Source organism: Epinephelus moara, chromosome 1, assembly GCF_006386435.1.
Source record: "Epinephelus moara isolate mb chromosome 1, YSFRI_EMoa_1.0, whole genome shotgun sequence".
Classification (NCBI taxonomy): Eukaryota; Metazoa; Chordata; class Actinopteri; order Perciformes; family Serranidae; genus Epinephelus; species Epinephelus moara.
Genome location: NC_065506.1, coordinates 38,829,467 through 38,901,555, shown reverse-complemented (window position 1 = coordinate 38,901,555; position 72,089 = coordinate 38,829,467). Strand labels below are relative to the sequence as shown.

The following is a 72,089-nucleotide window of genomic DNA, read 5'->3' as shown; positions in this document are numbered from 1 at the left end:
GGAGTAAGAACTACAAAATCTGTCTCCAATATGTAGTGGAGTAGAAGTACAGGGTTGTGCCAAGTTCTTTGAATTTGTACTTGAGGAAATGCACTTAGTTACATTCCACCACTGTGCACCTGCATAGTGAGGAGCACAGCTATGCAGCGAGATAAACACACTTTCAACAGACCTTCACCAAGGCATTTGGTGAAGGTCGCAATGTTAAGTGAAAAATTCTTCCACCCTTCCACCAAGTTTAATGAAAATCCATCCAGAAGAAGTGGAAACAACCTCCATGACAGAGGTAACAAAGATAGAAGACGGCAGTGAAGTCTTTACATGTAGCACATGGACAATGCATTTGCAGTGGTGTGATGTAACAAAGTACATTATATTTACTCAAGTGCTGTACTTAAGCCCTGTTTCCACCAAGCAGTACGGTACGGTACAGTTCAGTTCGGTACGCTGTTTTCCCGTTTCCACTGTGAAAAGTTGTAGATGGTAGCATCAGAACCATTCTGTACCATCTCCATTTTGGTCACCCTAAGAGTACTGTTTGCGGTGGAAACGCTAGGGTCTAGGTACCATGTCTGAAGGGTTACTTTGGTTCCAAAGATACCATACCGAAAGTCTTTGGTGGAAATGGGGCTTTTGTTACAAATTTAAGGTACTTGTACTTTACTTTAACATTTTCTTTCTGTGCCACTTCAACTATATCTCAGAGCTAAATATTGTACTTCCTTTCCCAACAGCATTTTTCTGACAGCTTCAGTTACTTTACAAATGAAGGTTTGTGCACACAAAACAAATGAACAGCTTAAAAAATATGATGTTTGATGTACATTAAACAACCCGACAGTTTGTACAGGTACGGCTAAAACAGTTAGTGAGTGGACAGAAAATCATTGGCAACTATTTGGATGCTTTCAATTTAAATGTTTAAAAAAAAAAAAAAAAGTCATGGTTTGCTACTTTTCATTTTAATTATTTTTAATGTACTTTGAATAATTTAGTTTTTTTTCTGCAAAAAAAATATTTTCCAAATTATACCTACATTTTTTTACTTAAATATCATTATCATTGCAGGACTTTTACTCCCATACCAGAGCACTTTTACAGTCTGGTATATACTTTTATTTAAGTAAAGGATCTGAGTACGTCCTACACCATTTCATATTTGATAATATTGGTTACTAATCAAAAAAACGTTGAGATCTATAAACAAAGTTAGACCAAAGGTACTGTAACATGAATGAGAGTCACATTAATGTGGTGTGGTCCTTGTGAACACAGCTTTAAAAGCAACATGTTTTAATGCTTGAACACTTAATCGTCAACATTTACAGACCATGATTGGATATATGCTCTGAAAAACATTAAAAACATGTCTGTTTCAACAAGTTTGAGCTCTACCTTGATTAAAAACAGACATACAGCTAAAGGAACGTAAGTATGTTTTGTTTTTAATGTATGCCCAGACATACACCTCAATTTACAGACACAAACAAACACAGAGCTCCCTAGCGAACTCACTCACCGCTGTTCTTCGTCTGTGTTGTGTGTAATTGATTTCAGGAGCAGCAGCCAAGCTTCCCCTCCAGGTGGTTCGTATTTACTCGTCAGATAGAAGCCCTCGTCTGGAGCAGGTACATATACATACACAAATACACACATACACACAAACATTTCCATAACGTGAGCTCAGAACTGTCTCTGACCTCTGTCATAAATAGGAAAATCTGTTGTGGTGTTCTACATTACATCATGTCCTGTCACAAAACATCTGCAACCAACTCCAAAAACTTGGAACCATTTTAGCTTCATTTACAGCAGCATGCGTGAGAATCACTTTAATTAAAACAAGCAACATCCTATCGAGGGGCCCAAACCGACGTGGTTACATCCTGGACGGCACTGTTTCCAGGTGTGCGACTGCACTGTAACACGTCTTTTTCAGGAGGTGTAAGTAGGTCAAGCCCGTATCACAACATCACATCAGAAATGAAGAGAGAAGGCAAGAGTTAGATGCTCCATCGCATGTGCACCATGATTCCCCTGAGATAAGGCTTCACCATTGTGCTGTGTGTTAACAAACTGTACCAGTGAAATGCAGAAGTGCCAGCCAGGCTTGTCCATCTCCTTGGATCAGGTGGTAAACTGGAGTTGTTATGTAGGTCAGTCATTGTACGAGCAGTAATGTTCTGTCCCTGCAGAAAACAGCTGGGAAATTACAAAACAAAGACACCTCAGAGAATAAGAAGCTCAAGGCTCCAGCTTTAATATGTAAAATATTTTACTAATCATAAAACTCATGTGAAACAACAGAACAAAACCATTAAAACATATTTTGGTGTAACTAAAGCTTGTCTTTGATCAACCTCTGTTAGAAACCGGAGAAATTGGAGCACTATATATTTAAAAGGCATTCTGTAAATTGGCTAATAGCTAAATAAGTAATCCCATAAATCCCATTTTAATATTAGCAATGGGAAATTAAATAGCTGAATCACCAGTGAATATTAAACCTATTAAACCCTGTCAGATATTTTAAAGCTTGTGGTTTGGAGAAACATATTTCCAGCCAGGAGCTGGTTAGCTTAGCTTAGCATAAATGCTGGAAAGATTGGGAAACAGCTAGCTTGACCCCGTCCACGGGTAACAAAATCTGCCTTTAAACACCACTGAATGGTTAATTTTTTACACCGCACAAGATCTAATGTGTTGAGGTATTTTGTTAGGTTTAGAGGTGGTAGGTGGATTTTGTGACCTTCAGAGAGAGCCTTGCTGTTTTCCTGTGTTTGTGCTAAGCTAAGCTAAACTAAGCTAAGCTAAGTGGCTGCTGACTGTTACATTTACCATACAAACAAGAAAGCGGCGAGCCTAACTGTTTCCCCTAACTGTTTAACCCCTCTGTCCAATATTTGTGCTAAACTAAGCTAAGTTGAGCAGCTGCTAACTGTTGGATTCACTGCATAAACAAGAGTGACTAGCCTTGCTGTTTTCCGTAGCTGAGTCACTAAACTAGCTGTTCCTGTGGCTGAGTGGCTAGCCTAGCTGTTTCCTGATGGTGTTTCCCTCCTGTTTCCAGTATCTGTGCTAAGCTAAGCTAAGCTAAGCAGCTGCTGACTGTCACTGTTACCATACAAACACGGGTGGCTAGCCTAGCTGTTTCCAGTATTTGTGTTAAGCTAAGCTAACCAGCTGCTGACTCTTACATTTAAGACACAACAAGAGCGGCTAGCCTTGCCATTTCCTGTAACTGTCTTCCACTGATTCCAGTATTTGTGCTCAGCTAAGCTAAGATAAGATAACTGGCTGCTGACTGTTACATTTACCACACAAACAAGAGAGTGGCTAACGTTAGCCTAGCTGTTTCCTTTAGCTGTCTCCCACTGTTTCCAGTATTTGTGCTAAGCTAAGCTAAGCTAAGATAAGCTAACCAGTTGCTGACTGTTACATTTACCACACAAACGAGAGTGGGTAGCCTAGCAGTTTCCTGTAGCTGTCTCCCATTGTTTCCAGAATTTGTGCTAAGCTAACCGCCCGCTGACTGTTACATTTACCTTACAAACAAGAGTGGATAGCCTAGCAGTTTCTTGTAGCTGTTCCCTACTGTTTCCTAAGCTAAGCTGAGCTAACTGGCTGCTGACTGTTACGTCTATCACACAAACAAGAGCATGGCCAGCCTAGCTGTTTCCTGTAGCTGTTTCCCTGTTTCCAGTATTTGTGCTAAGCTAAGCTAAGTTAAGCTAAGCTAAGTTGAGCAGTTGCTGACTGTTACATTTTCCATACAAACCAAAGTGGCTCACCTAGCTGTTGCCTGTAGCTGTCTCTCACTGATTCCAGTATTTGTGCTTTAGCTTAGCTAAGTTAAGCTAGCCAGCTACTGACTGAATTGTATCAATCTTCTTGTCTATTTCCAGCAAGAAAACATTAAAGTGCCTTTAACACAAAGTGTCTTTACAATGGCTGTTACTTTAAGTGTTAAAACTTTCTAACACATTAATACAACTATTCAAACTGTCTGTAATGGCTCAAACTAAAAATTGTGAATATGAAAACTTATTCTTCTTAGTTTCACCACTCGTGTGTCTTCTTTAAACATACTGTGTCACTTGGTGGACACATGTAACCAAAGCCACTGATTGTGTGGAAAGTGTACACACACTGAGTTGTGATGACGGACCGCAGATCTTTGGACTTGCTGGGTTGAATTAGTTATTGCTGGAAGGAAAAGTGGAGAAATCCAAAGAGCTGATTAAGTGCAGATGCAAACACAGAGAGAACAGAGACAGAGGAAAAGATGAGAGTGAAGAGGAAAACGAAAAGGTACATTAAATTTAATTCCATGGTAATGTTCGTACATTTAATCCAACCGTGAAGATTAAGACCCTCCCTGATGTATTTTCCTCCACATCAGGGCTGCACTTCAACCCATGAAACAATAAATAGTATCATGAAACTTTCACAAACCCAGACTTTAATCAGAATTCCCATCAAGAGAGATTTTGTCCAATAAAGAAGAGTTATTCCTTCAACAATAAATTCTCCTTTATATACGATTAACCATGTTTAATATATTTGATGTTCAGTTTGTCCCAGGAGTTATTTTGTGTTGAAATGTTGTAATATATTGTTTTGGCTCACACCGCCCAAAGTGACTTTCAACAGCTCTCCAGAGGATGGGTGTGAACCCGATGCTCTCAGTCAATGGCGGGCACGTGGATGAATAAATATAGTGAAGCAATCCGACTTGTTTGTGAACACTCGGGTGTGTCTGTGGTCACAGCCAACCTCCGTTAATCAAAACACAGTTTAACATGTGGCTGCTTTGAGGTCTACTGGCAGGAGATAAATAAAACATTTACAATTGAAACATTGAAGTAGCTGACTATATTTTATACAATCAAACTCAATTGTAGCCGCCTAGAATGATGTCATGCTTTCTTGTACTCTGTTTCTCTATGGAAATAATAAAAACAGACCCCTATTAAGTGTTTTTTCACAGAGTTAAGTATTGATTTTTGATCATGAACAGAACATGTGGACCAGCTAATAGAGACTTGTTAAATCCAATACCTGCTCATCTTACACCATCCACTCATTGTCATCCACTTATCAAGGGCTGGGACGCGGAGGCAGTAGGCAAAGCAAAGCACCCCATACGTCCCTTTCCCCCAAGGTGTTCCCAGGCCATATGAGATATGCAATTCCTCCAGCGTGTTCTGGGTCTGCCCCGGGGCCTCCTACCAGTGGGACGTGCCTGGAACACCTCCAACAGGCTGCACCAAGGAGGCATCTTGATCAGATGCCAGAACCACCTCAACCAACCCCATTCGCGAAGGAGCAGCGGCTCTACTCCAAGCTCCCTCCAGATGTCTGAGCTCCTTACCCTATCTCTAAGGCTGAGCCCAGCCACGCCATGGAGGAAACTCATTTCAGCCGCTTGTATCCGCAATCTCATTCTTCCACTCACTATCCTGAGCTCATGATCACAGGTGAGGGTTGGGACGTAGATGGACCAGTAAACTAAAAGCTTCACCTTCCGGCTCAGCTCCCTCTTCACCACGACGGTCCGACGCAGCGGCCACATCACTATAGAGGCCGTACCAAACTCGCAATCCATTTCACGCTGCATTCTACCTTCACTTGTGATCAAGACCTCGAGATACTTGAACTCCCTTGCTTGAGGCAGTCACTCTCCCCCAACCCAGAGGGAGCAATCCACTGGTTTCTGGCAGACAACCATGGCCTCAGATTTGGAGGTGCTGACTCTCATCCTGACCCCTTCACACTCGGCTGCAAACCACCCCAGTGCATGCTGGAGTTCATGGAGATTCAAGCAGAGATGCAATTCTGAGGTCCCTAGACTGGACCCTTTCCTCCCCCTCAGCTGCGCCTTGAGATCCTGTCCATGAATATCACAGACAGGAGTGGTGACAAGGGACAACCCTGGCGGAGGCTAACACCCACCAAGAACGTGTTTGACTTAACGCCGAGTATGTGGATGCATCTCTCACTTTGGTCATACAGGGACCGGATGGCTCGTAGCAGTGAGCCCGGTACCCAATAGTCCCACAGTACCCCCCACAAGTCGTAAGCCTTCAAGTCCACAAAGCACGTGTAGACTGGATGGGCAAACTCCTACAACCCCTTCAGCTGCCTTGCAAGTGTAAAGAGCTGGTCCACGGCCAGGACGGAATCCTGAATCTGAGGTTCGACAGTCGGTCGGAGCCTCCTTTCCAGCACACTGGAGTAAACTTTTCGGGGGAGGTTGAGCAGTGTGATACTCCGATAGTTGGAGCATACCCTCCGGTCCCCTTTTTTGAAAATGGGAACCACCCCCTCTTACACCATCTGACACCTTTTCACATAATCCAAGTTGTATTAAAAGAAAAATTGTTCTCTAAAACCCTTTGTGAGGCCTTGCCAAGTGAAACTGTGGTATAAATGCACATACATCCATCCTAGACTGTAAATTAGCCTTCTTTTAAATTCATCTTTTGTGTGTGATCTCATAAACATGCACTTACATGGTTTTTCTAAAGCAAAACGTAAAGAGGAACAATATTGTTTTACTGCCCCAGTGTAGAATATTTCCATATGATGTACGATGTTTGTAATTATATTCTCTCTGGATATTTGGTTCCAAAACCCCTTTGGCTAGGAAGAAATATTTGCACAGTGTGCTGCAGTGAAACACGGCACCTCTCACTCCATAAATTGATAAACTGTAATGCACTTGGATCGCGCTCTCAGCAGACGTGGACACATTTAATGCACCACTGAGGTAATGCGTTCTTGGAAAACATCCAGTAACACAGCCTGTGTGTGATGATTTTACTGTGTGCGATACAGACCATTACTGTGAAGTTACAGTCAGCGTTCTCCTTCACACCGCAGAGGTCAAAGGTCACCTGCACAGCATTCCAGGACAGACAATACGGCTCCCTGAAGGTATGGATGAGGCTGCTGCTTGTCTGGCCATCTGCTTCGACCTGCCCCCATTACGCTACAGCTAAAACTGACTCTCACACACACAGTTAGTTACAGAAGTTGGCCTCTGCCCTTTGTGCTTTAAGGTCTCCAGAAGGTTTACAGTTCAACTGAGACCGATAAACTATAGGTGCTGCATGAGCTAATAATTATAATTAACTTGTTTCCTTTATGACATGCTAGGCTACAAAGTCCTGCATAGTTTAAAGAACTGACATGTACCAGTTGTGGGAGAAGTATTTAGATTCTTTACTCAGGTAAAGTGGAAAAAATAAGTCCTGCCTTTAACATTTTCTTTCTTAAAGGAACAGTGTGTAAGATTTAGGAAGATTAAGTGGCATCTAGTGGTGAGGATTGCAAATTGCAACCAGCTATAATTTCTCATCTGAATTATCCGCAGAGGTTTCTTCTACTCCAAAACAAACGGACCCGATGACTCAAACCAGTAAAAATACTGAATAAAGCAGATTCACGATGGAAAGAAATCAGTGTTTTTCCGATTCCATTTTCCAGTTGCCGACGCAAAAACCTGTAAGGTCCTATCTAGGTTTATTTTGGTCTTGGTTAGTCTTTTCTTTGCTATAGTAGAAACATGGCCGACCCTGTGGATGAGACAAGTAGATCTACCTGCGGCTGCAAAATGCAGTGTTACCAGAACATTTACAAAAGTTGTTTATTTTTATTTCAGAGGACGACGAGCATGGAAGAAATGTTTACTTTAAGCACCAGTTTGCACAGACTACATTAAAACAGATGTGTATTTCATTGGTGGCCGTTAAACTGTGACATTCTTTACAGAATGATTTAAAGGGGTGTGTAAGTAGTTTTCAGTTTCAGAAAATGTTTGAGAAATACTATATGGAGCTGTCATGTAGAAGCTGTTCCCTTGTTAAAGGGGACATTGTGATGGTTTCCAATTCTTCTGTTTATTTATGTTTCTTTCTGAAGTTACTGTAGGTATTGGTAATTTACTGAAACTCATAGACCATCTGTTTATTATGATTATTTGTGTTTTGAGAGAAGGGCAAGTTAAATGAGATTGTTTTCTTCTCCCTGCTCCTTTTCAGTCATGGGATGTTTATTAGAATTTTTTTGGTTGTGACTTTGATTGTTGCGTATTGACATGAGTGGAACAAATAGAATTGAAAATATTAAAGGTTACTCATAGTATCATTATGCAGCAGAATGAATCCTGTCAGAGTTACATAATTATCTATCATAATATCAGATTGTTATTACTGATGAAGCTGCATTTTAATGTTGTTTGTCTGTTTTACAAAATCAGGTGGTTTAATCTATAACAATGCTTCATATATTTAATTGATCGTAGTTTTATGTAAAATATAAATCTGCAAAGTAACTAAGCTACAGCTGTTCAATACATGTAGTGAAGCAAAAACTGCAATATTCTCTTAAATGTAGTGAAGTAGAAGTATAATGTGTCATAAAATTAAAATACTTAGACAATGTAAAATCACAGTTTTTTTCCATTGACAAAGATAAGTAATTATATATAAATACTTCATATAAATGCTAAACTGAATAAAAGATCTTGATGTTGCTTTTACTGTAAGCATAAATATATAATCTGAAGTACCTCAGTATTGCACTTAAGTACAGTACTTGTATTCTGAATTACTTGAATAAAAATGAAAATATTAAAATAAAATATATATCTTCACTGTACTGAGGCTGTAAGTGTGAAAATGTAACTACAATATATACATCAATAGAATAAAACAGTAGAATTAGAGTAAACATAAGAAATGTGTACAGTTATGTGCAATTTATGATGAATTAATATCACTGTAAATTACTAATATATTTATATATTAGTAAATGTATTAGTTATTCCACCTGGTCATGCATACTTATGTAACACATCAGCTAACATGTACAATCTAGCAAAATAAAAATGGACGGAATAAGTCAAACAAATTAAAGATGTTATCAAATAAGCATTTAACGAGTCTTTGTGACTCTTGATTTGTTGACATTTGACCCAATGGTAAAAATAGAGTTTTATCTGCCCATTTAAGATGATACAATTCTGCTGTTCAGAGCGAACAGCTGTGATGTATCAACAGTCGCACATAGTACATATTTCAGCTGTATTTTGTATTTGTAAATGGTTTTAAATCTGTCCTCCTCATAACAAATCTAAAGTCTTGATCCAGAGATAAAATCTCCATTAGAATAATGGACTTTAGTATCAGTGTATTGCAGTGAAATCTTACATGTAGATTCCTTTGTGTTAAAGTGAGCAAATAACCACTATCTTTTTAGGATGAAGGCAGAATACTGTAATGTAATGAACCAAATCCTAAACAGTTTCATATCCACTTTATACCACTTATCATTCCTTAAGTTGCGTCATCTCTCCATTTTGATATTTAAGTGGAGTTCTGCATGATTACTCTCACATACTGTATATTTTGTCAGTCATTTATAAACGCCATGTTCACATTCCAGTACGCCTCTTCAAACACTGGTTTGGGGATTTCTTGGTTTTCTAATGGCCGTACATCCAGCAGTTCTCACAGTGAGGCTCGGAGCCTTTATAACTACTTTATTTTCTTCTTACTTTACCTTAAACATAGAAAATGTTTTACTTTTATTCAGCTTTTTAAACACTCAGTGTGTCTCAGGAAAAATGTGAAAGGAAACCTTCCAATTTCTTGTTAAATATAAAAACACTCGACAATAATCCAAATGTCAGATACAGTTACAATTCATACCATATTTAGAAATGATCATCTTCCAGAACATTACCCTAAATATCATGTTCTGTGAACATGCTGACTGAAGAATATTAACAATATTACTTTTAGGTTCTGGCAGCAGGTCCCCCCTCTGTTTTAAAAAGTACAAAATGATTTAAAACAACATGTATAACAGAAAAAGAGAATCTAATTTAAGTGTAGTTTAAGGTTAAATATTAAGATTAGGTCTTGAAAGTCAGAGCGTTCTCGTCACTTCAGGCTTTGATTGTCAGCAGGTTTGTTCGGGGTCGGTCGTGCTGGATTCCTCGCATACTCCTCGGACTGTGACCCTGTGAACCAGGTGTCTCCCTCTCTGCCCCCACCCTCCTTTTCACTGCGGGAACTAGGCCACCTGTCAATCATTTGGGTCGTCATGGTATTCAGGTGGCCCACCTTTAAAGTAGCTAATGGCTACACAATGCAATGGAGTATACGAAGAATATAATAAGAATATAAAGAAAACCCTGGCCCATGCTACCCACACAGGACTGTGCAACACGACTATCTGCCTTTGATCAGAACTTAATTTGAAGTTGTAGCGGTAATAAAGTTTCCAAATATGTCAGGCTAACTTGGTGTAAAACGTCCATCAACTGATACAGAAGAGGCGGCACGGTGGTGTAGTGGTTAGCACTCGCCTCACAGCAAGAGGGTTCCTGGTTCAAGCGGGAGCCCTTCTGTGTGGAGTTTGCATGTTCTCCCCGTGTCAGTGTGGGTTTTCTCCAGATATGAATGAATGATACAAAAGAGATCTACAGTTTCTCTCTCACTGATGAAGTGCTGCAGCCATAAAAACGAGTCTTGGGGTTTGAATGTTTACTCAGTGTAAATATCACACAGCTGCAATAAGGTTCTGATCCAGAGTAAATATACTGTCAGTGTGGAGGGAGATAATTCACTTTTAAGCTTAAAAGTCCAGTGTTAAGGATTTAAGGGTTATCTACTGGCAGAAATGAAATATAATATTTATAATCACCTGATAAATAAGAACTGTTGTGTTTTTGTTACCTTAGAATGAGCTGTGTATGTGTATATACATAGCGAGACATGAGACGAAGCTGCAGACACATTTCATGTGTAGCGTACATGACATGCCCCTACAAGCCACGCCCACCACTAGTACAAGACAAACCCACCAATTTTAATTTAATGAATCCACTTTAGAATTCATTATACATGAAGACCTGATTTACATTATAGGTACTGAGATGTAACCCTTAGCATTACCGTTACCATAACCACCTCTCTTTTAACTTAATACTTCATAGCTAGCCTATCACTAACCCAGCATTTACATCGGGGCTTCCGCTCCCAAGCCCAGGAGCGAAAGGTGGCTCATCATGGACTGACAGGTTGGTATGGTGGGTGGGTGACTAAGCTGCAGCTCTACCTACCTATGAACTTTGCTCACTGACAGATAAAGCCAAGAAAGTTCAACTTCCTGGGTCTAGAATGACCTGGATTTTCCACATCGTTGGGCCCATAGAGCAGGCTAGAGACTTCCACCGGCCGACTGGCTAACTTCTGGTGTAGCCCTCCACTAACTTAAAAATGATTCAATCCTGCGGGTCTTATAGACTTTCCAAATGTTATCGGTCTGAATGGATCAAATACTGACAGTCAAACAAGTCATTTTGTGGGGGTTGTGACGCCCCAAAAAAATTGTTCACTGATTTACATTTGTTTTTTTCACCATGCAAGTCAATGGAAAAAGGTCTTGTTGGACCCAATGGCTTCACATGATGGAAGTTGTAATTCGGTTGTTGGCCACTATGAAAAATGGCTTCAAAGCCTGGCACTCCTCCTGAGGGCCTGGTCCTCCTCCACAGAGACCACCATGTTGTTTTTACAGTAGCCCAGAATGGACAAACCAAACACTGGCTCTAAGTTCTGCAACCTGGGAGCAATCCAACACACTAGACCTTTAAGGAGTTAAGGATTTTTCCAGCTGTATCTCTTAAGTATTTGCTTGCTGTGCTTTAAGTGTCGCTCTGTTTAAAAGCACAGCAGTGTGATCATGTTGTACATGTGGACTCTGTTAATCATTATTTAATCAATCTGGGCTGCAGATGTCCTTTTAAAGTCAGATTTGTGAGGCAAAGGGACTGAAAATGAAAATAAATCCATAATTTTTGTTTCATAAACTGTCAAAATCTCTCTGAACTGAATATTTTCTTTTTCTGAACCATTTTTAAACCCCATTAGATATTAATATGCATACATACATTAATATGTGTTCATGGATTTCTTGACTAAAGTTAAGGTTGGTTGTTGTAGCTTCTGAACAGCTGACATTATAGAAAATACACATTTTTAACCCATGAATACACAGACAAGTTATTAGATTTAAGCTGAAACATGTGGAAGAAAACCAAAGCCACTGGTATTCAGCCAACTCTCCATATGTAAAGTATTAAGAATTAAGTGCGTCTGCCAACATTATGTTCCAGCTTCATAATTTAGGGTGAGTTGTAGAGGTTACTGAAATTTGCTGTGCTGTCAAGAATCAAGTCTTTTCATGGTGGTCCTGTATAAAGTCTGACAGGATCGAGGGTTGGGTAGTCTTGGCGCCCAAAATGACCAAAAAATAAATTAAAAGCCGCAAACATTTCTTTGTTTATCTCCATTTTGTTGGCAATTTAATTTGTAGGGATTTCACAAACTAGTCTAGGACTACATTCCACCCATGTCTGCACATTTCATTAAATATCTTCAAAGATAAAATCACATGAACATTCAAAACCTCACTGTGTCATTTTTAAGTCTTTGGTGACTTCAGTTGAGATGTATAAAAGAAATAAAACACCCTGGTAACTCCTTTCACACAGCAGATGAGTACAACTAAAAACAGAAATTATGCATGTCACCGAACCATCTCATTCACATTACAGCTAACACCCACAGGTGGCGTTATCACTCCAGTATATTACAGTCAAATGATTGGTAACTTCATTCAGTCAAGTGTCTGTCGTCACAACACCACTTCCTTCCATACACACCCTCAAAAATGACACTGAGTACCTAGTATCAAGCAAAAATAGATCTAAACTCTTAAAACAGTTGCATACATTTGAAATAATGTGGACGTATTTTAAAAAGTGCATCGTCGTAGCTTGTTGTAGCCGTGTACTGAGGGCTGTCAGTCAGAACATGTTGTATATTAACACAATAACTCACCTGAAATATCTCAACTGTCAAGTTATAGATGTGATGAATCATCTCTTACCTGTCCATCCTCCAACACCAACCTCACCTCTCCTAAAATTCACCAGTGTCACCAACAGCAGCTTCAGCAGCGTTCTGCTCGCTATCTGAGAGTACAGAGGTTTATACCGCAGAGTCATGAAACGTCTGTGACAGGGAGAGTTCATGGTCGACCATCGTAACAAACCATCTACAAATGTCACCAGAAAACTGTCAAGTGAAACTGAACATTTTCATTGGTCGCACTGGTGCACCTGATATTTAGCAGCTCTGTGTGTGTGTGTGTGTGTGTGTGTGTGTGTGTGTGTGTGTGTGTGGGCCTCTGATTGGCTCTGACCCTGATATTCTTATTTGCTGAATTCGGATGGGGACAAAAAATAAGGCATGTGTGCCCACTTCCAACTCCGGCAATTGCATCCACATTGGGGGACGTACTACGCCTACTTAAATACTACGCACGTAAGTATCTAATAACGGAATCAAGGGATATATATATTCATATATATTCTACATATGAGCCTATTTGGTTCACATCTGTAATGTAACAATGTCTTATGTGGCTTCCTGTATTATATTTCCCCGTGAGGTTGGATGTGGATTCCTGGGAATCCTGTTTCCTGGGATTAAAACCAAGTGTGTACATATGAAACCGCATCCTATACTCTTCCTCGAGTAGCATCATGATCTAAAACATACTTCAGTTCAAGATAAAGAGAACTATTGATTGTTTTTCGGCAAGCAAAATGCTGCGGTTCCTCTTACACCTGTTACTGGCGGCTCAGACATAGAGTGGGTCATTCACCAATCGGAAGATCGGCGGTTAGATTTATGGCTCCTCCAGTCCGCGTTGAAGTATCCTTGGGCAAGATACTGAACCCCAAATTGCTCCCAATGGCTGTTCCATCAGTGTGTTAGAGTGTTTGAATGGGATACTGAGTACTGAGTAGCAGGTGGCATCATGTTTGGTAGCCTCGGCCACCAGGGTGTGACTGTGTGTGAATGGGTGAATGTGAATCAGTAGTGTAAAAGCGCCTTGAGTGGTCAGAAGACTAGAGAGGCGCTATACAAGTGCAGGTCCATTTACTGGCCCTAAAAGGCTCTGCACAGGTTTGACATCATCCGCAGTAGCCACTGCTCCACCACCTGTCCCCAGAAAGATGCTTCTGACCCAACATCGTCTGTGTTTACAATCCTTTACATAATGTGTTGAGAAATGACTAATGTGCGTGGGACCTGACGCAATAGATGATGCTTGAAATGTATTATTGCAGTGCTAGAAGGCTCGGTGACAAATTTCAGGTGAAATAGTTCGGCACACCAGTGCAACCAATGTCTGAAGTTAGTGTGGAGCCCTGAACAGTAAAACCTACTTTCATTTTATAAATAAAAAATCTGTTTGCATAGTCTGGAAGTGATCACTAAATAGGAAGTCATTCCGCTGAGGGGAAGATGCCTGGACTCGGGTTGATGTTGCTCCTGCGTGTCTTCTGGCTGGCGCAGGGGTTTCTTGATCTTTTCTGGGCTCTAAAGAAGGTCCTAAATCTCTGGAGGAGGGCATCAACTCCAAGGATGAGAAGAGGAACCAGCCGCCAGTCTGACGGGTCACAGCGGAGAGCAGTGGTTACCTAGGCGAGGAGAAAGCAGCCAAGTTATAGGACTCTCTGGATTAAATGGCAGGTGAGAGCAAGTCATTGTTTTGCAAGTGACAAGTCTCAAGTCTTTGCACTCAAGCCCCAACTCAAGAGTGGCAAGTTGCAAGTCAAGGCCCAAGTCCTAAAGTTTGAGTTGAGACAAGTTAGTTGGAAGTTGTTGTGTCTCCATCTTTAATTTTCGACCTGCATGTTTTAACTGCAATTCTTTCTTTCAAGTCAACTGGATAGATGTGCAAAAATTGAATTATCTTTGGTGTCATTTTACCAACTGGCACAGGCCTATATTTGGGACAAGCCTTTGTTGTTGTTGTTTTTTTTGTAAATCTCAACTTTAATGGAATTTGAATGTCCTTTATTTTTGGTGTAGTAATAAAAAACTTTTCCAATAAAGAAACAAACAGCTGTTTCACATATAAAGCACTGATGATGCTGCAGCTGATGATGATGATGATGATGATGATGATGGAGTGTTACCTCTCTCTCAGGGGCAGATTTGGGTTACTGAGGAAGGACAGCTGCTGCTCCAGACTGCACACACGAAAGGCCAGGTAGCACGACGACAGGATGAGGAGAATAATACTGACGAAAGAAGACGCGACACACAGATTAGTTAAATCACAAATATTAAGTGTCACGATGGTTGTGACATTAGACACAGGAATCCTCTGTTGATTTGGAGGTAGAGAGCTGTAATGTCTTCTGGTGAACACTGGGAGGCGACATTTGACTTCCTGTTGACATCACTGCACTTTACTGTCCTTGAAATACACAGTTTAGATCTGTCTTAAAGGAGCAAAGAAGTGTTTTGCAAATCATGCTGCACTTTATATTGCTGCTTAATTTGAAATTATCATTGCAAGGTCATAAAGTTCAAGTGCAGGTTATTTGAAAGGAGCCTAAGAAAAGATTAAACCTTTTAATTCACTCAGGAGTTAATAAATATGCATGCATGTTTTGCTTTATTACATTCAATGTGTATTCCATTGTAATCATAAATGTATGTAGAGTTGTCTTTGTAGTTCATATGGATTATATTCTGATATACCAGAGGGAAAATGTGCCCTGGACTGCGGGGTCAGAGGTCACCGTCAGCTATATGATAAACCTCCAGGAGCAGATATGGATTCATTGCTCTCTCAAGGACACTTAATGTAAGCAGATCGGCTTCTTGCCCTCTGGGTGAAGGACAGTCGCCCTGCTCACTGTGTCACCCTCTTACACTCCAGAGCGGGGGGAGTAAGGAGAGCTCACGAAGACAAATTATTTGACACACTGCAATAAATTTTAATAATTAAGTTAGGTCATCATAAGAGGAAACTTCTCTGTGACAAAATACAAACTAGAAAGTGCTTTAACATCTCTGATCCCGTGTGTTCAGCATGACAGAGTGAATCGCCCACTATTTATATCTCCATGTTAATGCTCCCAGTGTGTGTGTAGCTGTGAGTCAGCTGTTGGAGGAGGTGAAGGTGGTGTTGTTGGTGTCTGTGTGTCCCTCTGTACACTCACAGCAGGGTGAAGAACTTGAGCAGCTGGTACTCCATCTGGCCCAGCTCCGCCAGTGGCTCTGATAAAAGACCTCTGTCTGTTTGCAGAGCTCGCTCTGTCACACACACACACACACACACACACACACACACACACACACACACACACACACACACACACACACACAGAAAATCATTAAAAGTTCTTGGCTTGGCTCGACTGTACATGTTTCACTTTTCATAGTGCTGGCCCACCTGTTTGTGTAATGGTGCGACAATGTGCACTTTGGAGCTCAAATATTAATCACAATATAAATCTAATCAGAGGGTGCAATTAAATGATATCAATTAACAATGTGAGCTGTCCAAGACCTCTATAAAATAAAACCTTGTCTTTGTCATATGGCAAAATATATATAAATTTATATACAGCTAAGGCTCCTGTAATTGTAAAAAAAACGTGATTCATTTTTATGTGAATTTTTTTTTTTTTTTTGTATTTTATTTATGCCTCCTTTAAGATAAAAAAAACTTTAGACCTGAAAACTTTAAAGTTTTTTTCCTCCTTTAAAATTAAAAAAAACCCTTTAGACCTGAAACCTGTAAAGTTTTTTTTATTCCTCCTTTAAAATAAAAAAAACCTTTAGACCTTAAACCTTTAAAGTTTTTTATATTCCTCCTTTAAAATGAAAAAAAAAAAAACTTTATAGGGTTTCAGGTTTAAATTATTTTTGTTTGTATTTTGTTTATGCCTCTTTTAAAATAAGAAAAAAAACTTAAGACCTGAAACATTTTAAGTTTTTTTTATTCCTCCTTTAAAATGAAAAAAAAAAAAAAACTTCATAGGATTTCAGGTTTTATTTTTTATTTTTATTTTATGTATGCCTCCTTTAAAATAGAATAAAAAAAACTTTAAGACCTGCAACCTTTTAAGTTTTTTTATTCCTCCTTTAAAATGAAAAAAATAAAATAAAAAAATTATAGGATTTCAGGTTTTAATTTTATTTATTTTTTTTGTATTTTATTTATGCCTCCTTTAAAATAAAATAAAAAACATTAAGACCTGAAACCCTTTTTAAAGGTTTTTTCTTTTTCATTTTAAAGGAGGAATTAAAAAAAAGGGGGTTCAGGTTTTCATTTTTAATTTAATCAATTTTTTATTTTATTAATGCCTCCTTTAAAATGAAAAAATCCTTTAAACCTAAAAACCATATATATATATACATATATATATATATATATATATATATATATTTATTAAAGGAGAAAAAAAATATAGAATTTTATGCTGTTTTTTCATTTATTGTCCATTTCAAATATTGTAAACAGTGAACACTATACTTCTCAAATCAAGGGTTCTTAAAGTTTTGATGATGGATTGCCAGTTTAGTGAGCCATCGTGTCATTGAGGGCTAGCAGGAAATGTTCAGTTGTGAGTTGTCAACCAAAATCACTAACTTAAGCTAACAGCTGTAGCACTGATGACAGATCAGAATTCCCGCAACATTTGTGAGGTGCCACTAGCTGCAATACAACCAGTTGCTTTCAACAAGTTGTCACTCCTAACCTGACAGACCCTTGGGTGCGTTTGGAAACACTAATTCCGAGTACTGGATTGCACTCTGGCACAAACTGGGCCGAACGTGACTTCAGAGCGCTGTTGAAATGTACCGTTCACTCCTCAAATATCAGACATGTTACAAACAACATTAATGTAGGTTAGTGGAAATGATCTGTCAGCGCACAGCCGTTAAACTGTCCTCAGAAAACTCTGACAGCAGACATTGTTTGTCATAATCTCTCCTTAATCTGCATCCGCCCAGAGCTTTTTAATACACACCCCCACATGATTTAATCTCCATTTGGAGCTTAATGTGTCGTTGCGTAACGGAGACGTTGCCATCCAAAAGCAATTACTCTCTTTTCTTTCGCTCTGTCTCTCACACAGACACAAGAAACTTACAGGAAATGAAAACTTAAAAACACATTCAGACAACTTAACTCGTCATGTCTCAAACTTTAAACATGACTCACACTGTTCTCCTTTAATGGGAGTGACATGTTGAAGATGTTAACACTGACTCTGTCCTCAGATCACTGACTCAGTTTTTCACCTGGCTCAGCTACACACTGTCACTAATTACCTATAAAACTCTTCATGGAGTCACTTCACCACTTGGCAGGACTCTTTATTCTCCCACGAACACTTTTACTACAGAATGCAAACTCTTATTATTCTGAGGATTATTAATCAATCTATTGCTGACAGAGCATCTGTGGAATACTTCAGAGAGATCAGAGAGGAAAGCAATAGAGATTTTAAATTAATCATCATAATTATCACTTCCTCTTTCTTACAGTTGAACTGTATAACTGCTACTTTGTTCTGGTTTTGTTGCTCACTTCCAGCCTTAACTGTAAATCAGGCCTATTCAATAGACGGCCCGCAGGTAACATCCGGCCCAGAAGCAACCTCCCAGTGGTCTGGCTAGGGATGGACACGGAGACCTGGTATTAAACAGCCTGGGGCAAAATTAATCAAGACCATAGTATTAATAAACTCCGTCGTTATCGGCTCTTTCATCGTTACTTTTAAGGTTTGTGGTTTCATGTATCATCATGCTGCCATTTTCTCCTGCATTCTGCATGCTGACCTCCACACACACACACACACACACACACACACACACAAACATGACGGAGTGAAGTCAGACAACAGCAGAGAGGCCGTGATTACTCTAGTTGATATACCTGTTACATAATTTCTTAATCTTTTTAAATCTATTTATGTACTTTTATTATTATTAGGTAAGTTACTTATTTATTTACTTAATTTAATTTAATTTAATTTAATTTATTTCTTCTTGCCAGGGTTGGAGATATTATACTTATTTTTAAAGTACGCTTGTTACTATAAGTAAATGCAATAAAACCTCTGCCAGTAAAGAGTCAATGCTTTATCAGTACACATGTTCAGCATGTAGACAGCCATAGTTCAATCTGCTCCGTCCACAGTCTCTCATTCTCTGCCTTTATGGTTTACTATTGCGGTTTACACAAGCACATTGCCCTAGTGGGACCAAATTGTAAAATGAAAGCTGTCTGTTTAACTTACCTTGCTACTTATCTTAAAATGTACCTGAGGCAGCCGACCTGCAGAAAGCTACTTGTTATGCTTCTATGCATTGATAGCTGTTTTTATTCTGTCTCTGCATTATGTCATGCTCCCCAGTCAGATATGTGACTGTGACTACATTGTTTTTCAATTATATTATTTTATGTTGACATAATTGCACTTTATTTTTTACTACCTTTGTGCCTACTGCAACATTTGATCTCTTCTTGATCTCAGGGTATTATGCACAACTGTAATGCTCAAAAAAATGAGCCTTAAATGTTGATGTTGACCATATGTGGAATCCATCTGCTCAATTAAAGACATTTAAAATAAACAAAAAAAATGTTCAATAGGTTGCCTGCTGCTGGAAACATACGACTCATCAACATTTCCTGGTTTTAAAATCTGTCCCCATTGAATTTGTAATTGAACAGCCTTGCTGTAAATAAACAATATCCTGTATGTTGTTTTTATGTATTTAATTGTTATTATCTTTGCTAATTGTCGTCTTTGTTCTTTTGTTAAAGTCTACTGAGACACACTGTGATTTTATGCTCAACAGAAGCTCGCTTACATTTGGAGGATGAAAACAAAACCACCCACAGGGGCTTTCTGATCAGATGAAGAGGAAGCAGATTTCTCTTTAAATCAAATAAAGTCCTGCAGGACGCTGACATCCTCTAAAAGTATCAACTAATAACAGCTGATTTAACTCTAAAATATGTCACTGTGAGGTTTCCTTCATTGTAAGATCTTTGTAGTTACATCTGTGGTACCACAGATTTCAGGACAGTGCTAATTAAAAACTACATTTGCATTCTCAGATCGATTTACCTCGCTAACCACAGACGGTCCTAACTAATGATGTGGATAATTCTCATGATAGACACTCATAAGCCATGCCAATAACGTTCAGCTAACTGTAATGACATCGTAATGACACGGCACCGTCAGTGTGTGGAGAGTTTTATCACCTTCCAGCGGCTGCTCTGATTTGAAGGGCGTGTCTGCGGCGCTCAGGCTGCTGGTGGAGTTGCCCAAGAGGTCGGGAAGGGAGGACGACACAGACACCACTGAGGGTTTCCTCCTCCACTTTAACACTGAGGGGAATTCGTCGACCACCGGGAACTCGTCTGGAACGGGGAACTCGTCCTGTGGCACAGAGGAAAGAGGAGGATCTGTGTGTCATGCAACTGCAACAGCGCAGACACAGTGTGAGATACTTTGTAAAACGAAGGTCTCTGGAAATTTATGATAAGGTACAATTTGCATATCTAAACGTAACATTTTAGAAAACCTGAAATACAAAAGTAATTTACTCAATTGAGCAACTAACATGAGAAGGTTCAAGGTGATACCTGCTGTATGGGTTCAAAGTTTTACCCTCTTCACCTGCAGTGTCTCCCCTTCACGTTTCTCTTCAGATACTTTCAGTCTAGATTAGAGTGCGATCAAGGACGAGCATGTTCGCAGAACTTAATTACTACTTAATACAAAAGCTCTTCTGTCGCACAGTAACCTTAAGTGCACACACACAAGGTGACTTCACAACGCTCTGATAGCATCTTGCCGACTCAGGGGATAATTCATTGTGAGACTGCAGCTGCAACAGAATGATCTATTGATACTGTCTGTGTACGAAGGTACGTCAGCTCAGGGGCAGCTGCACGTGAGAAATGTCGAGGCCTTTAGACCAACATAAAAGAAACTGGGAGACATTAAAGCAGTAAATGCCTGTGGATAACCAGATGTTGTAGCTTTACCCACTATGATCTTTACAGTTTTATGATGGCTTATGAAAGACATGCTGTCATCACTGACCAGCGATAAGGTCGGCTCCTCCATGAACTGCTTCAAGCTCAGACTCTTCCCATTGACCTGCAGAGGGAAAATGAGATCACCTTGTTAGCTGACACGTACACCACACATTATAGACCAAGGGTGTTTTCACACTCGGTCCTTTTCAGCCCTTTAAGCGAACTCAGAGCAGTGACTCAGCACTTTTTTGGACATATGTGAACACTCCAAGAGATCTCAGACCCTTCTGAAGTGAATCGAACTCAGAGCACCTCCCAAGGAGGTCTGAGTTTGGTTTGCTTCAAGTCTGTGGTGTGGTTCACTTAACTCACTGTGCCTCCAGGTCCGCTTTGCCTTTTTGCTTTTGTATTGTAGCCCTCCAGGCTTGCCGTAGACAGATCACACGCTATTTCAGTGGGACACATAATAAACACATCTCATTTTAAGTGGACAAGGAGTACTTTGGTCTGACGATGAAAAAACTGCACTCCTCCAGATATGGAATGAGGAAAACATCAAACAGCAACTGTCCAAAATGCACAGAAACAGGTTTTTCTCCAATCTTAAGTTCACAACCACACTGCAGAGCCACGTCAAAGTAAAAACAAAACAATGTCAATATATGTTACATATAGGTTTTAGTGTGAACAGAAAGAGGACAGAGGCCCCTAAAGTTGACCAGAGAGAGAGCTGAGTCCTCTTTCAAATGAATTGACAACGTGAATACAAAAAGAACTCGGTCCCTTTTCTGTTGGTCCACTTTTTTATTGCACTTAAAGAGGAATGAGTTTGGTTTGTTTAAAAAGGACTATATGTGAAAAATACCCTTAAAATTGGAGAAAAACTTAAGTGTTTCTGTGCTGTAGACTGGTGCTGCTTGATTTATTCTACATTCCACATCTGGAGATGTGCAGTACCTACCATGGACCAAACTACTCCTTGTACTGCATCCTTGCAAGCGTTACAGGCTGATGTGGTTTCACCTGTTTTGTCAAGCATCCCAGTGCAACATGTGATCTAGAGGGCTAAATACAATGGCAAAGAGCAAAGCGAACCTGGAGTGCTCCAATTTTAAGTTAATCTGAAAGCGAGGGGCTTCATAACCGCACTGTAGTGCCACGTCAAAGTAAAAACAAAACGATATCAATATATATAGTGTGAACAGAAAGAGGACTGAGGCCCCATCAGAGCTAACCTTGACCAGAAAGAGAACTGAGTCCTCTTTCTAATGAACTGATAATGTGAACACAAAAAGAACCAAGTCCATTTTCTGTTGGTCCACTTTTTGGTGCACTTTAAGAGGACTGAGTCTGGTTTGTTTAAAAAGGACAAAATGTGAAAACACCCCTGAAGTGCATCAAAAAGTGGACCAACAGAAAAGAGACTCATTTGAAAGAGGACTCAGTTCTCTTTCTGGTCAACTTCAGGTCTGGTGGGGCCTCAGTCCTCTTTCTGTTCACACTATACTATATATAATATATACTGATATTGTTTTGTTCTTACTTTGCCGTGGCACTGCAGTGTGATTGTGAAGCCCCTCGCTTTCAGATGAACTTAAAATTGGAAGAAAACCTCAGTGTCTCTGTGTCCTGTAGACTGCAGTTTAATGTATTCCACATTCCACATCTGGAGACGTGCAGTATCCTCTGTGGACCAAACTACTCCGCATCCTGCGTCCTTGTCAGCGTTACATGCCGACGTGGTTTTGTCTGTTTTTTAAAGCGTCCCAGTGCAACAGCAGGTGATCTAGAGGGCTGACTAAAATGGCAAAGAGCAAAGCGAACCTGGAGCACTGTGTGTTCACAAGGCACAGGTTAAGTGAACCACACTGTGGACTCGAAGCGAACCGAACTCACCTTCTGAGGTGGTTTGTTTTAGAGGGGTCTGAGTTCTCTTAGAGGTCACATATGCACAAAACAAAATCTGTTTCGAGAGCTGAAAAGGACCAAGTGTGAAAACACCCGAAATGAAAAGTATGCACGTGCGTGTGTGTGTGTGTCCTCTGACCTGTAGGTGTGTGCAGATCCTGCGCAGGACGTCATACACACTGTCTCTTGATAGCAGAGATACAAATACATACTGAGGAAATAAAAAGAGAAACAGTGATGTATAAATCCTGGTGAAACTCTGTTTATAATTCTAGTTAAAACTAAAATAGTCCCTTGAAACTATTCAGAATTTATCCACACATATAAAAATGTTTATGGCGTACAATCTGAGCTCAGAGTGATTCTCTCAAATGTATATTCATACAGTTAGAGAGATTTCTTTTGAACAGCACAGATAAGCTTTACACTCAGCTTTTCATTTATCACCAAAATTAGGTTAGATGAGAGATGATATTAAACTTCCACGAGCCCTGTGGGGGAAACTGAAAAAAGAAATAGATCAGGATGATTTTCTTCTTCACATCTCAACCTGCCTTTGCAAATATCAGATGTGCTCATCTGAATCTTGGTCGCTTCAGCACCTGAGATCATCAACATGTGGACAAAATCACACCTGCATTATTACAGCTGTCTGCTCATGTTGTTAGTATATAATCAGGGGATTCAGTGGAGCAGTGCATTAATATCTGCAGCATTACAAAGCATATAATACATTGGGCGAATGACACGTCAGGGATTCATAATCTGGGGCACAAAGAGGATATTTTTCTAATCACATTTTGTTCCGGTTTATTCTTTCATGAATGAATGACAGGTCAGTGACAGCTTACCCAAATATCCCTCTGACCTGAATAAATATCACTGCGATCTGAAAAGTACTTCTGAATGTATTTATGAGCATTTAAAACACGGTGTTACAGCCGTCTGAGTCCTGCTGCGTCTCCACTGACACACTCATGTTGGTGAACGAGCTGAAAAATTACAAACAAGCCTGAACTTTGTTTTTACAGACACGAGCTGTGAACTTTTTACCTCATAAACACAAGTGAAACATTGTGCAGAGCCATGTATGCACGCACGGTTGTGTAACGCATATTACACAATCATGCAGACATTATATGGTACAGGACATTTGCCCTTGTACAGTCAGTGACATACCATCCATATGCTGTGAGGCTCACACGCTTTGAGGAAGGTTGTTACTTTAATCCGAGCTGCTGAGAAGATCTTTATGCTTATTTTCAGTAATATGCCAGCCTCAGACAAATTTAATAACAGTGTTTTACACAAATGTAATTTTACACAGCTGGGTTCTGCTTTGACTCACTGAGTTAACATGTAACTTAAAATAAAGAAAGAGAGAGGAAGCATGTGACGGTTTAAAGACAGACACGTATCTAAAGACTTGTGCTGAAACATTTTGCACTGATATGGAAAACAAACTTACCTAATGTACACCTGGCAGACCTCAGTGCTGACAGCATGCTAACTGTGACCCTTCTGCAGTCGTCTGCTAAACAAACTGTTCTTATTCATATTTTAGTGATTTGTCTTATGAATAAATAATGCATGCTGTCATACTGCAGTGTATATATATGAGTGCATAGTGCCGTATGAATGTCTGAGGTGCACTTAAAGGGGAACTATGCCCATTTTCAAAATTCATACATGCTATTCCTGTTATGGTCTAACGCCTTGTTTCCACTTATGCATGTGTATGGAGAGGAAGAAACTGGAAGTCCATTCATTCCTATGGGAATCTCTGTGAAATCTGGAATTTGCCTCGAGTACGTTTACAAAATTGAACTTTTGCTGTGGATTTTGGAGAGACCATATGACAGTGTGCTAGCTTTGCTAACAGGCTGCTAACTGGCTAACAGGCTATTATCTTCAGTTCAGTTGCCTGTGTTGATTGTTACGGAAGCGCATTGCATTCACTGAATAGATAAAAAAATGGACATATTATCTCTTAATTATGAGATCTTATGTCGTAATTACAAGGTAAGATCTCATATTTACGACATCAGGATCTTGTAATTTTGAGATCTTATCTTGTAATTACAAGATCCTGATGTCATACTACAATAAGGCCTTTCGCTGATACCGTAATAACTTTAACATTAGCTGATTTGTAAAATGAGTCTAGTGAGAAACACAAGGACGGAACTTCCGGTCAAGGTTTTTCAGAATAAAAGCATTATATCTGTAGACTACAGATTATGACATCAAGATCTCCTAATTACAAGATAATATCTCATAATTATGAGATAATGTGCTGATTTTTTTATTTATTCAGTGAATGCAATGCGCTTCTGTAGATTGGCAAGTGAGTTTGTTGATTAAAAAATCTAGTTTTTAACACACTGTGAATCGGAGTAATGTTATTCTGCTCAAGTATGGTTATACATTATATACAGTCAGATCATCTTTATGACTCGTTCAGTTGTTCGTACGTCTTTTTGATTAAATATTTTACAAAACATGCCACGCACCTGGCAGTTCCTGCTATCAGTTGTATTTTAGCCTACTACAAACCAAGTTAGCACTAATGTTAACATAAGCTGTCTTCCCTAGTTAGTTAGCACAGCTACCAAACCTGCAGCCGTATTTGCACGAGGAGGGAGAGTCAAAAAATCGCTTTGCTTTTGGTCTGAACCAAAGGTTCACACCTCAGGAAGTGCACTGAGGTTTGAAGCCAATTTTCTTAGGGTGCTTTCACACCTGCCCTGTTTGGTTCGGTTCAATCAAACTCAAGTTCATTTGCCCCCTAAGTGCGGTTTGTTTGGGCAGGTGTGAACACAGCAATTGCACTCAGGTGTGCACCAAAACAACCAGACCGAGACCTTCTTGAAGAGGTGGTCTTGGTCCGGTTACAAACGAACTCTGGTGTGGTTCGTTTGTGGTGAGAACGTGTTCCGACCTGGATCTGAACCAACTGCAGTCACATGAGACATTGTTTGGGTTAAACATGAGCATGTTACAGTCCTGGAGGATTATTAATGTGCACCTCCTCCTGTACTGCCTTAATATGCACATTCAGCACATCCAATGCATCAAAACATTGTTTTCTAGTTGGAGCCGCGCCTCGTTTTCAAACTGTATGGTTTGACTAAAATGAACAATGACAGCAATATAGTCCACGATGAGCAGCGCTAAAATCAACCTGCGTAGTTGTCGCTCCATTGTGACATTAGAAAGTGTCACATTTATCTTGCAAGTGTACTCTTCTTCAACGCTTTGTTTACTTCCTGGATTTTTCCCACATGGAAATTCTGACCAATCAAGAGCAGCTTTCTCGCACAGGCATTTGATCTGGTCCACTTGTAAATGCTGCTGTAAGAACAAGAACCAACTCTAGGCAATTATGCAGCTTAACGACAAAATTAGTCCCTGATTCAGACCAAAGCAAGACAACTCTAGGTCTGAAAGCACTCTTAGTGACCAAAAGCCCCATGAAATTACTCATTTCACTGTTGATATAGAGTGCTAAACCAGAGGTAGTTGGTCAGTGGAAGTCTCTAGTTTGCTTGCTCTAAGAACCCGATGATGCATTGCTGATCATCTGGGTAATTTTAGATGCGGCTGTTACAGGTTTTTGGCTTCATGCACCACTGAGCAACTTTCAATATTGAGCTGGGTCCCATGTCTTAACACACCTACAGAGTTTCATGTTTGCTAGGTACAAATTTAAAGCTGACCTAAAGTTATTTATGGGTAGTTGGGGCCTGAACAGAAGCTAAAAAGTTCATTACGTCTTTTAAAACACCACTTGAAGACAGGCTGAGTCTGATGTGACAGAGTTAAGTAGCTCGTCTGTATGTTGCTGTAATGGTGGAAAAACCCTTCACTCTCCCTTGCTCCACAAGGCTGGGACTCCGCTCTGCTTCTATCTATAGCATGGTGTTGTTTTTTCCATCACACCTCTCCTGCAGCCATGCTGCGCTAATCAGCGCAAGTATTTTAATTCACGGCGACTGTGATGTAAGTGTTCACCTTCTGGCCGGTGTCTGTGGTGATAGCCAAGCCATTGGGCACAAGGCCTGCTGTTTTGTGCTTCTTCACCAGCCTCACAGAAACGACAGGGATCGCCACCTGAAGAAGACAGGAAATAACACTTCAGAGGAGACAGTCAGATTTGGGGAGGCAAACTTGAAAGCAGGATAATAAGAAAATTACAGGTGAGAGGAAAACACCGGTGTGATTTGAGTAAATGCTGGCAGGGAAGGCAGACACTGTAATACAGGGAGGAAAAGCCCCAGGAGAAAATCAGTAGTGGACATGAAACGTGTCTGATTTCAGTCAGAATGTGAAGAATGCAGTCTGAATAAGTAGCTTATTGTCACTCGGATGTCAGGAGAGGTTTGGTTTCAAGGAAATGAAGGAACAGGAACAATGCACAGCATCAAAGAGAGAATCACATAACTGGTTCAGGTTAAAGGTCCAGTAAGTTGACCTGTTCTCGCTACATTATTTCACAGCACAGACATGAAGAGAGAACGTGGGAGAATTAAGTCTGTGACACTGAAAGTCAGCCTGTAATCCTGAATGACTTTCAGTCAAATTATTTGTCAGGTTGTCCAATCAGCTTTGTCAGATCGTGACTGGGAGACACCCGCTTCATGTTTGTCAGTCAGTTTGAGTTTATTAAACTGTCTGTCAATCTCTCATACCTTTATGTCCTTGCCGAAGAGGTTGGCATAGAAACACAGCCAGTTTCTGGAAATGTAGAGCCGGCCTTGTAGAAGGATGTCTCTGAGGAGAGCACAGGAGTACACTGAGGACACAAGAGACAGAAACACCTTTTTAAAAATCTTACTCTTTCTACAACTAAAGAAAAACATACAGGTTTAGCAAAATCTCCAAACCTTTCTACTGTCTCAGCATTTTTAAAATCACCAGTCTGTGAAGTTTGGTATCACTGGTTTTATTCTGACAGGTTGCACATGGCATCAAAGGTTATAGTAAAGCAGGTTGGACTGTGCTCACAGACGAGCTCATGCTGTGCTGGAGGAGTTGGTCATCCTGAAAGAGTTTCTGAGATTAACCAGATGGCAGAACTGAAGCAAGAACAATTAAAACTGGACACAGAGCCGGGACAGAGACTTCAAGGGAATACAAAGAAGAAAGAAAAAACAGCAGCTATGTAGTACATTTTTGTTAGGGTTTCTTTTATCGGGCTTGTGGTATATAAGAACAGATACGAATGTTGAAGATGCAGTACCAACACATTAAAGCCTCTGCTGATAAGTGTTGTACAGATATTGAAAATCATTGGATATTTTCATGCACAATAATTTTACTATTGTCTGGACGTAAAAGCCTCATAAACAGAATTTAGACCATCACAGAACACCTAAGGTAGCTAAAAAAATTTTTTTTTACATGACATCTCCTTTAACGCCTCATTTCCACTTACACATATGACTGGTGTCTGTAGATCCGTAAATATACGGATGATGCCTCTAGTGTCCAACGCAAGGAAGTGCATTTCTTTATGGACGGATAGAAACCTGATAGAAACTACCTGTAGCCATAGAGGTGAGGCTAATTTTATCCATTTTTCTCCATCAAGTAGTTTTGAATATTCGCTTGGAACATTACGGAGACAAAAACAGGACCTGCCAGTAAACAAGTTCTTTTTAATCAAACAAACTCACTTGACCATCTACGGAAGTGTATTGCATTCACTGAATAAATAAAAAAATCTACACATTATCTTGTAATTACGAGATCCTGATGTCATAATCCATAGTCTACAGATATAATGCTTTTATTCTGAAAAACTTTGAATAGAAGTACCGTCCTTGTGTTTCTCGGTGGACTCACTTTACAAATCAGCTAAGGTTAATGTTATTACGGTATCAGTGAAAGGCCTTATTGTAGTATGACATCAGGATCTCACACAACTTATGCAGTATACTCCAAGTCTTATTTATCCAGTCCCATGCTCAGTGCTTCCCACACACATGCATTTTAGCTAAAAAACAAAAACCTTAGTATTGGAGTCTAGCTATGAAGAGAGCATAGATAAGATTCACTTTCAGTCAGAGATGGGGACTCGAGTCATTGTGACTTGGACTTGAGTCGACTCGAGTCGCTGTTTTGATGACTTGTGACTTGACTTGACAAAAAATAAAAGACTTGAGACTTGACCTGGACTTTGAAGTTAAAGACTCGGGACTTGACTGGACTTGAGACACGATGACTTGAATGACTTGAGTGTTATTCACATCATGTTTTCAGTTTGAATATAAAATTAATAAAGTAATTTAAAAAATGATGTCGATTACCCGGTAGGAGCGCAGGCTGAGGGGGGGTTTGGTGGAACTTGTTTTTTAATTTATTTGCCAACATTAACCCCAGAAAACGTGAGCGAACATTCCAACCGGTTCATCACAAGACCGGCTGTACGTTTTATGAACGAGCAACACAGGGTTAAATGAGCTAAATGGGTGATTTTGGCCGCTGCCTTGGTGTGTGTGTGTGTGTGTGTGTGTGTGTGTGTGTGCGGGCGCGCATGGAGGTCGTCCCTGCAAAGTACACATTGCAGCGATGAAGTCAATGTTTACTGACAGTTACTTATATCTTGTCTTTTCACTTTATTAAGATCAGATTCTGCAGGTAAAATTACAATAATAAGGTGACTTGCCTTGGACTTGACTTGACCTGTTACAGGACTTGACTTGACTTGACTTGACATAACCTGTGACTTGACTTGACTTGCCCAAGAAAAATTGACTTGGGACTTACTTGAGACTTGAAGGTTAAGACTTGAGACTTGCACATGTGTGACTTGGTCCCATTTCTGCTTTCAGTTCAGTTTGAAATTTTAGTTTTCAGCAAAAATACATGTGTTTAGGAAGTACTGAGCACACGACTGGATAAATGACACTTGTAGACACTTGGAGTATGCTGCATGAGGTGTGTGAGAGTTTGTAAACAGATGTTTTGACATAGTTTGACCCCAATCAATCAATCAATCAATAAATCAACATGTTTGCCGTTTTCCTTGGAGGGGGACGAGAAAAACAAAGTTTTCTTCACGGATTCAAGGTAACACAGCATGACTACGTGATAAAGAAATAGTCAGGTGTGGATGATGTATTCCTTTAAGCCAGGGCTGTAACCTCATAGTTAACGTGGGGGGAGGACCATTTTCACTCTACACCTGCTATATCTACACCCTGGAGGGGGGTCGGATGAGAATTTCACTCCAAGAGAAATTTTTGGAAACTCAACAGCTAAACTGACAGTAATAGAGCATTTTGAAAACAAAACTCTTAGATCAGGGATTCTCTCAAAAATATGACTGACTGCGGCTCAGAAAAAGTGCACACGCTATCACATTTTTCTGATTTATCATACTATGACATTTTAAATGATTTTTTAGTGACATTTTATATGACATACTGACACTGCACAAAAACTATCGACAACGATATAACTCACATAACACTTATATTACATTAGTTTTCCACCTTGTAATACATTTGAAAGTTATGAGACAGAGGCAGAACGGTGTTTGACACTGATTGTAACCACCCACAGTGGTCGATCAACAGCTTCTGTTGGAGTACGGCAACACCACTTGGACAAACCACACACAGATCTGCGGTGCACCATAATAATAGAACCAGCAGTAATAATAAAGGATGAGTCAGTACACCATTATCTGTATCTTTGTATGTATCTGTTCAACCAGCTAAATTATCTGTATCTGTATCTGTACTGGGAGTGGGCAGAATTTAAACCAGATGTGTCGGGGCTTTAAAAAGAAACTTGATGGGACCAATTGGAAGTTGTTATTTTAAGCCTGTCATTAATATGGGTCGATCAGAAGTTGCTCCATTTATAATTCAAAAGACAACTATTCTATCAGTAAGACACTGACCACAGCTACCCAAATGAGGATTTTCCTTCATCACATACAGATACTGACACATTTTTACTTTTATTGTTATTCACTTTTATACTTATTTATGTACTTTTACATGTATTCATTACTTTTATATTTATACATTACTTTTATATTTATTTATTTACTATTTTATATTTATTATTTTTTTACTTTTAAAATTATTTATTACTTTCATATTTATTTATTCACTTTTATTTTTATTAATTTATTTTATATTCTTTTTTATCTATTATGTAAATATTTATTTTACTTTTAAATGTATTTATTTATTGCATTTTTATTACTCACTGAATATCCTGTGTCACAGCTAATTTTGTCGTATTCCTATGCAAGTTCTAGTTCTAGTTTACTCATAAAATACTTGTACTCATAAGAAGTACATGATCTGTACCAGATACTCTGATACAATAATAATGGCAATGTGTTACGTTTATTTATGATTACACTTTCAGATAGTGGTGCGTGGTTTCCTGTGGTAGCATAGGAAAGGTTTTTTCTTTATATTTTTGAAATTTAGAGCATATTTGAATATATTATATACACATGTATTATAATCACTGCCTAGTCATTAAGCCTTCAGTGTCCAGAGCCAAATGTGACGTCATAAAATTGGTAACGGCCCAAAACCCAAAGATATAGTGAATCAATAACAGACATAAAAAAAAAAAACAAGTGCATCCCCACAACTGAAAGCTGCAATATGGGATCTTTGGAATTTTTGATTATGCTGGATAATAACTAATTGATTAGATAACATTAATAGCCATTATATGATATTTAACAGAAGGCTAATATCAGTCCCATATTGTTACTGCATATTAAAGCTTGTAAGAGGAGCTAAAAAGACATGTACAAATGCATAACAAGCAAATTATAGTGAAGCTGAAGCATGACATGTTCAACAATATTAACAAGCCGATTAATAAAATAGATGTTGTAATGCAAAACACATGTTTAAAGTTCTCCTGGTGGTAAAAAGCACAGTACCTTTCATGAGGATCTCATCCTTGGGCACACACTGGAACAGTTTGTGGTACTGCGAGTTGTACTTGCTGACAGTCTGTGCAGAGGGACAGGGCAGAGTCATGAGCAGCTCCTTGGCGGACCGGCCTGCCTGCACAGCACCACCGGCCACTCCGCCGGCCACTCCGCCGGCCACTCCGCCACCACCAGCCACTCCGGCTCCGCTCGCCGCAGACACCACCCTCTCCCTCAAAGGACGCGAGCTCTGCACCAGGCTCAGCACGTTGGCACCGTACACACACACACACTCGCGCACATCCAAGGCCTGGAGCAAGCTGCTGCAAGACACACACTGTTTCCCTGTCGCCGGTCAGTACGGGACCGAGATGGACTGACTACCTCTAGTCTACAGGCACGTAGGGACACACACCTGGCTCTACACCTACACCTACACACACACACACACACATACACTACTACAGAGTTACAGCAGCAACGCGTCAGTTTACAGCCACTGAGCTCCTTCTCAGAAACTACAAGGCTCTCTTTCTCTGTCTCAAATACACCTCGAGTGACTCTACACTTTGCAGCACCCGGCTGACACCCTCCCTCTCCCTCTGCCTCCCTCACACACATACACACACTCTGCCCTTCATCATCCTGAGCTTTAAAAAAACAACACACGCTCTCGCACACACAGGTACTCCTCACTACTTGAAGCCCTTTCTTTCTCTGCCTTTGCCTTTTTCTTCCCTCTGTCAGTCTGTGACACCTGAGAGTCCTCACTTTTCAGAGAAAATCATACACTTTCCTTCCATCTGAACGCACAAGGGGTCTCATTCATTCCCCGCTCGCCTTCCTCACGGCTCAAACTCACATCCAGCTCTTGAAATATCTGCCACCACACTATCTCTCCCTATTCCTCTGTCCTGTCTTGTATCGCTCCTTCAACTCGTATCAGCTCAGTGTGCTGCTGTCTGCTGCTCCTGTTTTTGTCTTTCTATTAATAGCTCATACTGGAGCAGCTCCTGTCCTCAGAAAGATGGCGCTTAAAGTACAGCAGGTTACAGTAACTCAGAGGAAGCGATCACCAAAGATGGAAAGGTGTTAATGTGTAATCACTTAACTGAATCACTTAACTGAATTCAAAGGTAAAATGGCATTCAATGATCATTTTATGGGATGCCTCAATTATTTCAACTTGACGGTGATGTGGTTATTTTAAGTGACTCATATCAAGGATCAACTTTTGAGAAATTTTACTGGCCAGTCTTGCAGCAAGTCTACAGGATAGTAATTTAGGATTAGCCTATATAGCCGAGCTCGTCACTATACATATCATAATTTGTTCTCCATTCAGTTTTATATATTGATTCTACGATATTTTAAAGTCCCTCTCCAGTAGGTAATATTTATACTAATATCTTGTTGAATGTGGTTTTCCTGCATAATAGTAAAAACAAACCTCTGACAAGGGGCTGGAGGTAGATACACTCTTTTTTCCTCACTGATAAATTTGCTTGCGGTTTTAATACTTTTTGTACTGGTATGTTACATGTAAACTATGTCCCTGAGTTTGATATTTGAGTTTAATTATTGTTTTAATTTTAGTGTAGCGCGTCAGACTGAATTTACGAACGCACCATTTCAGGTCACTCAGTCTCCAGGACCATGAGTGCTACTTGAATAATTTCACACTGGCCAACGGGACCAGACTGGCCGACCCGTATGCTCTCACTCAGTGGATGGATGATGTCACAGGAAGCTTTTTTGTTAATTATTATGCCAATCTTACAAAGGAGGACGACACTTGAACGGTTCCCTACTGTTTGTTTTGCTATCGAAGCTAACTTTAGCTAATGCGCTAAAAAATTAGCGTTACAGAGAAATCCAGTATTCCTCATAATACCTCCCCAGTTTCTGATGAGGTGGACATGATAACCCTTAATACACATAACGTTATTCATCCCTACAACAGGAAATACCTTTTCCCTAACCTGATGCACATGTGAGCATATTTGACGATCTCCTTTGTCCAGCTCTCTCGTCTTACCACATTTAACTCAAGTTGTATTCATTTTTGTTGACGGGCAGTGGCGGCCGGTGATAAAAAAAAAGTTTTGAGCCATGATTCCTTCTATTCTGGCTCCCAATAACACAACAAGATGACATTTTAAGACTCCTATGTAGCCAATGGGTCCATGTCATTGGTCCGACATCCCATTAGTCCGACGGTCCGCGGTGCTGAACGGCTCCCGGCGGGCGTACTTCTGCCTTGATGGTGCGCCGCGACCAGCTCTGGGTCAGCTGGGAAAGGCTTGAGGCAAAGCAGGCTCACAGCTTATGTGTTTGTCACTTTCTTTTTCATTTTAACCCACACCATGACCTTTTCCTGACCCTAACCAAGTGGTTTTTGTGCCTAAACCTAACCAGACCTTAACCACAGGGCATCATGATGATTTTGGAACGGACTTCGGAACAATGGGTTTAATATGGTCGGACCAATGGGCTGTCGGACCAATGGGCAGTTCCCGTAGCCAACAGCCCTGTGTTGGCGAGTTGTGTTTTGCCTCCAGCTAACAAACTGACATCATTGTGACGTCGGCACTAAGAGGTTCTATAGTCAAGGTCAGAGATTTATTAGACATAAACATATAAGAGACAATTTTGAGAAATCTCACATTTGTAGGGGGGTAAGCAGGAAACATCTGGTCATTTCTCACAGATTTATAATGGCAGCATGTTCATTTTTCTAACTTGTTAGGATGCCTTCATGTATAATTCAGAAAATAAATAATGAATAAATACAAAATGTATCAGACTGCAAACAGATGTTTGCATCCAATGACAGAGATCAGTTTGAAATGTATCTCAGTGCTGCAGTATAAAAGTGAGAGAAATGGCTTTGAGTTAAGGTAGCCTATCAGAAAATACATTTTAACAGGGAGTGCTGCTTTTATAATAGATTAAACATTTAGGTAAAAATTAAAACTGGTTGGACCTGCTCCAATCACAGACACAGTAACAACAAGGATCCAAAGAGAGACCAGACTCACCGAGCCTCGGTAACATTTCTTCACATCCTCATAGGACAGGTCTTCAATCAGATGAAACCTGTGATGAGAGGAAAAACACACTTAGGATTAAAAAGACACTTCTCTATATGTATGTTTATCTCTTTATAATGATTACTGTATGCAAGATATACCATCTACAAGTCTTCTCAATGTAGTACTATGGATAAGGATTCGTAATAAATGCTGCATATATCACATTTTGCACGCAGATTAATGCCTTCATCTGGCCTGAAGACAGCATGACAAATGGTTGTTAGCTTGTGTGCGTGTGTACAGTACGTGTGTGTGTCTGTGTTATGTGTACGTTGCATGAAAATCCAAGCTGGGTCAAAGCTTCCACATGACGAGTTAATCATCAGTGTGTGCATAACTGCAGGGAGACGCAGGCTGTCACAAAACAACATAATCAAAGATAAATATTGAGTTGTTTAAACACAAATAGTGACCATGCCAGGAGATTATCCATGTTGTTCTTTTTATAGTCATGAAACACGAACAAACACAAACACACACACACACACACACACACACACACACACACTCATCACTGGCATCACGCTCGCCTCAGGAAGAGTAGTCAGAGCAGTGCAGCAGATGTCACAGCATGATACTCATATCTATTGCTAAAGCAGACAGAACCAGCCAGCAGATAAAATACAGCATAATCAGCCCTTGAAGGAAAATGTCATTGAAATGAACTGCTGTCCCAGTTAAGACGCTTTAGAGAAGAAGACATGTATGCAACAATAAAGTCTGAAAGGCCAGATGTTTTTGAGGGATTATTTCCTGACAGAGACTTCCTTTTGTTCCTGTATCTTTCTGTGAGTGCCAGGTGATTGACAGCAAACAGAGCACGGCGTAACGCGGCGCTGATATGGAAACACTCCTGCTCAAGGAGATACTGATAAAACAGAGACTCTGGCAGAACCAAATTGCAGCTTCATGTTTACTGTGATGGATTAGCTGACTCTGTGGAAGCCATTTTTCATATAGTGCAACGGAGCAAGGCAGCAAATGAAGGGAGGGAAAGTGAGCCTTGATATATTCAACCATCCAGAGTCCAGCAGGAATAATGTGAAGGACACAGGAAGACTGTTTCATTTGTTGTATAGTCCTCAAACTCAAAGACCTTCTCTTGTATAATAAAAAGTGAAAGCATATTGTTTGAAAATACAAAGTAGGGATGCACAATATTAGATTTTTTGCCGATATCCAATATGCCGGTATGTAACAACTCATTTGACTGATAACCGATCGATATATATCCACTTTTTCCCTTCATAACTTCAGTGATAATCAAGTCTCTTCTGTAGTGGAATTAGCATCATATTTTACATGCATACTCTTATCATGATGGCCCACCAGCAAATGGAGACATGAAATACAATGTTTTTCAATGTATGTGATATTCATTCATTTTGCAAAATAAGAAAAAGCATGTCTGCCGATTCTAATAGTTAATTTTAAAGTCAATATTAGCCGATACCAATGGTGTGCCAATATTATCGTGTATCCCGACGAACAAGTATGTAAGCAACAGGGGTTATGTTAGAAAGAAATAACTATCAGATACATCTCTCTATATCATACATACAGGTGAACTAAGGGCTGGGCAATATATCAACATCTAACCGATATTGTGATATGAGACTAGATATTATCTTTGACTTTGTATAACGTAATATCCAAAGTGTTGTCTTCTCCTGGTTTTAAAGGCTGTATGAGAGTAAGGCAATGTCATTTTCCGACTGTTCTAGCTGCTCTATATTTTGCCTTCACCCACCTACTTGTTATATCCACATTACTGATGATTATCTATCAAAAATCTCATTGTGTAAGTATTTTGTGAAAGCACCAATAATCAACAAAATGGGCGGCAGAGTGGTGCAGCAGTCAGCACCATCGCCTCACAGCAAGAGGGTTCCTGGTTCGAAGGGTGGTGGAGCCCTTCTATACGGAGTTTGCATGTTCTCCCCGTGTCAGGTGCTCCAGCTTCCTCCCGCAGTCCAAAGACATGCAGGTTAATTGGTGACTCTGAATTGTCCATAAGTGTGAATGTGAGTGTGAATGGTTGTCTGTCTCTATGTGTCAGCCCTGTGATAGTCTGGTGACCCGTCCAGGGTGTACTCCACCTCTCGCCCAATGTCATGGGTCAAAGGGTACAGATGACCCCGGCCCAAGGCCAAGGAGGGCCCGTGAAAAGGTCTATATAACTAGAGGACCTTAGGCATCTATTGGTACCAGCCATTAATTGGATTATAGGAAGTATAACATTTTGCAAAGTGATATGTATAGTGTCCATCTCAATGACTAATGGGGATCCAAAGCAAATCAATAAGATTCTAAATGCAGGACTTGTAAAGGAGGTTTTTTTTCCTACTACAATACAATGACGATGCTGTTTAATTTCTATGTCCTCTAATGTTACATGAATATGTATTTATTATTTCATCCTCACTAGTTCTTTCAGAATAATGTAAAACAAATCTGTTTCTCAACATGGCTGCCCTGTGATTCAGCAGGGACTTTATAACATCACACCGTAACAGCACCACATTTGTATTCTCCTTGAACAGTGTCCTTCACTGTATACAACAAGGTGCCATTATGTTAAAGTGCCCCTCACTGATGCCTCAATAGCAGCGGGACTGTCCGTGTCCCTGCTCTGATGAGACACTCTCCTCTGGGTAAGAAGATAGCGTGACCTCTGTCCCCAAACAACCCTCCCTGACTCTGCCGCCTTTTTCCATGCCGCTCATCCTCTCATGATGAAGCACTGTGGAGATGAGAGAGGTAAACTCTGCACCGACGGGGCGTCTGTCATGATGACACTGAGATAATGATGTCAGGGAAATGCTGATTTCTATGACTGAGTGCACAGCAAAATGACAGACAGGCCTACGGCTCATTCATCGTTATGTCTCTATTGTTACTCTACTGTCATCTCCTCCTTCAGTTAAAGAGTCAGAGAGTGAATGAGAGACAGAGATCGACAACTCAGGCTGGAAAAAGACCCAAGATGGGTTAAAGTGTCAGAGAGCAGAGACGGTTAAGAGAGCTAAAGGTGCCTGCTGTGAGTGTGTGTGTTTACTTGTTCTTGCTACAAAATGAGGACCAAAACCTGTTTTTAAACCAACAGAGTGAGGACATTTTTGGAAAGTGAGGACAGGTCACTTCATTTAAGGCCTGTTTGAGGGTATACAGGTTTGTAATTTTTTTAAATCATGATTTTTATTATTCTCTTTAGAAGAAATGTAACTAAACAATGACAAATGTGAGTTAAATGTTCATATAATAGTAATTAACAAGATAATTGAAATATATCAAAAACAAATTATTCAAAAACAAGGGAGAAAGAAAATAAATATAAATATAAAAAACTAAATGAATAATATAGATGCATTCAGTTCTTAGCACCTTCCTACATCCCTGTGATCCAGACCCCATGTTAGCCCACCTGCACAGGATAAATACTATGTATATACTGTGTGTATAAGGCACCCTAAAGGCACATTTACCAAAGAATAAATAAAACAAAACATAAAAAAGATAAATACAAATAAAGCTAGCTAGCAGCGCCGCTCATTTGGCAATTACCGCTAGTAACTCCGTCCTGACCCAACAGAGTTGCTGTATAAACACTGTTCGCCCTCCGGTCTCCCCCGAGGTCATCCCACTTTAGCATCAATGTTAGCTCTGTAAACACCGTTAGTGGTGCCTACATGGCTCGTGTTGCTAACATTGCAAAAAATGCTAGAGGGGTTTTGCAGCTTAAAATGTGCCTGCTTACACACTGGGGCAACCAGTGGGGTGACCTAGGGTGGCCACAATGTTTCCACAGCAACATCATCCTGCCACCAGGATGATGTTGCCAGCTGTAATGGCTGAATGAGTGGCGCCACCAGCTGGCTCCCACCTGACCTGGCTGGTGCACAGTGTAGAGAGGCCAAGGCTAACATTAGCTAACCAATAAAGATGGAGTTTGGGTAGTAGACACTTTGTTTCAGCATGTTAACGCAGCTCGCTGGTTGTCTGTCAGCAAAGCCAACATAAAATAAAATAAAAGCGAAAACATTTACATAACAAAACATTAAAATTTCACCACTTTGAAACAGACAGTTCTTTGAAATGCAGCGCTAAAGCTCACTGAGACAATGGAGCGCCAGACCATATGGAAGAGCCTCAGGTACTTTACATTATTTTGCTTTCTTTCTTAAGAATTAATCAGTTAGCGGTTAATGGGTCAAAATTAACTGAAAGTGACATCCCTATTCACAGTTAATACCTTTTGCTTTTCCACTAAGATCATACTGTATATCTTGTACATTAAATAAATAAAAATAATGTGAGATGTTTACCTTTAAAGGTCTGAATTCCTAAGCAATTTCAGTGCAGTTCACATGAATTTAGAAAACAGAATATTGAATAAGTAATCCATAACCACTATCCATAACTCCAATACAGTAGGTCATCAGAAGAGTCAAAAGCCACCCTCAATTTAACCTTTCCAACATTTAATTATTTCACGCCGCTTGCCCTAGATGTGCAAATTCATCGTTTTCCTCATTAAACTCACCCTCCTACAAAAGACATCCCATTATCTTGTGACCATGTTATGAACAATAGTGCATGTGTGCTGCTCTTCCAGCCTGCTGGTTGCTGCCTATAAATAGGCTCCACAGTGGCTCTGCACTCCCAGGTGGAGAGAAGAGAGTGATTATTAAAAACACAGGCAGCTCTGTGGGGACTAACCGGCTCTCCAGTCCTCACTCTCACTCTCCATCTGTCTCTCACTTTTACACAAGATCCAGGTCTTAATCAATACTGCCTGGTACATCTAGATGCTGGGCGAGTGTAAAGAATACAAACGCTACAGGCAATTCCCATCACGGCGCTGTATAGTAGAGCTGTGAACGTGGTGTGTCAAGGTAGAGTTATAAGGGCATAAACAAGGTCACGCTGGGATGATGTTGGAAAAATGATGGACAGTTGTCAGAGATACAACAGCAGCAATAAAATGCCACTATTTTGGACATCATTCAGAGGGTTTGAAATAGATTTACAGGCCCAGGGGGAACCATTGAATTCTGCAGCTGAAGTGAAAACATGAAAATCTTTAAAGCTGTCTTTTTACACAGCAGAAGCAGCAGCAGCAAAATAAGGTAGTTTTCCAGGAGTCAGGAGGTTCAGTGGACTGTGGATCACATTGTGTACATGTAGTGAATATAGAGACTGAAAATAATGCATGTCTCCGCCGTGACATCACCCATTGTTCTGTGGACTCCAAGCAGCAGTCTCCGGGGCTGAAAACTGAAGCCAACCTGGACGTGCCAAAAATTGCAGGTTCTCTAATGGCCACTTGAGGCTGGCTCCAAAAGTGAGTCAATCCCCACAGACCCCCATGTTAAAATGCCCAACTTTACAGCAGAAATAAACATGTTCACAGCCTGGTATAATTATAATTATATCATTTACCCATCTACATTTTTATTAACGCTAAAAGTTACACATAATTTACAGTGTGGCTCTTTTGACTGACAGGCTGTCTGCAAGGCGTTGCTACAGTCTTTGTGACCAAAAATGGTCACTTCTGGCTCCAAAAACCAAGACATTAACGCCAAAATGCAGAACTCAAGGCTTTAAAGCAGGAGACCACAAACCAATGGGTGATGTCATGGTAGCTACGTCCATTTTTTCATACAGTCTATGGAGGACTCCCGTTTTGAAGCTGCAAGTTTTGCATTTTGGCCGGTGGTATCTTGGTATTTTGGAGCCATAAGCAGTGGCAGATCTTCAAAAAAATCAAACATATGGGAAATGGTGGGGTCGGGTGTATGAGAGAGTACAAGAAATTAAAGGTGAAGGCTATCTGGAACAAGAAGTAGATGAAATCTGAAAATTTCCAGATACCATATTCTCTTATTGTTGGTTATCTATTTTCTATAATTATTTTAGCTAAGTTGTTTATTTGCTTTGATTTCTTATTAGCTCTTAGTCTTATTCTTAGTAATAAATATAATTTAAAAAATTATAATAATGAACTGTTTTTGGGGGTGGGGTGCCAGGGTAAGCTTGCCTAGGGCGCTAAATGTCCTAGGTCCGGCACCTGCCAGACATGACCATATTTGAATGAGAGGGTGGTTGACTCGGACTGTGGTGATGCCTCACAGACAGCCTGTCACTCAAAGTAGCCAAGCCTGTAATTATGTGTAACTTTAAGCCTTAATACAATATAAATGGGTGAGTTGTAGAAAAATTCAGTCTCTTCGTACAGTTGTCATAAAAGAGAAAATTAGCCATAAAGACCAAAACTGTTTTTGTACTAAGCTGTAAACACGTTTATTTCTGCTGTAAAGTTGGGCACTTTAACATGGGGGACTGTGGGGACTGACTTGCTCCTGGAGCCAGCCTCAAGTAGCCATTAGAGGAATTGCAGCTTTTGGCACTTTGACGTTGGCTTCATTTTCAGCCCTACAGATGGCGCTTGGTTGTGAACCTGTCTGAGTCCTGCACTGAAGATACAATACAGCAGAAAAACCCAAAAGTCCTCACAGAGCAAGAACAAGTGTCTTTGATCTCTACCGTCATTTCAGAAGCTGTGGTTTGGAAATTAATCTAAACCTGTGTAACACCTCAAACTCCTGTGAGCTTTCTGCAGTGTGTGTGTGTGTGTGTGTGTGTGTGTGTGTGTGTGTGTGTGTGTATGCACGCATGCGCCTTTCTCAGTGTATCTCAGTGCCCTTGGCTGTGAGGCTGAATAGTGAAACTAATTACGAGCTCAAAGAATCCTAAATTGAATCCTAAATTAGAAAGCGAACACCTCCCATCGGCGGCCAGCGTAGGAGTGGACTCCCAGTCAATAATTTAACTGGAGGAGAAGAAACTGGGACCGAGAGAAAGTGAGTCTCACTATGAGGCTTCAAAAGCATCCACTAGAAAAGATAGGGATAATGAGAGAAGTAGAAGAACTTTCAAAGTGTCTCCTGAGTTTAAAATCTATGTCTCAGATTCATAGATCACAGAATAGAATTTTTTATCATAAAGAAACAGTTCATACAAATGTGAAAATTAAGTCAGTTTTCTATCACACCCACGTCAGTTGATATTTTCATTGTACAGCAAACTTTTTTTTTTAAAGTGTTATTGTCAAATATTGGGTCACCATGCAAGGTTCAGTAATGATGTTAGATAATATACTTTTTTGCAACAAGTAAACAGTGGGTGCAACCCAAACATTTTCAGAAAGAAACTTATGGAAAATTCTAGTGCTTTGGACCAACAACGCAGTTTGCAGAAATGTACAATGCCAACATTTCTTTCTGGCGACTGGGTTGGATAGGGGTGCTAATTTGTAAGATATCATATGAACCATTGTATAAAAATATGTTGTTGTGAGACACGAACAATAAAGTTTAAACCCACACAGTGAATGATAGTTTTTAAAACTGCATTCACTACATTTTTTTATTAACATTGAATCAAATAATTTTGTGTCACGTTGCTTTCGAGTCTCATTAACATCCACAGGAAGCCGCCTCTAATAAAACTGCTCTTCTAAGCCTTTGAAACTTGGGAAGATATCAGAAATTATCCAGAACATTTGCAAGAAGTCATTACAAAGAACAAATCAAAACAAAAACAAAAATAGTAAAAAAAATAATAATAATAAATAAATTAAAAAAATAAAATAAAATCTGTACATACTTTTAAAATGTAAATTATAAATATACTTCTTTCCTTTTTTTCTCTAGTCTTTTAAAAAAAATAATTGTCTGAATCTATTATTTTTTTTGCAATTTGTGGGACTTTACTCACCAGGTTGCTCATTGCCCTTTTCCCCATGTTTTTGAAAGAAACTGCACCACATTGCTCAAGGTTCAAAGGTTTAATACTTGTGAAAGGTGTCTGAAAGCAGCACAGGAAAAGTGATGTTGCTCCAGATTTGAAAGTGTTAAACTCACTGCATACTACACACCTAGCACTAGGCGACAAGCTAGTAAACACAGGGAAGCACCTAGCAGTCAAAGAGCTAGATGCTACATGTAAGTTGGTGGAGACCAAAACAGAGCTGAAAGGAGACATGCTGCTTTACGTGTCCTGGATGTGTAAATGGTCTTTTTTTTTTGCTGACTCATCAACCATAAGAACTTTATAAACCAGTGTGATGTCGTGGTTTTGTGTATGTCAGCCTGTTTGGATTAAATAATTATGTAAACAAATTTTAACAACCTGAAATGTTTCACGCAGTGGCAAAGTACTGAGGTGAGTTAGGCGCTGAGAGGGGATGAAAGATACACTCACTGCTTACTGAGTGCTGCAAGTTAAAGACTGACAAGTGCATAAAGTCTGTCCCATTCAGTGAGTCTACAAACACAGACCATGCATCAGCGCTAAATCCCATCCCAGAACAGATTCCCCAGGATTACACTGCTCCTGCCTTGAATCCTTCTTATATAACACACACATTCTGTCTGCAGACACACACAGACGTTGTGCATATGAGTACTTACTAATAAAAATACGTTTAAATTGATTAAAACCCTTTAAGCGATTTACATTTTCCAAACATTTATCTTCTCTTCAGGCCTTTGGGGGAAAAAGAAAATGAAACATCCATTGTAAATCTCTTTGTGTGCATGTGTGTGTATGTTCAACATCAAATACAGCTGAAATAAAAGCACGAAATAAGTGCTGTGAAAAAAAATATCTCCTGGGGCTGTAACCCATGACCATGCACAGGATACAGATGGTGCGTGGGGAAAGAGACATGCAAGTGTTTGTGTGTGTGTGTGAGATTTGCCTGAAGTGGCCGTGTGTGTCGTCGTCCTTGGAGTGGTCCAGGTCCTGTGTTGCGAGCAGGCCTGTTTCTTCGCTCTGCTCCTGCTGCTCAGTCATGCTCCTGGCCCTAAATACACAAACACAGCTCTGTGTTAACAGCAGGCACCTCTCCACGGGGCCGTCATGTACACTTGTATAAAAAGATGTTTGTTTTTCGCTCCACGTTTGGTTTCAAAGACCCAAAAAAAAAAAAGTTTATGGGGCAAACAAGTGGACTCTGTCTTTCAAAATCAACACAGCTGTGATGTAACATTCAAAGTCTGAATCTGCTGGTTTACACTACATTAATAATCTCTACTCAGCGGAAATAAAGCTGTGTTCTCTTGCTTGTGTAAATGGGGTCAGTGTGTGCTCTCACCCAGATGTGTACAAAGAAATAGAGCACCTCAGAGGTTGTGCAGATGGCTGACCCGATGTACTGACGCAAGCTGACTCAAACATTTTTTAAAATATACCTCACACTTGAAAACTTTTCAGCACCAAATGTGTCTCGAAATGAACTATTACACATACCAGGAAGAAGAAACAGAAAATTCGCAGAAACTGTGTTAAGGTGAGACGTTTTCAAAGATTTCTTCCATTGGGTGGTGACTGACAATAAGAGGAGCAAAGTGTGAAACACACACCAACATTAAAAACACTAAAGAATAATTGAAATGAAATTCTGAGAGAGCCAAATTAGCTTCATGTTAATTGTGATGAATTTTGTGGCTCATGTCATTTTAAAAAGCTTGTTAAAGTTGTTTTGCATACTTTGAAATGGGTGTCAGCAAATGGCTTCACTGAAAACAAGCTGCAGTCTCGATCTACAATAAGACCGCAGTGGAAGTCTACCGAACCTTTTTTGTCTGACGTATCCTCACAGTCTATTAGGATGAGCTCAGGTAGCCCTTAACAAACATTGTCTATCATGTTTCAAAAGTGTTTTAAACTGGATGTTATTTAAAGAGGACCTATGATGCCCATTTTTAGGTTGATATTTGTATGAAGGTTTCTACTAGAAACGTGTACATGCTTTAAACACTTTATGTTAGTCATACTGTCTGTGCTGGAACACCTGTATTCACCTTCAGTCTAAGGCCCTGTTTAGACGACAACAGTTTCTCTAAAAACGGAAAAGTCTGTCCTTTGCGTTTTACAAAACTTCTGCGTTTATATGACAACTATATTGAAACGATCCCTGTTCACACGGAGCCGCAAAATCTACTGGAAATCCTGTAGTATGCACGCTAGGCCAATGGGTGGCAGTGTAAATTTGCAAAGCAACACGCCATGCGCCTGCGCTGAAGCGCCTTCCTCTACAACGCGGTGATTAGAAACCAAAACAAAGAAGACACAATGGCGAAAGCATGCACAAATAACTTCTGTCTCGATGGACGACGAGGTGGAGTTGCTACAGTAACAGATCTACACTTCACTTCAAATCAACAGGGTGAGCAGCACAAACAGAGCTCGGCATTGACGGTCGACTTTCTCGCGCATGCCTAGTGACTGGAACCGTAATGCACATGTGCGAAAAGTCTCCGTTTTCAGAGGAACTCTATATTGCAAGTTTACATGACAACGGAGACGCTGCCGTTTCCAAAAAATTGCACTCGGGAACCGGTTTTCAAAACGTTGTGTTTTCAGGCACCCAAAACGCTGCTGTCGTGTAAACGATCGACCAAAACTCAACTAAAGTTTACCGTTTTCAGTTGAAATCGTTGTCGTATAAACGGGACTTAAAAAGGCTGCATTTTAGCACCGGTCTCTTTAAGCCCCCCTCCCGAAAAAGCCTAGCTTGCTCTGATTGGTCTTTAGGGTCTTCAGCTTCTCTGCATCTTTTCCAGGCCCCAAAGCAGTGTGCCGAGCTCTGAAGCAAATTTTCATAGTGGCCATATTGTGGTACTACAATTTCTGGAGTCTGTCACATGATGTCCTGGGGCCTAAAAAGACTTTTTCTTATTGACATACATGGCGAGAGACGTCTGCAAATCAGTGGATAGATTTTTTTGAGCATCACAACCCCCATGAAATGAATCATTTCACTATCAGGATTTGATCCATTTGTTCTGATAACGTTTGGAAAGTCTGGAAGAGCTGCAAGATTAAATCATTTTATTCCCATTCAAGTTAGCAGAGCACTAAGCTGGACCTTAGCCATTCGGCTGGCAGTCTGCAAGTCTGCAGTGCGCCTGCTCAACGGGCCGCGCAGTGCCGAAGTAGAGCCAATAATCCTGGATCATCGGGGTAATTTTATACACAGCAGTTGAACCATTTCTGCTTCATGCCCCACTGAGCAACTCTCATAGGAATAAATGGGGACCCATATTCATCACTGTACCCAGTTCTCCTAATACATCCATGGTCTCTTCACCGCCATTGCAGCTGAGAGATGACAGAAAATAGTGGCTCTTCAAATATCACCAACGAAAGCATCAAAACAAAACCAAATTTGTGCGTTCCAGGATTGTGATCTGAGGTGGGGAGAAATTTACAACACCAGCAACCAAGATTAGGCTGCATGTTTTCCTGACGTTAGCATGTAGCTCCATGTACATGAGCAGCATACTTAGAGTGGGGATATAACCGTAATGGAGAATAGGATCACTTTCTACCTTGAAAAATCACCTATAAAATCCTTGCTTCATGCAACAGTATAAGAAAAGCTGTTAATAAAAATGGATATTGTCAATGTTTAAGTCACTAAATCGTTACTTGTATTGATTTCAACTGTTATCCTTTGCTTTTATTAATTAATGTTAGAACAGGCTGGTTTTATCCATTCAACATTTTGCAGTATTGCCATAAAACAGTAGAAGTACTGAAAACAATCTATTATGTTTCTCCCTCTCATCTGCACATCAACCCCCACCTGCCCTGTGCCATGATTTCCTCTGGGAGAGAGGAAGTCGTTACCACCTGCCCTGATATAATTACATGTGCTGATGGAAATAAGCTCCTGCATGTAGTTTCCACTGTATTATCTCTAATTGGCCAGAAGCTCCACGTCAGCCACTGACCTGTTCAAACAACAAGGGCTTCCTGGTCCTGGGTTTTATATCTGACTGGTCATCTGTGATCACAGAGGGTTGAATGGGAAGTTAAGGGCCTGTGGTAACAGATAAGGAAAGGGTTTGTGGGGTCTTTTCACCTTAAGCCTAAGGTTAAGGGATTCAGGAGGGGAATCTGATCCCAGAGGTGGGCCTCGGGGCAAACTGGTGTTTGAGTTAACTCGGAAACAATGTTCAAAGGGGCTGCTTGAAGTTGTGCTCAGCTATTCTTTGCAAGGAAATGGAGTAGTTGAATCAAATTCTCTGGATCAGTAGCTGAGGGGATGGACAATATTCAAACAAAGATTTATTCTAGGAAGAAACCAATTTGCACAAAATAACTAAGATGTATTCTCACATAATTCAACCAAGGAATTCTGTGAAATTGGTCAACTGTTGCAAATTAAAACATCAACAACAGAAAATCTTGGTAAGTGGGTTGGATTTACCTTTGTATAATGGTTTTCCTAGAGAATTACAAAGTCAACAATTTCTTAAATTCAGTGAAAGCAGAGGTATTTTGTGCAACGTCACTGTTCTGCCTCTACATCCTTTTTCCTAGTTACACACAGGAAGTTTTGCTGTTCAATGACCAGTAGCATGTCTTATAACATGTAAGAGAAAACTGCGATTCATATTTTTATGTAATTGCTGCCCATTTTCATAAACATACGATTAATTTCCTGCCCTCCAGACAGCGTCATTGGTTCATTTTGACCCATGACCCTTGCAGACATGTGCAACTTTGACAGAAGTCACCTTATTTTTAGTTTAAGACCTTATGACTTCATGACCCTTTACCTGACAGCTGGGAATTCTTTGACACCACACTGTGCCCACTGCGTCCGACAGCACAGGCAGCAGACTTTGGATGGCTCTTTAGTGACCTCATTCACAAAATGTTTGCTTGCAGCGAAATAAACTTATGAAACACATACCGACCCTGGTCACAGTCATTGAAACAAACAATCCTGGGATAAACATTATATGAAAGGAAATCTTTTTCAGCCTTGGAGGTGTTTCAGGCTTCAGTTTTATTATTTCTGGGAAGTGGAATTAAACAAATAATCAAAATAACAGGCATTACAAACTGTGATTTCCTCTATGTCAGTATGTTATTGTCTGCATTTGAAACTGTCATTTAAGTTGTATTGTTCAGGTTGGCCAGGAGAGCCAGGCTGAGACAGAGTATACCAGACTGACCAGTTTATAAGGTAAATAAACAGTGAGATGTTTGTGCATTATGATTAATGCCATGCTGCAAAAAAACAAAACCCATCAAGAAGCAACCTGATGACCCACCCACAATAGTAATGGATGAATAACCACATTTGCAAGTCGATCCTATTGGATACTGAATCATTTAGCAAACTGTTCAGCACAAACTCTGCTTCTGTCTTGGCAATGTAAAGGTTTAAAAGTTACAAATGTAACCACAGTTCTCTGAGTGTAGAGATCAAATCTAACCCTACAGCCAGACAAGAACATCAGCACTGGATGATTCTGCAAAACCCTGGATTACACTCAGTGCCAATGTCTCTAAAAGTCATTATTTCAAAGTCTTGCTTTCTACAATATCTAACCCACAGGGTCCCTATAGGAAAGGAATGTATGTGGCTGGACAGATAACCTTCATAAATAGAAAATGGCAAGATAGTGACATAAAATCCACTGTTTCTCACGGATTTAGCCCTGTTAGGGGATCTACATTAGATGGCAATACATTCACTTGGCATTTTGTTCAAAGCGATGATATATATACATATAGTATGTTTTAGGAATGGAGACATCAGTGAGGTCTCGCTGTAATCTTAATAAATGGGTTGCATCCAGCGGAACTTAGGTAGTCTGGACCGAAATGAGCAACCACAGGGTCCAGGTAGCGATGGGCACCCCTAATAACCTCGCATTCGTCAGCCTACCCTGTCTCCTAGAAATTACATTTGTATATTACCAAGCTGCTTTCTTGATTATGTTGTTGTGACAGTGTAATCACTGCCTGGATTATGTTCAGAGACAACGTTTCTTTCAGGTAACAAAACACTGCATTCATGTACCGTGTAGGCTTCGCAAGGAGGTGGTCAGGGAGGATGGTGGGGGTATGAAGTCCAGGACCTTAACACAAGAACCCTGGGCTCATACACAGACTCCTGTCTCGGGTTTAGGCAATAAAAGTACTTTGGTTAAGGGTTAGGGAAATGTCATGATTTTGGTTAAATGTTAATAAAAAAGGTAATAAAAAGTAATGCTGTAGCCACTATGAGTGGATTTTGTGTTGTGAGATTGTCTATGGTGGGAGAAAACAAATGGAATATGTTGTCAGTGAACATTTTGCTGACATTTTTGTGACTTGCCATGTACATTAATTAGCAACAGTTCCTCATTATGTTAGAAAATTTTATTCACTATGCATTACGTTGCTATAAACGTACTTGCTGTTTCAAATATAAACAGAATATTTAGGAGACAGGGCTGCCTCAGCATCTGCTCACAGTGTTTCTTGTTCCGGGAATAGTAACAGGAACATGTTTGCTCAATCACAAAATAATTTTACAAACTGCAAGTCTGCAAACTAGATTTTTTAAAAGATATATATATATATATATATATTTCCCATTTTACAGAGGACAAAGGGGAAAGAGAGGGGGGTATAACCTGCAACAAAGGTCCCAACGCTGGAATCAGACTCAGGATTTTGCAGTTATATCACATGAGCTCCAAGGCGCTCCTGCAAACTAAATTTGACACACTGTCTAAACCTTAGATAATAAAGCAGGGCCCTTATCATGTCAGTTAATACTGTATCTTCCAATCTGAACACAGTTACAATTGTTCGAATTATCACTAACAAATTGCCACATAGTTAATAGTTTCTGGAGTTGCCCACAGCATGGCTGGATGGCCAGTGGTTGTATGGTTATGTATGGTTTGACTGTAGCTGGGAGGTGAGCCATTAACACCAGTGAGCTGAAACAGAGAGCCACTGCAGCAGGAGAGGTGGAGTGATGTGGAAAAACGTAGAGCCTGACTCTGTCTAAATAAACAGGAATATTAACCTGTTTTGCAGCAGCAGCTAATCTAAACAGTCCAAACACACTCTGGACATACGCTTTAAACCTGCCTTATAGAAACACTGCAGTTTCCCCAAGACAAAACACACACACGTATATGACACACCATGTTAGCACTGCCATAGTTTCCCAAAACAAACCAGTTAACAGCGATTTTACATTGAACCAATGAACTGCCTCCCTCCTGCTCTTCTGCTGGATCTTTTTAACGTGAATGTTAATTGAAGGGCCTCCACCTCACCTCCAGTCCTCCTCTGTGTCTTTTTTAGTCCCAGGAGACAAACACTTTGTGCGGTCACAAGACGTCCTCCAATCCAATAAACTGTAATCTTGTTATGGTTGCTAGCCACCAGGATGGTTGCTTAAGAATCACTACACTCTCTCTGCTCATTTCCCTGCAGCACTGTTCCAGTGAGGAGGTGTCAGCTAATGGCTTTCCCAAGATTTGCCAAGTACTGTGGCAAATAAATGACGTAAAAAAATACACTTACTGATGCAGAACTTGTTTCGTGTCAAGTGAGGAGACTCCTCAAGCAAGACAGCAGGCACACAGCTTTATAAGCATTGTGGTCTGCTTTGTTTACAGGGTGTGAAGAAGCAGAGGTTTAATTTGTCTGAAAAGTCAGAGGTGGGTTTGTCTTATTATTAAAAGAAAATTAAAGTTGTCTGCAGTCTCAGGGGCAGTCCACATGGGAGGTTCCCCTCGTGTGTGTGGGTTAAAACTTAGACACGTAAGAGTGTGCTTACAGTAAATAAGGAAATCCAGAATAAACACGAAAAATGAAGTGATGACACTGACTACAGTCAGGCTTTTTGCCAGAACTTTGCTGCATCACTTATGACTATCATTTTCTTTTGTTCCCGTACAGCCTGGATTTTTTTCCCCTATTGTTTCACAGTGACTTAATTTGGTCCTCTGGTATTTCAGAGACACATGAAGTCTATGAAACTGCAGCAGAGGCAGCACAGCCTTTGGACTCTGCTCCCTGCACTGCTTGAGACCTCCTGAAATAACCTCCCCATTGTGCAAGCACCTCAAAACAGCCTTTGATGACAGGAGTGTGCTTTTGAGACGGCACAGGGATCCCAATGTTCTTCTTCCTCAGGTCTACGTGGAGCACAATAATTACTGTTTAGTGTGAAACTCAAAAGGGGATTTCATGGAGGATTGGAATTTCTGTTGGGTGTTTCAAGAGACCAAACACAAAATCATTTGTCTATTTTTTTCCCAGTATAATAACACTTCTATTGGGCAGTAGCAGGTACCTACAACACTTTTAGTTCAAGTAACATAACACAGACAGATGTAAGCTGCAGACCTAGTATTGTTATGACTGTCAAACAGCAATATTGGCACATTTTACGCTTGAAATAACGACTTTAAATATGACTGTACACTTATTTTTATTCTTTGAATAATAAAATAGGCCTATATTGATACATAATACTTATCTGTTTTAATAAACGTTGCCTTTTATTATTAGAAGCAGAAGCGCTTGTTAAACTCGTAGAGAAGTCAGGTTACAATGCGGAAGTGAAGCAATTCTTCAAAATAAAACCGGAAATGATTAACTTTTAGGATAAATAGAGTATAAAGTGCAAAAGGGTAAATACTTGATGATTTATGTTGAATAAATAATTCATATATCAGAAAAAAATGTTAACGGGAGAAGCTACACGGTTTTATTTTGGTAAAAATTAACATTAACTCACAAATGAGAGGACATACTACGTTCACGACGCCAGTGTGAGCCCAAAACATGCTAGCATTTAGTTTAAATATAACACAAGGCATCACAGCCCCTAATCAAAGCCATATCTTCATTTTTATCTTGTTATTGTGTCAGCTAACGTCAACGGCTGGTCGCCGATGCTTTTATTTTGAAATCTTCCCGTTACTCCTACCTGTAGCTTCACAAACCCCTGCGACTTTTCCCGCCGTGTTGTCGCTTTGTAGCTCCGCCAAACTCCTCCGGTCTGAGCTTCATTTCTTATTTAAACCATTTTGAGTTCTTTAGAAACAAAAAACTGTCAAAAACAGTCCGGTCTGAGGTCGAGACAAATCAGTGAAGCTGGAGGAGCGTGTAGTGTTGACGGAGTTGTGACCTCCTCAGCGGTGTGTGTCCTCCTGTGTGAGGTGGGTTGAGCTTACCTACAGCCCAGTGTGTGTGTTTACTCACTGCCAGGGGATTAACCGACGGCTACTTTGTTCCCACAGACGCTCAGAATAACTTCAGCACTGCTCATTAATTGCATCTGCAGACTGAGAGAAACAAAAATGACTGCCAGGGCTTCTGTAGTTTAATTTTTAAATGGTGAAGTCATGTGTGCTGAGCTGTGCTCCCATCAGGACCTGTTTTATACAACTATAAACAGCAGTGGAAGAAATATTCAGATCTGTAACTGAACTAAAAGTACCAAAATATTACCAACAAAAAGTACTTAAAATATCTAAAATATTCACAATGCAGAAAGGCTCCCTAAAGCCTATTATAGAATATTATATTATTCTGTTTATCACTAATAAATAGCCTATAAGAGCATTTTAAAAAGTGACAGCTCATCCCAAATCAAAAATACATACGTTCCCTCTCACCTGGTTATTTATCAGAATAAACTGTTTTGGTGTGAGTTACAGAGTGAGGGAGACCCTTCTCTCCAATATCATGGAACTAGAAGAAGGGGTTGAAGGTTAGGCCCTAAAATAATATAGGCCAATGATATTTTAGCGTATTTTACAAATTAGTAAAATATATATGTAGGTTGTTAATTTAAGAAAATAGAATTGCAACAAAATAAGTGATATAGTTTTACAGTATTCAGTAAAAACCTAAACAAACATGACCTCTCATTTCTTTAGTGTGTGAACAACAACAGTAACTCAGAGTGAGATTCAGGTTCTGTAACAATATTAATAGTTCAACAAAATAAAATCTACCACAAATTACACATTTAAACAGCTCCCAAGTACAAAAAATGTCTCCTGGGATCTATATATATAAATCAACAGGTGATTTCCTTCTTTTAGTAAAGTGATTGAGTTGTTGTTTTTTTCCACCTGGACCTTTATGCTCTGCCATTTCCCATCTAATCATCACACTGCATATGTGTCGGGTTTTTATGTCGAGCCTTGAGCGTCACGTAGGTTTACATTACCAAAGATTTGTGACAAATGGTGAGAGAGGAGAGGGAGAGACGCTGTGCTGCTGCTAGAGGAGCCGCTGAACGAGTTCCCTCTGAGCAGTAAGTCACTAAAAGAGTCTGAGAAGTCCGGGGCTGTTCATAAAACATTCAGGACGCCACAGTTTATTCCACACTGCTGAAGCTGCTCCTCTTTTTGATACCACCACAGAGTCGGTAATACTTTCGCTTTCAGCCATGCTCGTTATTGCCATGGGTAACAGTCATTATGTCAACAAGTAGAAATATTGCGAGTGTCACGATATGAATTTTTCATATGACACTGGAAAATATACTAGTATTATCATGAACAAGATGGTATGGCACACCCCTTCATTTTCAAATGTAGTTTTTGGTGCTTTGAGCACCACAAGCTGAGTGACATCTAGTTCCATTATATTGGAGAGAAGGCAGACATCTCTACAGCCGATATCTCTCTGCACTCTGCAACACACAGCAAAATAATTTAGACTGATAAATAGCGCTACAGATAAGAGGAAGAGTATGTATTTTTACTTTTTGGGGTGAACTTTTCCTTTAAGGTTATAGTTTGTCAGTGTGGAGCAGATTTTAGATTCCTTGCTTCTCATGTTTTAGTCTGTAGTTTTCCACCGGGGTCCAGGGAAATACAGTGTCCTGAATGGAAATAGAGTTTCTCTTATCTCTTACACTTTCTATACTACAGGGTAAATGAGTAATACAGTACTGGATCCAACTATTTAAGCATAGCATGTGTTTATTTTAAAGGAGCTATATGTAAGAAATCTAAAGCAAATAGTCATAAAATCATCCTAATATGTCACAGAGACTAAGGAATAATGTTCATATAACATACTGATCTCACGGACAACAATAGTACAGCCAGAATATTCGCATTTAAAAAAAAAAAATATTTACGGTCTGCAAATCATGCTTATGTTTTGAATTTGTGTTTTGGCCTGTTTTGCCACCCACCGCCGTCGACCAGTCACACAGTCAGTAGAGTCTCAGCATCTGGGTTATGACTGAGCTACAATGGCTGACGGTGCGACTAAACGCAAACGACCTCGTTATGATTCCCAAAAACGCCAAGACAAAACTTGAGGCAAAGTGAGGGTCTATAGGAGATGCTTTTGAACGGTGGAAACGGTTGAAAGCGGAGAAGAATTTGAAATCGGATGTCATAGTGGCTACTCTTCTCCTCGACAGGTAAGCTTTAGCCAAAGTTGGCTAACTAGCATCATAGCTAGACGGAGATCGACATTTCGAATAGCTTCAACTGTTATTCATTTTCGATTATACATTGTAGCCCATGTGCACGTGGGTCATCGACCCGACTGATTTTTTTGAGAAACAAATGTTAGCAGCACGGCAAGCAGCATTAGCAGTGTCCCGGTACATAGCATTAGCAGCTGGCTCCTCCTCCGCTGTATCCCGGCAGCAGCGTTAGCAGCAGAGAAGCCGCACTTGCTCGAACGGGGGGCAGACACGACTCGCGGCAGTATTTTGAATTTGAGTGCAGTAACTGTTTTGGCCACATTCTTACATATGGCGCCTTTAAGTAACTATAAGCGAGACATAAATGTAGAGGAGTAAAATGAGCCTATAAAGTAGCAGAAAATGAAAATACTCAAAGTACAAATATGTCAAACGTGTACTTAAATACAGCTGTTGAATAGATTTACTGAACTACATTCTCCCCCTGAGTATTTGCATCAAAATATACTTTTAAAGTACCAAAAGTACTCATTATGCAGAATGGTCTGTTTCAGAATATTTTATATTATATTATTGGATAGAATTACTGATGTATTAATGTGAAAGAGAGGGGCTAATTTTAATTTCTTTATATACCGCTGTCTTGTTAATTCCCCCCAGCGATCAATAAAGTCTCATCTTAATCTGTAATAATTCATTTTAATATATTTGTTGATTATATTTTGTGTTGTTAATGTAAATTTGCAAAGTAATTGAAGCTATCAAATCAATGTAGTGGAGCAGAAGTAGCAGAAAATGGAAATAGTTAAATAAACGGACTGCACTTGTACAGCGCCTTTCTAGTCCTCTGACCACTCAAAGGTCTTGCTCAAGGATGCTTTGACATGCTGAGGAGCTGGGAATCGAACCACCAGTCTTCCAATTAGAGGACAACCCGCTCTACCTCCTGAGCCACAGCCACCCAAGGAGAAGGAGCTGGGCGTGTCACTGGCACTAGGCTTTTAATTGAAGTTTTACAGTAATATACTGCTATGTGGTTTAATTTACAAGAATGCATCATACTTTTAAACACAAGTTTTAAAATTTTTACCTGAAAAAAACAAAAATGTATAAAGACATCCAGCTGCACTCCTCTCTGCAGTGTGAGTACTACGAGTCTGTCCTCTCTCAGCACAGACTCAAACATTCATTAATAAGTGGAGCCACTTTCAAACAGTCATGTTAAAGGGAGTTCAGGCTGTCAGGATAAAATACAGGAGCTGTCCGTATAAAGGCTGTTCTACTCAGGATGTACACAGTGCTGGGAAAATATTCTAACCCCTCGTCTAATGAGAATAAACTGTTGTGCAACTTAATTACAATCCAAACACTGTTACAAAGGTGCATCGTTTTAGGTTCACAATGCCTGTTAGCAACATCTGTCAGCTGTGAATCACAAACGTTGTGCTTTTTAAGCAGAGTTTCAGTCGTGGGTGAATCTCCTGTGTCCAAACTGCAGGTGCAACAAAATGCAGTATGATAATTATAATAAAAGAAGTCTGGAAAATCATGATCAAATATCCTGAAATGCTTTGCGATGGATTCATCTCTCTTATTTATATTTATTTACATTTAATTTTTTCTAATTTCTATTTCAAATCTTGTTTTTCTAGATACACTGAGTGTAAAAAGAAAAAGCAAATCATGCAGGACGTCCTCCTGATGTTAAAGTCTCTTCTCCACCTACATCCCATTTGTCCCAGTTTAAACCTCCCTCTCACTCTCCACATCCCCTCCTCTGTGATTGGTTCAGGGCCATTAACTAAGCGTCACTTGCTTTCACCCGTCTTCACCTTGTCAGTGTAACTGGAGACGAGCACGCCAAACACTCAGAGTACTTCCTGTGTGACTGACCTGGCTCTGCTGGCTGCTATCCTCTGACTGCAGTTACCATGAGGGTGGCGGTACTGGGGGAGCTGGTAGTATCTGTCCTGGCCGGGGGCCTCGTCGGCGGGCAGGGCCTTAGGGCTGGCTGCGTAGATAGTGCATCCCATGAACACCTCCTGGAAGTCACCCTCAGCGTCCTACAGCGAGCGGAGAAGCGCCGTCCGTCCTCAAGGTATCCTTCCTCTGAGCGGCCTGTCCTGTCCTGTCCTGATGCCAGCCAGCTGCTCTGTGCAAAAAGCCATTGGCTCAGCACATTGCTATCTTAACCCCTCCTTCCCTCTGAAGCTCTCCCCCTCTCTCCCTCTCTCTCTCCGGCCCTCCTCCTCCTCCTCCCTCTGCCGAGCTGAGAGCATGGAGGATAATCAGATTTCACATTTACACTCAACAAAATCATCCCCAGCGTAATCGCTCCCTGTCACTGATGTTGCATTATGCTAATGCACAGAGCGCACTCTCAGTTCAGGAGCATTAGGGGCAGTTAAAAATATCCTAACTGACTGATGGGAGTCGATGCCACAGCAGGCGCAGATAAAGTTTATACAGTGTTAAAGTGATGTGACAGCTGGTCCAACACACTGCGGGGGTTACAACCTAATGACCATCTGATTTTATGTGTCTATTATCATAACTGTTCGCTCTCTTAAATTGTCATTAGTTGGTGAAAAATGCTCTCCACGTTTTACAGAGCTTAAAGGTCAAGTGTGTAAGAGTCAGGGGGGTTTAGTGCCATCTAGTGGTGAGCACTGCACATTTCAACCAGCTGAAACTTCTCCTGGTTAGAATTCCTTCAGTGTCTATTGCTCAGGAGGTTTTTAACCAGGAGCTCAATTATCCACAGAGGTCAGATCTAGAGCCTTTTAGTATGACACCTAAGACTGAATTTTTCCTAAGCTGAGGGACTTAAAGGAAATGACAACTTTAGAATGAAAATACAGACAAGAAGTCCAGTGTAGTTTTTTAATCCACAAAACTCGTTCGGGGTATCGGAGGATAACAGCTAGCCGGGTTTTTCCATACACTTGAAGTGCATGGAACCCACGTCCAAAATCATTTTGAAAATGTAATAAAACTCTGCTAATGCATTTCAACAACGTCAGAACGGCTTGTCCATCCAGACGTAATTTACTCCACTTTTATAGCATCATTTCTCACCGTGGTCAGTCAACTCACGAGACTCGAGAACAAGAACGTCTCTGAACGTTCGAGTCTCGCGCGAGTTGACTGACCACGGTGAGAAATTATGCTATAAAAGTGGAGTAAATTACGTCTTTTAAAGTCAATTTTGCATGCCGCGGCTTCAGGGCACTTGGATTACGACGGACTAGCCGTTCTGACGTTTTTGAAATGCAGTAGCGGAGTTTTATTACACTTTCAAAATGATTTTGGACGTGGGTTCCATGCACTTAAAGTGTATGGAAAAATCCGGCTAGCTGTTATCCTCCGATACCCCGAACGAGTTTTGTGGATTAAAAAACTACACTGGACTTCTTGTCGGCATGAAGGTGAGTAAGTACTGTCTGTATTTTCATTCTAGAGTGGTCATTTCCTTTAAGGGTGTAGCACAGAATCCATGAGAATGTTGCCTTAGTTAAGTAAAAATGTCATTTGCTGCATTGAAAGATTTGGCAGTGGTAAAATACTTCAGTTTCCACGATAACCATTTGTTTGCTCGGGCTCAAGCTTGTGATACCTTTCGTCTTTTCTGCAGTGGTTTAACTACAAAAACAGGTACACACACCAGAAACTGTTCCTTTTGGAAATTTTAACCACATGTGACATTTGGGGCACCAGCCCTTGACCAGACATGAACAAGATAAGGAGATATATCTGTATATACACAACCAATGGTGGTCGCCCAACAGATCAAGTGACGATCAGAATTTTCCAAAAGGAGCAGCTTCTTTAACTTTAAGGGATTCCTTAAGTAGAAGACCAAGATAAGGAGAAAAGCTTAAATACTTACGCGAGCATTTTAAGTAAACCTGAAGGAGAGGATGTGTGTTGTGCCATTAAAACCAGTAAAAATACTGAATAAAGCAGTTTCAAGTTAGAAATCTGTTTCTCCTTCACTGTTTGGCTCATCAGCAGCACAGCACCTGCGGACGTGTGCCGATCTATTTTCTCTGATCAAGATTCAGACGTTCAGGAAGTTTTTTCTGAGAGCCAAATTATTCGCAGGGGACAAACAAACACACTCAGTGATTTAAACCAGTAAAAACACTAAATAAAGCTGTTACACGTTAAAAAAAATAATCAGTGTTTCTCTGATGCTGCTCATTGCAGAGGGGCTGCTAACAACGGTACCCAACATTGAAACGTGAAAGGCCTTATTTGGAGCCAGTGTTTGGTTTGTCTGTTCTGAGCTACTGTAGGAACATGGCAATCTCTGTAGACGAGAACTCGCTCCCTATGGACATAAAAAATGGCTTATTTAAAAGGTAACAAAAACAATTCTTATTTTCAGGTGATTATACACCAATGAAAACACACTTGTTATATTATAATCCATGTCTATCCCCCTACATCCTTCACACTGGACCTTTAATGTGATCTTGAAATTGCTTAATGTATCTGATCAACAGTGCAAAGCATAAAGACATTCAGTTTAAAATTACTGTATATATGTGGAGCTGGGGAAAAACACACACACACTCTCACACACACACACACACACACACACACACACACACACACACACACACACACACACACACACACACACAAATACATTCATAAAATGACATCTCCTGCTCCCTCCTATGAACGACAGCTGTAACTAACTCCTGCTGGTATGCACACGTGTTAAACTCTGATTTGAGGGTTCCCTGTGGAGCTTTTGACCTCTAGTTGTTATGTTTGCTGTTCCACTGATCAACAGGTGGCGGTGTGATGCCAAGATATGCAGCAATGCACCAGCAGAGTCAGAGGAGAGGCAGACTGCAGGCTCCTAAACATGGATGTAAACAAGGTAAAAAAGAAATCTGCCTCTCAAATTCTCTGCACATGTCAGACCTCAAAGACACACACACACAACTTTCAGTGAGAAACACTGAATGTAAACATGACTTTGTATACAATGAAAAATAAAAAACTCCCATAGGAGTTTCAGGTGAGCTCAGAGAAAGTCTCCTCTTCCAGCAGAAGGATGTGAAAACACTCTGCAGCACAGTGAAGCTAACAATAAGAAACACATCTCTGAGGAGAGGGGGCTGTGCTGTTGTCAGCTCTACCTTCTTTCATCTCACGACTTCATACTGACTCAAACTAAACCTTGAAAACATCCTGCAATTTCACAAACATGCACAAAGTGTGTCCTTAACAGCAACAACATGACATGCATATTGTGTTCAAACAAACCTGCTCAGGTACAAGAAGTCAGTCTGCAGTCAAACTCACTAAAACAGGATAAAATCTGACATTTGGTCCGGCTGAAGCTGCCTGGGGCCTCTTCAGAGACACTGCTCTCCTGTGGCCAAATGTCACAGTGCAGTTTCCACACTCTGATGTCGATTTCTAGCATCAGCATTTCTGACTTAGCAATGCTGGACTTTTACTTCCTGCACTTAAGACTTTTTTGTTAAAATTCAGTTTGATGTCCACGACCCACTCCGAGACCAGCCTGCTAAACTCTTTATTCTTAATCAAAACTCTTATTTTCTATTAACACTGAACAAAAATATTGAAACACAACACACTTTAATTTTTGCTCCCATTTTCCACTAGTTTAAGTTACAAATCTAAGACTTTTTTTTATGCAGACAGAAAGCTTATTTCTCTCAAATTTGGTTCACAGATCTGTTAAAATCCATGTTAGTGAGCACCTCTCCTTCTCCAAAACAATCCATCCAGCTGACAGGTGTGGCAAATCAACATGCTGATTCAACACCATCATTACCACACAGGTGTGTTGGGCTCTTCAAAATAAAAGGCCACTCTAAAAATGTGCAGTTTGGTCACACAACAAAGCGCCACAGTTGTCTCAAAGTTTGAGGGAGCGTATTAACTGGCATGCTGACTGCAGGAATGTCCACCAGTCGTTGCCCATGAACTTAATGTTCATTTCATGACCATAAACTGTCTCCAATGTAATTTCCATGCATGTGGCAGTACATGCCTCACAGCTGCAGACCTCGTGTAATCACACCAGCATCTGTACCTGTAAGATCATCTGAGACCAGCCGATACAACATTTAGTTTGCACAACCAATGAATTTCTGCAACTGTCTGAAGGAAGCTCATCTGCATGCTCATCATCCTCACCAGGGTCTTGGCCTGACAGCAGTTTGTATGTGGAAGTGCTCACCTGTGATGGCGTCTGGCAGTTTGGAGAAAGGATGAATCCTGTGTGACCAAAATTAATCCTGAAAAGATGATCTGTGGCCCCTGTTGTGTGAAATCCATAGTTTAAAATGTCTTTTTCATGATAAAACTGCACATTTTAGAGAGGCCTTTTATTGTGACCGTCCCAAGGAACACCTGTTTGGTAACGATGCTGATGAATCAGCATGTTGATACGCCACACCTGTCAGGTGGATGGATTATCTTGGAAAAGGAGAAGTGCTCAGATTTTAACAGATCTGTGAACAACAGAATTTGGGAGAAATAAGCTTTGTGTGTGCATAAAAAAGTCTTAAAGATCTTTAAACTTGTGAAAAATGGGAGCAAAAACAAAAGTGCAGCGTTTATATTTTTGTTTTGAGTCAAATAAAATTGTCTGTAAAGTGAAGTCAATGTTTCATGATGACGCTGACTTCATTTTCTTGACTATCACAGTTGAAGATGAAACCTGCACAAACATAGCAGCTGCTATAAGAATATTTTTCCAGAAGCCATTAAGCAGTTCCCAGGACAGATTGTCTCATAAAAAGATTTATTTTTTTCCAGCCCAAATTTACAAAGGCAAGTTACAGAGTATTGTATAAAAAAGAACCATGATAATGTACACTTTACACAAACTCCTGAAGGGAGGGAGAAAGGAGGAGAGGGTGAAGAGTTCTGAATTTTCTCACACAGAAAGAAAATGAAGACATTGTAAACATCCTTGCAAGCACCATGACTGGTACTCTGGGTGGAGGAGGAGGAGGAGGAGAAGGAGGAGAAGGAGGGAGGAGGTGGTGGGGGAGGGGGGGGGGGAGTTTTGTGTGACAGTAGGCGGGTCGGGAAAAGGACAAACGAGCAAGTGTCTCTGTGTTTTCACAGAAGAATGTTCAACTAGGCACCAATTGAGACAACTGCTGGCCAATAAATATACTCTTCACCATGAAACAAATACAGTCCTGCAAAATACAAGAGCCAAGCACTTTCCAATATGTTGATAGCAAACATTACTTTTCTGGCTTTTCATACACTTCAGTATATATGATTTTCACTGGGCTTTGCTTACTACTGAGATAACATTACTACTCTCAGAGAGAGAACAAATGCACTTGTCACAACCAATGTCTGATAAAACTATATGTACTGTATGCAGTCTGCTGGTACTAAAACCCACCGACTTTAATGACAACATCACAGCTGCCTAGATTACCCTTACAGATTAAGTACAAGTCAAACACCACCACATTCAGCTTTTTCATGTCAGCCATTCTTCTTTAAAATGCGCAAAAATGTCAAAAAAGATATACCGTCTTGCAAACTTTCCGTGGGACGAGAAACTGGCAACGTATTTACTGGGAATGTCCGAGGAACCTCGAAATGAAGAGCTGCGGTTTCACGATCATGAGTGTCGACAAACATCCGACCTCAGGGGGCGTTAGATCAACTGGTGGATCACATACAGTATTTAATGAGGAAAAAACGACGACAATGGGAACATTTAAAAGTGTAAAAATCAATAAAATTTAATGACAACATGGTCAATATTCTGCGTCAGAGGGACGTAAAGACCGTTCACGACCCATGACAGCACGGTGTGGCATTAAACCTTTAACAAGTCCCTCTCCTGAGCCAATTTGTCATGTATGAATGAAAGCACTACAGCAGCACCTCCAGCTCAGAGCAGAAAATGTGCTTCCCCTCCCCCACCAACCATAAACAGAAGCCCTCTCAAATCAATGCAAATAGCATCTGGATAGAATTTCACTTACAACCCCTGAGGTACGAGAGAACTGTAATTTAAAGCCTAAGAGGGTCCTCTGGTAGAACAGGCCGTGATGACTGTCGCTTTTTGTGTAGCTTTAAAGTGAATTTACAGAGTGGCACCACCAGTTTGAGATCCAAAGGAAAAGCCCAGAGCAACGTGCTTCTTCTCAGCTGAACTTTGAGCCTTCCTGCTTCAGCTGTGTGTGCGTGTGCACATGATCAAGGTCCCATTGAACCCGTTTTCGCCACGTTGCTCCAAGCTTTTCACCGGCTCACCCTTCTTCTTTATTTAAGTTCATTTTCTGCATCTGATTGGCTCATGTTTGTAACAGCTGAGAGATTTTATTTTAAGGTAATTTCAAACACTTTGTCTGAGGTACCAGACTCATTGGCCCAGTTCATCCAGAGCTAGCCGGTGAGGAAACCACGCTAACTGTCCGAGGTGAATGTGTGTTAGGGTGAAGCCACACGAGCAAGCGAAGCACCATGAGAAATTTTTGCCCTTTTGTCAGCGAACAGCCTGAGAGTCAGACTGATCTACCATTTTGATTTTAAAGGAGCAGTGTGTAGGATTCAGTGGGATTTAGTGGCACCTAGTGGTGACAATGGCACAGTGCAACCAGCTGAAACTTCTCCCGGTTAGAATTCCTTCAGTGTTCATTGTTCAGGATTATCTGCAGAGATCTCTTCCTCTCCAAAACAGGTGATTAAAACCAGTAAAAACATTGAATGAAGTAGTTTCACATGTTTCTTCAGCCCCTAGACGCTACTGTGTGCTCACTTTCTTTCTCTGATAACTTAAGATCCAGATGTTCAGGAGGTTTTTACTGGGAGCTGAATTTTCCGCAGAGGTCTCCTCCTCTCCAGTACAAACACACCTGGTGATTTAAACTGGTAAAAACACTGAATAAAGCAGTTTCATCTTAAAAATAAGTGTTTTTCCAAGGAGGTTTGGCTCATCACAGGGGGGCTGCTAACTTCACTGGCCTAAAAGAAAGCGCAAATGGCCCTATCTAGAGCCAGTGTTTGGTTCGTCTGTTCTGGGCAACAGATGTTCAGGAGGTTTTTACTGGGAGACGAATTATCCGTAGAGGTCTCCTCCTCTCCAAAACAAACAGACCAGGTGATTTAAACTGGTAAAAACCCTGAATAAAACAGTTTCACTTTAAAATCAGCATTTTTCCAAGGCAATTTGGCTTGTCATGAAGGGGCTGCTAACTACGCTGTCCAACGTGAAAGTGTGAATGGCCTTATCTAAATATAAATGTAAATATAAACAGCTCATTTTGAGGAAACAAAAAAAAAAGTCAATTCATACTTTCAGGTGATTATACACAACCGAAAACCCCTAAATCCTACACCCTGGACCTTTAATCTGTCAGATTTGCTGTAGGATCGTTGAGAAAGATCCGAGACAGCGACTCAGATGTCTGGAGGCAGTCTAGCTGCACGCTGCATGTTGGGATGATGTGAGATGTGAACCAAGCTTGTGATGTTGAAAAAGTAGAGGCCAAGTGAATACAAAAAAAACCAAAACATTAAAAGTGCAGCAAGACAACCAACGCTGGGGCGAAGAAGACGCACTTGAAGACGTTGAGGGAACAATGATCTGATCACATGATGTTAAACGCTGTGAAGGCTGAAAGCTATTTAACAGTGACAGTTTCCAAACAGTTGCGTGCTGGGATAAATATAAACATTTATGCACAGAAAAGTCGGCTAAAAGTCTATATTACAGCAGAAAAAGTTACATGAGTGAAATTTCACATTGTTTACAGAAAAACAATCAAACTTGACGAGCTGAACGAAGCACAGTCTTACAGTAAAAAACACCAAAACCCCAACGAGAGGCCGAACGCAGTGACGACGACGCCCCTGTGAACTCATCGCTTGCTAATGTGGCTTCACCGTGTTGAGTGTAAAGACAGATGTGACCTCTTTCACTGTGAGGAAAAACAGGACTCATACCAGCATCAGACACATTCAAGGATGAACACAATGATATGGAGTAGAAGTGTTACTGAGAAAAGAAAACATGAATAGTGTTTATTCTCCATTGAGGTGTGTGCGGTCCCTTCGCAAAAAAAAAAAAAAATAACATGACGACATCATCCCTGAAACAAGAACTGAGGGTTCAAAGAGGATGGGAATTGACAATGATGATGGAAAATGAAAAAACTTCAGTCTCAGGCTCTCAAGTCTCTGAAGAAGCAGCTGTTGCCATATTCCCTCTCCCCCACGAAATATAGCCAAACATTTGTCAAGTTAAGGATATACTGTTGTTTCGCGGCATACAATAAGCCAAAGACGTAGAGTCGAAATCATCTCAGTATGATTCACTTTTTCTTTTCAGTCTTTAATTTAGTTTGACTCCCCTTTCCCATCAGCCACCCAGCTCATCAGAACCCCCCTGCCAATTTCTTTCTGCGTGTGACGAAAAAACAATGCAGTCAAAGAAAGAAAAAAACCAAAAACAACAACAACAACAAAAAAGCTGTTCTGGCAGTCCAATAGTCTCTTTTTGCATTGTATTTGTTGACAGTGCAAAGACTAGATAATCAGCGGGTTGGTGTTTCCTCTGCGTGGTGAGGCAGAGTGATGGCTTTGAACCTGGGTTATTATCAGTCCTGTTACAGTCCAAGGTTTGGAAAATTTGGGGTCATTTACGAGGGGGAGAACAAAAAAAAACCCAAAAAAACAACAATCTGCCTAGCCTCGGGGCAGAGGAACTAAAAATATAGATAGAAACACCATTCAACTGATGTCTAAAAGGTAACACCCGGGAGATTTTCTTCTCATGTGAGCCAGTCACATGAATCTTTGCAGGGTTGAGGTGTGACGGTCCGGTTTCCCTGTGGAGGAAAGAAAAACTTATTTATTATCAGATCACTGAGTTACTCACAGAAAATACAGAAACAGAAAGAACAGGGTGCTAATAAATAAATGCTTTACACACTTTTCTAACTCTTCTCTGTATGAGGCACACAGCGGTACTTAAATATAACTCTAAGGTAGTTGTACTTTAACATGTCAGGCTACTTTATACTTCAACTTTACTACATTTCAGAAGGAATAACCAGACGCTTAAAATGAATGCTTTTCAAGATGATTTTTAACCATGTTAGACAGATTTTTTTTGGCATTGCACCTAAATATAAAGGTAACACATATGTAGTTCTGTGCAGAGGTAGGTTTTATGTAGGAATATGGTTACTACAGTGAGTAAGATCAATCTACATTTTGCCAACAGGCAACTGTAAAAGTGGTAAGTGCAAATTTCCCCGCTGTGGGATGAATAAAGGATTATCTCATCTTATCTTTAAAAGACTTTAAGTTATTAGGTTCAGTGGTTTAAATATATGTAGCGTCAGATATTTGGGCTTTGATGCAGAACAGCTTGACTCACTTTGACAAAAAGAAACTACAAGATTGATAAGTTATATCACAAAATGTTTGTGGCGATTAAGCTTGAGAAATTTAAATGTAACACTATTTAATAACTTTTAAGGTTTGACATTTATTAAATTAAACTTTAGGCTTTTTCAGGACCTGTGCTAAATTTATTTGAGAATCAAATTTAGTTTGTAGATAAAGATTTTTAAAAACATAATATGTGATCAGCTTAAAAAATTATGGGGCTTTTTTTATACACTGACAGATTGTAAAATAGCTTTCTCCACTTGTTGGTGAAGATTCTCAGTCATCCAGGTCGTGGTGATCATAAGTGCTTTATCGTTGGCATTGAGGAAGAACTGAGGAAGTTCTCCAGAGCTGAAGAAGCCTCTTGGATGAGGTGAAACATCTTCAAGAAACTCAAGCAAGTCCAGTTAATTGTGATATAGCACTTATGATTTTCTCCACTTGACCAGCTACAGCACTACACATTAAAGCACAAATGATAGCACTGTAATACAATAATTTAGCGCCTCAATTCTCGAACCAGCTGTTCTGAATAATGAGTACTTTTAGTTTTGATACTTTAAGTACATTTTGCGAAAAAAAACTTTAATACTTTTACTTGTAATGCAGTATATTTTTATGGCATTTCTGAAAGTCATCCATAAACTGTAAACATATTCTATTTTATATAAGTTTACTGTTCACTTTATGCTGAAACTGCTTCAGAGGGGTGTTGATTACACTTCATTATTATACTAGAGGATGTAGTTAGAGGTGCTTTTAACTGTATTATACTATAATATGTGTTTCTATTATTTTGTCGATCCAATTTACATAACTGTAATAATAATAGTAATAAAAAAAAACTTTATAGAGCACTTTTTAACAGATGTAGGTCAAAGTGCTACACAATAAAAATGAAACACATTAAAACAAAACGACAACTAAATTAGGCAATAAAAAGACAGTTTATTATAAATACATATGAATGAAGGTTTAAGGAACAGAAACCAGTAAGAATAATTATAAAATAATTAAAAAAAATACTACTAATAAGAAAATGGGTTTTCAGCTGTCGTCTGAAAATGTTCACTGATTCTGCATGTCTTATAGCTTTTGGTAGGGTATTCCATAATTCTGGAGCATAGTTAACAAAAGCTGCACTGCCCATTTCTTTGTGCTATACTTGTGCGTATTTAAAAAGCAAGCAGTGAAGCATCGAAGAACTCATGAAGGATTATAAAACCACAGAGTCTGCAAACCATTAAAGGTTAGAAACAAGTAAAAGAGCGTTAAAGTCTGTACTAAAAGACTGAGTACGCTGAAGTTTTTCAATTCCAGGCCAGTTAAAGGAGCACTGCAATAAACTATATCAGTGAAGGGAAGCTAAATTATGGACACATCTCGATGTATAATGCAGTTGAGTTCAACAGCACCACAAGCTACTTCCTCCAATATGATCATAAAGTTGATTCAATACCAGTCATTTATTTATCAAATGAGTCAGGTGTAATTTCAGACACCTGCCACCAGATGTCAGTGCAGGCCGCTGTGACTCTGTGTCATGGCGGGCTCATTCCACATCTCTATTATCTCCACTATGATCCACTTGTCCTCAGAGGACCTACTTAGGATGGATGAGCTGAGGGGCTAAATGCTGCACTGCATATTGTACTAGATTGCAGCAGAGTGGCGAGAGCTTTGTCTGGCCATGATTTGTTTTCTTTACAGTTTGCTGCCTCCAAGTCTGCGACATAAATGTTGAGAGGGCAGAGCAGAGAGCAGTGTGTTCTCTTCACCTTAAATCAAATAAAACAAACGCTTTTATCATGTGTCAGTGCTCACCTAAATATTTTTAACAACAGCTGCATGTGAAGCACGTCTGCCAGCTGCATTTGTCATGTTTGCACGTTTGTGTGTTTCCATCGGTGTTTTGAGAGTCTCTCCAACTAAAGGGGGTCTTACCGTTCTCACCTCCGTGGTGGTGGGTAGAGGGAGGGGGTTGCTGCTTGTTGGCTGGCAACAATAGCTGATGAGGAGAGACCTACGGCGAGTTGGAAAATGTTTGTCTATCAGTGATATTTTCTATTTAGGTTCTGAATTTAACTCGCTGATTGGTCATCTGCATCTACGAACATTAAGTATTCTGCACTGTGGGCCTTGTTTAATTGAAGTTAATCTACTTTGCATACATAGTACCTGATTAAGTACATATATAACATTTAGTGTGGTGAATCCTCTGTCAAACAGCAGAGGCAGGACGACTGAGGACTGACTGACCTGTGGCGTAGGACAGGTCATATTGCCCTGAGAGCAGGGGGTATCCCAGGTGGTGGTGAGAGGGCATGATGCGCTGCGAGGGCGAGGAGCGTGGTCGGTCCACGTCTCTTTCTCTTTCCCTCTCGCGCTCCCTTTCCCGATCTCTGTCTCCACCGGCTCCTCTGTCCTGCTCCCGCTCCCTCTCATGGGGTGGCTTGTCACCCACTGTGGGGGATTTGCTCTTGTATTGGCTGGCGTGCTGATGCAGGATATCCAGGGCTTTGGAGTCCGCTGTCGTTTTGGTGACGGTAGGGCTGGCGCGAGATTTGTCGCCGCCTTCCTCACCTCCGGCTATTTTGCTGCCATACGGAGAAAACGGATAGCCTCCGGGAAGGTACGAACCTAAAAGTGATGGAGAATATTGATGGATTAAAATCAGGTTTAGGTGGAATACAAATTTGACAAGTGATGATTGATTATTCTTCATTAATGCACTCATCAATCAAGCTGAATGGTCAACACGATTGATTTTAGGTCGCCAACGAGTCCTTTTTGACTTCAGGGCAAAATGTCACATCATCAAATTAATAGGGCAACATCCAGGTACAGACTGTGCAACAGTCCAGTACCAGCATGTTTTCTCTACATGGGATCATTTTGATCTTGAAAATAAAAACACACACTGTAGATCCAGCAATGTGGTCGAACACATTGGGCCCTTTTCATTTACAAAGGGAAAGTGGCTTAACCATTTTTTCCTCATGTTTTTGTATCCCTCAACAATTTTTCAAAATGGTCCAGTATTGAACAACAGGGCAAAACTGTCTGCAATGTAACCACTCTGGGCATTCGTCACGGTGAATGTATGTCTCAAAGTGCTTGTTTTTGCCACTGATATCTTTGGATTGTTGTTCTAAGTGTCTGACAACATTATGGAGAGGATCCCGACAGAGATAGACCTTTTTGTTAAAGAGTAAGATCCTGTTTGTTTAACAAGAAACAACCTTTAAATCACTATCATTAACCTCACCAGACTCAATTTAAAAAAAACTGTACTTTTAGCGTGTATAGAGCCAATCAACTTTCACATCTAACTGGATGAATTACTGTCAACGATCAATGAAGTGTGTTCCACAATAACGAAATATATATATATATATAAAATATATTTGAATAGAGTCTGGTGGCTTTGGTGATTGTGATTTTTATGGCTGTTTCTGGTTAAATAAAAAGGACCTTGCTCTTTAACAAAAAGGTCTATCTCTGTCGGGATCCTCTCCATAATGTCAGACACTAAGAATAACAATCTGAGCCTGTCAGTGACAAAACAAGTACTTTTGTTAGATGTAAATTGACGTTGCCATACGACCCAAGTGGTTACATTGCAGGCTGTTTTGCAGCTGCCAGCTGCAGCGCTCTCTCTCAATGCTGGACCAATTCAAAAAGCTGTTGTTCCCATTAGTCCCTTTGACACACAAAAAATGGGAAATAGGGTCCAGGTTAAAAAAATACCTATGTTTTCCTACAGGACCGGCATTTTTCTCCATGTAAGCTATCAGTAGCTGGGTTGCCATGTCTGATACACATGGTAGTCAATCACATGAAGTATGATTAAATACTAGCATTTATTTCTTACACTTTAACCACACATATACTATATTCATTGGGCATTGGGCTACATATATATGACCTTCCAAGAATTTGTGGATATTGCAAAACCCTTCAATATTTCTGCAATAAAACTTCTGAATGGACAGATGCCTGCATTTTCCCCCCAACTATATGTGATTTTCCACATACAATAATCTTATTCAGAACCACAAAATCAACCCTTAATTGACCTGACCTCTCTAACTTCCATGCACATTATTTCCATGCTGTGTTTTGGCCCCATCAACCTCCACCAAATAATTGCAATTATTTCATGCTGCTTTGCTATTCTTAAACATAAAAGCGATTTCTTGTGAAATACAAAAATTGCTGCAAACAACATCTGTGTTGTTGTGCAGACAATTCAGTCAGTTCTGAATGAAATCACAAAACACTTGAGATCCTGCTGAGACTGGAACATACAGACAATCTAAAGCTGCGAGAACCAATCCTTAGAGCCATTGTATTTTCAAAAAGCAATGCATGTTATGTTGCCTTTCCATCTAATTTAAAAGCCATTGTACACACCTTAAAATGTAGGTTGGGTCAACATCATCATCATCACCATTATAGATCAGTGCTCATGTTAGTCTGACATATATTTGATCAAAAGAAACCATGGATGATTTGCACCCAATTAATGATTTAACTTATTAGCCAAAAGAATATTACATAATGGACAACTTTATCTTACAAATGTCTCTCATATACATATGTAGATGTGGAATTAATCTAATGTCATACCTGGGTAATTCTGCATCATGACCGAGGGCATGCCTCTATATCCAGGGTGGTTGGGGTCATAGCCTTGTCCATAGGGGTAACCATGCATGTAGGGCATGTAGCCTTGGTGCTGTGCTAGTGGTGATGAGAACTGCATGTGGGGATTAGAACGAGAGTCTTTGCTCATGGCCCGGTGTTCCTCAGAAGTGATTCTGGGGTCACTGCCCTCTTTGCCGTCCTCCTTGGGCCCACTTTGACTGTCCTTGGGTCTGGGCCTGTCATCCTTTAATTTACGATCGCGTTCCCGTTCTCTGTCCCTTTCATCTTTCCATCGAGGTTGTTGTTGCTGGTGTTCCTCTTCTGCTTGGGGCTTCTGGCTCTCAGGGTACTGCTGCAGGCGGGAAAGAAGGTCCATGTCAGCACAAATAAGAATCTACATATAGGAATAACTCTAAAACAGACTGACAAGCATATATATTCTAACACTGTTATACTAGATTGGCGTTTACCTGTCTGTACCACATGGCCTGCTCCATCCCTGCCTGACCTCTTGACTCCAGTGCTTGCTTGGAGTCTTCCTTTCCATGGTGCCCCCCTTCAGTCAGCTTCATCTTTAGCCCCTCAGCTTGCTGGGACTTTGGGTCCTCCCCCTTTATGCTTCCCAGGGATTTGGAGGAGGGCTCAGAGGGTGAGTCCCTAGATTTGCTTGGAGGCTGCGGCGTCTTTCCAAGGTCTGACTGACTTGGGGCTTTGGAGAGGCTTGGTGGCATTGGACTTTTTTGTTTCCACTCCTCCTTCATGGAGGTTTCTCGTTCTTTCATGGCCACGTCTGACTTCTTTTCAGCGCGATGCTGTTCTGCCATCTGTCGCTGCCGCTCCTCGTATTGTTGCCGGTAGGCTGGGTTGGTGTTCATCAAGTGGTTATGGTAGGCCTGATCAGGATGGTATGCATATGGGGGCACATAAGCATACTGGTTGTAGTAAAGAGGTTGCATGTACATGTTGGATCGCTGTTGGATGACTGAGGGTTGCTGCTGCTGCTGCTGCTGCTGCTGCTGTTGCTGCAGCTGCTGTTGCTGGCTGGGAGCACTGCTGTCAGGTTTGCGGTCTTCATGAACCTCAACCTTGACTTTTTCCTCAGCTTGGTCCTGCTCCTCTTCCCTTTTGATCTTAACCTGACCTTCAGCGACTGGTGTGCCTGGATTGGGCCCACCAGGACTGGGGTTCACATAATTGGGTGAGTAATACGTCTCATAGCCAGGATAGTACGGGGAATCTTTGTTGGGTGTCTGGTTTGGAAAGAGCGCCTTTTTGACACTTTCCCTGACGCCTTGGTCCTCTGTCCTGACTTTGACGCCTTCTAGTTTCCCTTCACCATCCTCACCAGCATCTGAAATGTCTGAATATGCTGGGCTATTGGTTTTTACTGAAGAGTTGTCAGCACCATTCTGGTTCACCCCGTGAAGTGGCGTGAGGGGCTGTGGCATCCCGCTGCCATCTATCCGACTGGCTACGCCAATGGATGGACTCGGGGCATTGTCAGAAAAGCTGTAAATTTTGTCAGCCTCAGCCTTGATACTGGCCAAGCGACTCTGATGAGGATCTGAGGAACCATTGAGGAGTCCTTCCCCCTTATTTCCTTGATCAGAAGGTTCAGGGTATGGAAGCTTTCCTTCCTCCAGTTTCCCTCCCTTTCCTGGAGGCTTGGGGCTGTCAGCCTCCTTCCCGCCATCTTTTTTCTTCTTGTCTTTCTTCTTCTTGTCTTTGGAGCTACTTGTGACAGGATCTCCAATGACAGGAGGTTTAGGCTGTGCGCCCTTCATTTGGGGACTCTTGGGAATTCCTTGTATCATTGGGGTAAGCCCTGGGGAAGAATTTGGGTTTCCAG

At 40.4% G+C, this 72,089-nt stretch overlaps 2 protein-coding genes across 5 annotated transcripts in view; both read right to left on the bottom strand.

Annotated features, from left to right (window-relative positions):
• Window positions 1-12,348: 12,348 nt before the first annotated feature.
• Window positions 12,349-56,310, bottom strand: gramd2aa (GRAM domain containing 2Aa). 3 transcript variants are annotated; one of them, XM_050054450.1, is made up of 12 exons: window positions 56,057-56,309; window positions 43,646-43,750; window positions 34,825-34,882; window positions 31,793-31,865; window positions 27,558-27,661; window positions 26,881-26,979; window positions 23,006-23,077; window positions 21,023-21,079; window positions 20,176-20,353; window positions 16,106-16,199; window positions 15,071-15,175; window positions 12,349-14,569 (listed from the first exon to the last, which is right to left on the bottom strand). In XM_050054450.1, exons 1-12 carry the CDS (start codon window positions 56,194-56,196, stop codon window positions 14,566-14,568), a joined length of 1,089 nt encoding a protein of 362 aa, XP_049910407.1. In that variant the 5' UTR covers window positions 56,197-56,309; the 3' UTR covers window positions 12,349-14,565. The 3 variants fall into 3 exon arrangements, with proteins under 3 accessions (XP_049910407.1, XP_049910425.1, XP_049910416.1); XM_050054468.1 differs by lacking the exon at window positions 56,057-56,309 and adding an exon at window positions 51,692-51,944; XM_050054459.1 differs by lacking the exon at window positions 16,106-16,199 and having other exon boundaries at window positions 56,057-56,310.
• Window positions 56,311-60,958: 4,648 nt separating this feature from the next.
• The window catches only part of LOC126396394 (zinc finger protein 609-like), a 113,985-nt gene continuing 102,854 nt past the window's right edge, over window positions 60,959-72,089 (bottom strand). Inside the window, exons 5-9 of one of the 2 annotated variants that reach the window (XM_050054430.1) lie at window positions 70,711-72,089; window positions 70,223-70,592; window positions 67,850-68,230; window positions 67,535-67,613; window positions 60,959-65,022 (exon numbers count right to left, since the gene is read on the bottom strand). The exon at window positions 70,711-72,089 is cut by the window's right edge and continues 956 nt beyond it. In XM_050054430.1, the coding sequence (XP_049910387.1) occupies window positions 67,540-67,613; window positions 67,850-68,230; window positions 70,223-70,592; window positions 70,711-72,089 (2,204 nt within the window). In that variant the 3' untranslated portion in view covers window positions 60,959-65,022; window positions 67,535-67,539. The remainder of the gene's footprint in view (window positions 65,023-67,534; window positions 67,614-67,849; window positions 68,231-70,222; window positions 70,593-70,710) is intronic. The other variant, XM_050054438.1, reaches the window with a different exon arrangement.

Excerpts from the sequence above, each read along its gene's own strand:
- gramd2aa (XM_050054450.1), bottom strand. The coding sequence starts at position 56,196 with ATGGGATGCACTATCTACGCAGCCAGCCCTAAGGCCCTGCCCGCCGAC. Across the intron at positions 34,883-43,645 it reads GACACACACGGCCACTTCAG|GTTTCATCTGATTGAAGACC; the intron begins GCAAATCTCACA and ends CTCTCATCACAG. Across the intron at positions 21,080-23,005 it reads GGATCTGCACACACCTACAG|GTCAATGGGAAGAGTCTGAG; the intron begins GTCAGAGGACAC and ends TTCCCTCTGCAG.